The sequence below is a fragment of the Onychostoma macrolepis genome, chromosome 10, assembly GCF_012432095.1.
Source record: "Onychostoma macrolepis isolate SWU-2019 chromosome 10, ASM1243209v1, whole genome shotgun sequence".
NCBI lineage: Eukaryota > Metazoa > Chordata > Actinopteri > Cypriniformes > Cyprinidae > Onychostoma > Onychostoma macrolepis.
This window is the reverse complement of record NC_081164.1, coordinates 18393160-18465248: the sequence shown is the minus strand read 5'-3', so window position 1 is coordinate 18465248 and position 72089 is coordinate 18393160. Positions and strand designations below refer to the sequence as shown.

The 72089-nt window shown below is 38.4% G+C and overlaps 5 protein-coding genes and 2 pseudogenes across 5 annotated transcripts; 2 read left to right on the top strand and 5 right to left on the bottom strand.

The window, feature by feature from the left end:
* Positions 1-5433: 5433 nt before the first annotated feature.
* Positions 5434-6393, bottom strand: or80a13 (odorant receptor, family 80, subfamily A, member 13). The gene has a single exon (XM_058789944.1). It carries the CDS (start codon positions 6391-6393, stop codon positions 5434-5436), a length of 960 nt encoding a protein of 319 aa, XP_058645927.1.
* Positions 6394-14688: 8295 nt separating this feature from the next.
* Positions 14689-17845, bottom strand: LOC131547924 (putative olfactory receptor 10D4; annotated as a pseudogene).
* A 5164-nt stretch (positions 17846-23009) lies between these two features.
* Positions 23010-23990, bottom strand: LOC131548599 (olfactory receptor 6N1-like). Its single transcript, XM_058790040.1, has one exon. The coding sequence runs from the start codon at positions 23988-23990 to the stop codon at positions 23010-23012; it is 981 nt and encodes a 326-aa protein (XP_058646023.1).
* A 6002-nt stretch (positions 23991-29992) lies between these two features.
* LOC131548541 (olfactory receptor 6N1-like) lies at positions 29993-30973 on the bottom strand. The gene has a single exon (XM_058789905.1). It carries the CDS (start codon positions 30971-30973, stop codon positions 29993-29995), a length of 981 nt encoding a protein of 326 aa, XP_058645888.1.
* Positions 30974-37700: 6727 nt separating this feature from the next.
* LOC131548445 (olfactory receptor 10G4-like) lies at positions 37701-38675 on the bottom strand. The gene has a single exon (XM_058789710.1). It carries the CDS (start codon positions 38673-38675, stop codon positions 37701-37703), a length of 975 nt encoding a protein of 324 aa, XP_058645693.1.
* Positions 38676-38790: 115 nt separating this feature from the next.
* LOC131547923 (olfactory receptor 13C2-like) lies at positions 38791-44982 on the top strand. Its single transcript, XM_058788711.1, has 3 exons — positions 38791-38837; positions 41430-41780; positions 44346-44982. The coding sequence occupies exons 1-3, from the start codon at positions 38791-38793 to the stop codon at positions 44926-44928; spliced, it is 981 nt and encodes a 326-aa protein (XP_058644694.1). The 3' UTR covers positions 44929-44982.
* A 24514-nt stretch (positions 44983-69496) lies between these two features.
* LOC131547721 (olfactory receptor 13C2-like) lies at positions 69497-70421 on the top strand (annotated as a pseudogene).
* Positions 70422-72089: the final 1668 nt, after the last annotated feature.

Sequence of the window (72089 nt, the reverse complement as noted above, 5' to 3'; positions counted from 1 at the left end):
TCCTTCGTTATTTTAGCTGTGTGCTTAGGGTCATTGTCTTGTTGGAAGGTAAACCTTCGCCCAGTCTGAGGTCCTGAGCACTCTGGAGAAGGTTTTCGTCCAGTATATCCCTGTACTTGGCCGCATTCATCTTCCCTCGATTGCAACCAGTCGTCCTGTCCCTGCAGCTGAAAACACCCCACAGCATGATGCTGCCACCACCATGCTTCACTGTTGGGACTGTATTGGACAGGTGATGAGCAGTGCCTGGTTTTCCACACATACCGCTTAGAATTAAGGCCAAAGTTCTATCTTGGTCTCATCAGACCAGAGAATCTTATTCAGGTGTTTTTAGCAAACTCCATGCGGGCTTTCATGTGTCTTGCACTGAGGAGAGGCTTCCGTCGGGCCACTCTGCCATAAAGCCCCGACTGGTGGAGGGCTGCAGTGATGGTTGACTTTCTACAACTTTCTCCCATCTCCCGACTGCATCTCTGGAGCTCAGCCACAGTGATCTTTGGGTTCTTCTTTACCTCTCTCACCAAGGCTCTTCTCCCCGATAGCTCAGTTTGGCCGGACGGCCAGCTCTAGGAAGGGTTCTGGTCGTCCCAAACGCCTTCCATTTAAGGATTATGGAGGCCACTGTGCTCTTAGGAACCTTAAGTGCAGCAGAAATTTTTGTAACCTTGGCCAGATCTGTGCCTTGCCACAATTCTGTCTCTGAGCTCTTCAGGCAGTTCCTTTGACCTCATGATTCTCATTTGCTCTGACATGCACTGTGAGCTGTAAGGTCTTATATAGACAGGTGTGTGGCTTTCCTAATCAAGTCCAATCAGTATAATCAAACACAGCTGGACTCAAATGAAGGTGAAGAACCATCTCAAGGATGATCAGAAGAAATGGACAGCACCTGAGTTAAATATATGAGTGTCACAGCAAAGGTTCTGAATACTTAGGACCATGTGATATTTCAGTTTTTCTTTTTTAATAAATCTGCAAAAATGTTAACAATTCTGTGTTTTTCTGTCAATATGGGGTGCTGTGTGTACATTAATGAGGAAAAAAGAAACTTAAATGATTTTAGCAAATGGCTGCAATATAACAAAGAGTGAAAAATTTAAGGGGGTCTGAATACTTTCCGTACCCACTGAATGTCAACAAAAATGAAAATTATGAACCTGGAATCAGATTTCTGTTCTGGAAATGTATGTAAATGACTGAATATTTAATTAGACAATGCCAATTTGCATATTTAAATATTTTACAAATCTTGTGATACTAATCAATTGGTACAAAGTACTAATCAATGTACTGTGATCAATCTACTGGGACCAGGAGCGTAGCCAGAAAAGAGACTCTGGGTGTGCATCAGAAAAACTGGGTGTGCCACATTTACTGTCAGATTAATGTGCAAAAAAAACACCAAGACTGTGTATTACTAACGTTACAGAACAGAACAGACTGGGCTGATATAGCCTGTAAAAATATATAACATCTCTAATTACGTAGTCAGAATGAAAAGGTGCATTTCTTTATTAAAGTTCATGCGGAGATGGCGAGTGCAGCGTCGCATTCGGCAACTTTATCTTTTCAGCCGACACTGACTGAGAAGAAATCACTAGTTTATTAACAAATAATTAAAATGTTTTCTTTTCCCTTTCCCCCAACATATTCATAATCATTAGCCTACTTTTGCCATTGCAAGTTTTATACGTGTGTTGAGCGGAATAGGCTATACGCCTATATATTAAAGGACGGTTAGTAGCCTGGGTTATTATATTAATCAATTTACGTGTGACTAGTGAAATCTTTAGTCGGGGACAGGCCTACTTGGTACAAGGAACCGATCCATTTTTAAAATAAAATTCGAAAAGTGCGCCTGCTAATCATGTCACGTTATATTGCAATGCACGAGTTATGAATGCGTAATAAGTCAAATGTTTTTATTTTATTTCATTTCTTATGGGTGCTATGGCAGTGCTTTGGTCTTTCTTGGGGGTGCTGAAGCATCTGCTAGCCCCTCCTTAGCGCCGCCCATGTTTATTACGATTAAAAAAATAATAATTCTGAAACTGTTTTTAGGTGTGCCAGCTGCCACTGTGGGTGGCACCGGCACACCCTGGCACACCCGTGGCTACGCCCCTGACTGGGACAGTATATGATATCTAGTTACAATATTTAGGTCACACTTTATTTTGATGGTCCCTTTTGAACATTCTGTTGACAGTAAGTAAAGTTGCATCTACATGTCAACTAACTCTCATTAGAATATTAGTAGACTGCTTAGTATCTGCTAACTCTTTATTGTGATGGTCTCCCAACAGATATTCTACGAACTATAAGTAACTTTGCAAGTACATGTACATCAACTTAATCTAACCCTAAGCCTACCAGTCTACTAATAATACCCTAATACTCAACTGAGACTGGTGTTAGTGTATATGTAAGTGCAACATTACAGAATGTGTTAAAGGGACCATCAAAATAAAATGAAACCAATCTTTACCCGGTTAGTTCTGTTAAGATGAATTCAGTAGTCCAAAGCATCATATCGTATACTGTATTTATTGAATTATAATCCCCCTTCAGCCTCAAATGCTCAGTGGTGCCAAGCCACTAATACACTGATGATATAATTGAATAATAGATTATTGGCTCTGTTGGGAAAACAAAACATTGTTTGTGTCCTCTTTATTAACACCCCTAATATATTCACATGAGATAACGCAGCAAATTGATGGTATTTATACAGCATCAGTGCTCATTGTTTTGCTCTGCTATACGTGAACCTGGACCATAAAACCAGTTATAAGTGTCAAATTATCAAAATATACCCCAGCGACTTGTGGTCCAGGGTCACATATGCTAAATACAGCAGCACATGCGGCTTATTTTTCAGACATTAAGTGTTATTTTAATTCATTTGTCTGCCTCTAAAATATTTCCTTCTTAACAGCTGTTTAACGGTAATGCTAAAATGTTTAGTATTTACATTTTATGGTCCTGACTGCTATTATAATACTAAATGGACATTAAATTGTTTTTTTTGTCTTTTTTGTGAAATGTCCACTGGGTGGCGCAAAAATATTTTAATTTTACCAAAAAAAGTTCCATTCAGTTGTATTCTTTGTACCATATCTCTACTTCAGTGTTAAATTACATTTTAAATCCAGACTTAAGCCATAGTTATATTTTGACCTTTGTTTTCATTTTGATCTTAATAATTCATGAAGAAGGTTAAAGGTCACAGACATCTCAAAGAGAACTTGGTTTGAGTGTCATTATCTACATAAATGGGTGTTGTCACTTATTTACTACATCACTCAGTAGTAATTCTCTCAGGTTTGGTTTCCCATCTGTACAATCTTCAGGGTGTCTAGTGTCTCCAGAGAGCAAATTAAGGGCTTGTAGCAAATATCTTGACACTCTTCTGACAAACAACAGTGACAGGAATTATTGCACATGGTTACGTGAAAACCCATGACATCAAACCTCTAATGAGTTTCTTGATGAGCACCCTTTCTGTCAAAACAAAAACGTCAATGTCCGTTAAGTAAGAAAATAATATGTAGATGGTGTTAGAATAATGTAAAGCTATAAGCTGCAGTTTTCATAAACCTAATCAGGCATTTAGAAATATATTCAAATATATCAGCTTTTGCTTATGTTTTGGTGATATGCTAGCTTTTGGCCTTACCGTGACATGCCCATTTGTAACAAGGTTTTTAGGCCAAACTGGACCACAGTATTGCTACCTTTTTGTTAGAAATGAGTTTTCAAATGGTACCTTATATGGAGACTGCACTTAGTGGTAGATAGATAGATGGATAGGTGGATGGATAAATAGTGTTTGTAAGTAAAGATTTTTATAAAAAGTGTGGTCCCACTTTATATTAGGTGGCCTTAACTACTGTGTACATACATTTAAATTAATCATTTGGTACAATGCACTTATTGTGTACATACATGTTTTTACATTGTACTTTATATTTTTAAAAATACCTTTATGTAAGTACATCTGTAATTAATTTCTGTAATTACATTTATAATTACACTGTTGACCCATCCCTCACACCTTAACCCATCCTTAAACCTACCCGTATCACCAAACTTGCCCCTAACCTTACCCCTATCCCACCGCAATAGCAGAAAAAGTGTTTTACAATACAATATGACCACAATAAATGCATTGTACTTATTTTTTGATACAAGTACATAGTAGTTAAGGCCACCTAATATAAAGTGTGACCAAAAGTGTATTTGTAATAAGTGTTATAAGTAATACGTATTATCAATATAATATTATCAGAAGGAGTCTTTAAATCCCTTTTGGATGACATTGCTTGCTCAGGTGCGCAATGGTGCCAAGGATTTAATACACTGATCTAAGTGAATAATAGATTGTCATTAATGTCTCTGTTGGGAAATGACTGAAGGAAAATAGTTAATTTATTGTTTAATAATATAATACAGTGATCATCTTTTCTGCCCTATTGTATGTACAGCCAACAAACAAACAAACAAGCAAAAAAAATAAAAATAATAATGAGCAGCACAGTTTGCAACAGTGGGTTTCCGGAATTAAAAATATATTTATGTATATGATTTTGTTGAAGTCATCAATCTGCGTTATTTTAACTTATTTTTTACGCAGTTGTGTTTAACAATGAATTTTTGGCGAAAAAGTACATTACCCATGATTCTGCCAAAAAATCTCCAGTCAGAAATTTGAAATAAGCAAATTGCACCAGAAGAACTCTTCAGCGCCTGTCAATTTCCATGAAGCACTGCAAATAATAAAAAAACTTGTTCTATGTGAACAGCCCACATGTAGGCTATTTTGCAGTATTGAATTATAGACTTTTTTTAAAAACTGAAATCATTAAAGCATTTCAAATGTATTTTTATTTGATTATTTTATATATCCCTTACATTATTGTATGTGCTCTCTGTCTTTAGATATTTGTACTAATGTTACAAACTAACATTTATTATAATACATGACACAACAAATCTGACAAAGTATTTATGTAGTTAGAAAGAAAAAATATTTTGAACATGTTTGTCAGTTTTTTTTTTTTTTTTTTTTATGCATTTAGCAGACGCTTTTATCCAAAGCGACTTACATTGCATTCAAGTTACAGTTTTTACATTTTATCAGCTCTTGCTTTCCCTGGGAATCGAACCCATGATCTTGGCGTTGCTAGCGTCATGCTCTACTATTTGAGCTACAGGAAAGCCTGTACAGTTTTATTCTGTGGCAGTTACAGAGAGCTCTAGACTTTCTGTTGTACATTAACATTATTAATGAATACTGTCCACTTACACCACAAAATATTAACACATTTATGCATTAGCTTAATTTCTAACATGAGCAAGAGTGTCACAAAAGACATTAATAAATGCAACAACAACATCATCACAATCAGCAATGCGAATTAACAAAATAAACTATTACGATAACAACTTTAAATTATTTGGTGCAACTTTTATGCGCAAAAATGCATCTGCTAATCGTTTCCTGATCTCTTTAGTTCTGGTGCAATAAACTGTGGGGTTTATTAATGGAGGAATTAGAGAAGCGACAATCAATATAGCATTTCTCTCTGTTAAAGTTAGAACAACTCCTATTCGAGTTAATAATGCATGGACCATTTTTGGTGCATAATAACTAAACAAGACAATGAGGTGACTCAAGCAAGTGTTGATCATTTGCCTTTTGCTCGCATTGTTGGACAGTTTGGTCACACTATAGGCCAGGACAGCATATGTGCACATAATAAAGGGAAACTGCCCACAGAACCACCACAGATTAATCATTGCAGGCAAGAAAAAATATGATTCAGGATCAACACAAGCAGCTCTGATCATAGAAGGATAATCACAGAACACATATCTGATGACAGGCTGACAGTACGGAACATTGTCTACCACAGATGTCAAAACACCCATTAAAGTGATAGTAATGAGCCAAGTCAGAAAAATGAACAGAAATGTTCGTGAATTTGTTACAATGCTGTGGTATCTCAATGGAAGTCTAATTGCAATAAGTCGGTCAATTGCCATTAATGTCAGAGCCATGCATACTGTGAAATCGCCAAGATGATAGAAGAACATCCTTGAGATGCAAGAGTAGTATGAAACCGTTTTAATCTCAGCCAGAAGCACTGAGATCATGGTTGTGCTGCAGGTAGAGGAGAACATTATGTCAACAACAGCTAGATTACAGATTAATATGTACATTGGTTTGTGTAAATGTCTGTTAGTCGAGATGATACACAGATTGATGCCGTTCCCAAGCAATATGAGCATGTAGGTTATTAAGATGAGGAATCCAAGGAGCTTTTGGTTCTGCAGGTGATCAAATCCAGTGATTATAAAACTGTCTACACTGTTTACAGTGTAATTTGCCATTTTCAGTCCACTGCTAAAACCGAATCAAGTACATTCAAATACACTATATACAGGTAAGAAGTCAAAATAAATTATATCCTTGATGCACTCATATATGCACAGAAAAAAAGCTCCTGTGAAAGAAAATGGCAGAAAGATGCAGACAGTGTCCGTAATGGCCAGGTGATGAAAACTGTAAAAGTTGAAGTATATTTTTATCAGAAATACAAAAAGAGTTTCAATCATTTTAGAGTATAAATATAAATGATATGTAAAATATTTTCTTGTCCCTTTCTTCTTTAGGCATTCCTCCTTAGAACCTTAAAAACAGAAATGTTTTTCTCATCCAGAAATGTTCTCCTCATCTAACATATGTATGACTGATGTCCTGCCTTTTATATTTAATATGATGTGACAGATACGTCATGGTTTCTTAGCAGCTGTGATTAAACTTGGGAGTTTGTTCAGAACACCATAATTCATAACAGTTCAAGGCTGGTAATACATAATGCATAAACCTGTGATTGACAAGTGCTCTAATCTATGCAAAAAAAAAGAAAGAAAAAAAAAGAAGAAAATAAATTTTACAAATGCTTGTAGGTTCATAAAATATTGATATCTTGGAACTTATAGGTTTATGTCATTGTATTTACAACCTGAATTCCGGAAATGTTGGGACATTTTTTAAATTTGAATAAAATGAAAACTAAAAGACTTTCAAATCACATGAGCCAATATTTTATTCACAATAGAACATAGAGAACATAACAAATGTTCAAAAAATAAATAGATAAATCTCATCATCTACAGTGCATAACATCATCAAAGATTTAGAGAAACTGGAGAAATCTCTGTGTGTAAGGGACAAGGCCGAAGACCTTTGTTGGATGCCCGTGGTCTTCTGGCCCTCAGATGACACTGCATCACTCATCGGCATGATTCTGTCATTGAAATTACTAAATGGGCCCAGGAATACTTCCAGAAACCACTGTCGGTAAACACAATCCGCCGTGCCATCTGCAGATGCCAACTAAAGCTATGTCATGCAAAAAGGAAGCCATATGTGAACATGGTCCAGAAGCGCCGTCGTGTCCTGTGGGCCAAGGCTCAATTAAAATGGACTGTTTCAAAGTGGAAAAGTGTTCTATGGTCAGACTAGTCCAAATTTGACATTCTTGTTGGAAATCACGGATGCCGTGTCCTCCGGGCTAAAGAGAAGGGAGACCTTCCAGTGTGTTATCAGCGTTCAGTTCAAAAGCCAGCATCTCTGATGGTATGGGAGTGCATAAGTGCATACGGTATGGGCAGCTTGCATGTTTTGGAAGGCACTATGCTGAAAGGTATATGTGGCGAGTGGGGCGGGGCCGAGAGCCGTGGGAACGGAGCGAGGCCGGTGGAGTTAATGATAATGAGCGACACCTGCGCCACTCACCGGTCTCGAGTCCCACGGAGGAGCTCCAGAAGGATAAAAGGAGGAGTGACGACAGTGGAAGACGAGAGAGGACCAGGCCTGGACTTTTATTTTGTATTTTATGTGCGGCAGTCGTCCGTGAGGGGCTGCCGCTTTACTTTTATGTTTGTTTATTTTATTAAAACTGTGTTTAAATGTTCGCCGGTTCCCGCCTCCTTCTTCCCGATCTACGAACTGTGTTACAGTATATATAAGGTTTTAGAGCAACATATGCTCCCCTCCAGACAACGTGTATTTCAGCAGGATCAATGCAAAACCACATACTGCAGCTATTACAACAGCATGGCTTCGTAGTAGAAGAGTCTGGGTGCTGAATTGACCTGCCTGCAGTCCAGATCTTTCACCTATAGAGAACATTTGGCATATCATTAAATGAAAAATACGTCAAAGACGACCACAAACTCTTCAGCAGCTGGAAACCTATATCAAGCAAGAATGGGACCAAATTCCAACACCAAAACTCCAGAAACTCATAACCTCAATGCCTTCAAACTGTTTTGAAAAGAAGAGGAGATGCTACACCATGGTAAACATGGCCCCCTCCCAACTATTTTGAGACCTGTAGCAGGCATCAAATTTGAAATGAGCTCATTTGGTGCATAAAATTGTAAAATTTGTTATGTTCTCATGTGATTTGAAATTCTTTTAGTTTTCATTTTATTCAAATATAAAACACGTCCCAACATTTCTGGAATTCAGGTTGTAGTTAATGAGGTTATTAAATGCATTCAGTGCCATCACAATGATTGAATATATTTACCTAATTTCACATTATAACACCACTCCTGCATTCTAGGCCTTACCCACACTTCCCATCTGTCCGTACTTGTCATTGCAAGGTGTACTTTTCCCAAATTTTATTTACCAGTAGCTGAACAACAGTAGCTGAATGAGCACTAGGCCATTTAAAATGCATTCAATCATACCACACATTAAAAAAAGCAAACACCAATGGAATTTTTAGTTTGGACTGGAGTTTGATATCACTGACATTGGAAATGAATCGTGTCTTATAAGTTAGCATAAACAGACGGGACAAAAAAAAATTGTATGTGGTCAAAAATTTGGATCTGTGCATTAAGCCTTGCAGTTGCACATCCAGTGTAGACCGAATCACTGATTGTAATGGGTTTTGTTTGTGTCATGTCTGGTGGAAACACAGTGTCACAGTGAAGTATTCACAAAGAGCAAAGTTGCCATCTTCCTTCGTATCAGCTTGTAACAAGGTCTTGAACATTGGGCAACCTTTTTTTTAAATTGTTTTATTATTATTATTAAGTATAAAGAAATTGAATGATGAAGTAATTTCTAGGTCTAATTCCAGATGAGAAATAATATTTTTTTTTACTACAATAATATAATATTATGTAATATAATTATATAATTAGCCTATATAATTATGTACACATTCATTCTTATTTGCATGCCTAATATGTCGAAAATGCAAAATGTCTCATCAAATTCAGTTAGGAATTACACAAATCACATATATGATATATGATTCAATTTAAAATGGTGAAATTTCAGGAAAAGTCAAGTAGTTTGCATTACTGGATATTACTGTCGGTCGTTTAACATTTCTATTGTATAAAAGTTATCAAATATGAAATGTTTTGCTACTTCCATCTTACCTCGCACTCATTTAACATTAAAACTGACACTCCATGCTGGAATTCACGCTGTGTTTCTGTAAACAGTAAACCCATAGGAATACTTTGATTTGATTGGCCATCTTATTTAGGGGTGGGTGATATGACCAAAACCTTAGATCACGATATGAGTAATTTTATTTCACGGTAACAATATACATCACAAAAAATAGTTATTTTTGCATTAAATAAGGTCTTTATGAAATCAGAATTTTTGATACCTTAGAATAATTCTTGTCACCAGTGTCAATAGTACAAAAAACCTAAAAAACCCCCCAAAAAACTCACGCTCACAGAAGACAAGTAAACAGTCAACGATTAAATAAGAATGAGAAACGGTCCCACTTTATATTAGGTGGCCTTAACTACTATGTACTTACATTTGAATTAATTATTTGGTACAATGCACTTATTGTGTACATACATGTTTTTACATTGTACTTATATTTTTTAAAATACCTATATGTAATTACATCTGTAATTAATTTCTGTAATTACATTTATAATTACACTGTTGACCAATCCCTTACACCTTAACCCACCCTTAAACCGACCCATACCACCAAACCTGTCCCTAACCTTACCCGTATCCCACCTCAATAGCAGCAGAAGTGTTTTGCAATACAGTATGAACACAATAAGTACATTGTACTTATTTTTTGACGTAAGTACATAGTAGTTAAGGCCACCTAATATAAAGTGTGACCTGAGAAACTAATTACAAGCAAATAGGACAAAAAAAAAAAAAACTACAGTAAAACAAATAAATAAGAAATGCTACATACATTGTATAAAGTAATCAAATATATAAAAACACTGCCTATTATTCACTGTGTAAATTAAATATATTTTTTTTCTTATTAAAGTTAAAAAGGTGATTTGGTCAAGAGCAGTTCAATTCAATTCAAGTTTATTTGTATAGCGCTTTTTACGATACAATCGTTGCAAAGCAGCTTTACAGGAAATTAAGTTTCTACTATACACATACACATATATATACATATATACATACATGCATACACATATGCACACATGCACACATATATACACATACATATGTGAAGAAGAAACCCAATATATTTAAGTTATGACAGACTTAACTTGGTAATTGTGTATGTTGTCTGAGGGTTGGCATCCTCCGTGGTCCTCTGAGGGGTTGCCATCATCTCTCCTCAGGTGTTTGGTCATCCCGGATCTTTTTAAGTGTTGGATCCAGACTGACGCTTCAGTAATTCCTAGTTACCACGGGATGTTAATCCCGTGGCAGAATCAGAGAAACAGATAGAGACGTAATTAGCGTAGCTGCTGTTCTATTCAAGCAAAAATGATTTGTTCTACCCAATCTAAAGAATTATAATGTACATTTGATTAGATATAAATGCAGTACAAGATTATTATGTGAATGCTTGGCTAAAGAGATGTGTCTTTAATCTAGATTTAAACAGAGAGAGTGTGTCTGAACCCCGAACGTTATCAGGAAGGCTATTCCAGAGTTTGGGTGCCAAATGTGAAAAAGCTCTACCTCCTTTAGTGGACTTTGCTATCCTAGGTACTACCAAAAGTCCAGAATTTTGCGACCTTAGGGAGCGGGTTGGATTGTAGCATGGTAGAAGACTAGGTAGGTACGCAGGAGATAAACCATTTAGTGCCTTATAGGCAAGTAATAGTATTTTATAATTGATCCGGAACTTAATAGGTAGCCAGTGCAGAGACTGTAAAATTGGGGTAATATGATCATATTTTCTTGACCTGGTAAGGACTCTAGCTGCTGCATTTTGGACTATCTATAGCTTGTTTATTGAAGATGCCGGACAACCACCTAACAGTGCATTACAATAGTCCAGTCTAGAGGTCATGAATGCATGAACTAGCTTTTCTGCATCTGAAACAGGTAGCATGTTTCAAAGCTTGGCAATGTTTCTAAGATGGAAGAATGCTGTTTTTGTAACATGGGAAATATGATTTTCAAAGGACAAGTTGCTGTCTAATATAACACCCAGATTTTTGACTGTAGAGGAAGTAACAGTACATCCGTCTAGTTGCAAATTGTAATCCAAGAGATTCTGAGTACTGTTTTTTGGTCCAATAAGTAATATCTCGGTCTTATCCGAATTTAATAGGAGGAAATTATTGGTCATCCAATCTTTTACATTTTTAACACACTCTATTAGCTTAGATAGTTCAGAAGTTTCATCTGGTCTTGTTGAGATATATAGTTGAGTATCATCAGCATAACAATGAAAACTAATCCCGTATTTTCTAATAATATCACCAAGGGGCAACATGTATATTGAAAATAGCAGAGGACCTAGGACAGATCCTTGTGGTACTCCATACTTTACTGATGATAGTTAAGATGGCTCCCCGTTTAAAAAAACAAAGTGGTAGCGATCGGATAGGTAGGATCTAAACCATCTTAAAGCCTGCCCTTGAATACCCGTATAGTTTTGTAATCGATCTATGAGTATGTCATGATCTATAGTGTCGAACGCAGCACTAAGATCAAGTAAAACTAGCAATGAGGTGCAGCCTTGGTCTGACGCAAGAAGCAAGTCATTTGTAATTTTAACAAGTGCAGTTTCTGTGCTATGGTGAGGCCTGAAACCTGACTGAAATTCTTCATAGAGATCATTTTTTTGCAAGAAGCAGCACAATTGAGCAGACACAACTTTTTCTAAAATTTTAGACATAAACGGCAGATTTGAAATGGGTCTGTAATTTGCCAGTTCACTAGAATCTAGTTGTGGTTTCTTAATAAGAGGCTTAATAACCGCCATCTTGAATGGTTTTGGGACGTGATCTAAAGATAATGATGAGTTAATAATATTGAGAAGCGGTTCTTCTGCTACAGGTAACAACTCTTTCAGTAGTTTAGTGGGCAGGATCTAATAAACATGTTGTTGGTTTAGATGCAGTGATAAATTTATTTAGTTCTTCCTGTCCTATAGTTGTAAAGCACTGAAGTTTTTCTTTGGGAGCGGTGAATGAAACTGAAGTACTAGACGGTGCAGAACCTACATTTGTTATTGTATTTCTAATGTTATCTATTTTATCAGTGAAGAAATTCATAAAGTCATTACTATTAAACTGTGAGGGAATATTTAGATCGGGTGGCGTCTGTTTATTTGTTAATCTAGCCACTGTGCTAAATAAAAACCTTGGATTGTTTTGGTTATTATCTATAAGTTTGTGGATATGCTCTGCCCTGGCAGCTTTTAGAGCCTTTCTATAGCTGGACATACTGTTTTTCCACGCAATTCTAAAAACTTCCAAGTTAGTTTTTCTCCATTTGCGCTCAAGAAGATAATGTTATGAAAGCAGTGAAAGGAATATTAAACTGCTGCCACTTTAAGAGCTGCTCGGATCCAGTATACATATTTTCTTTCTCAGCTGTTTGCTTTCACTTAAGACCTACTGTGTTTATGAGGATACTTGTAAACACATACAAGTATGTATATTTAACCATTCAAGGTGTATAAAGCAGCAAAAATAATTCAGTTCAGTACTTCTGTGCTCTATGAGCACCGTCTTCACGTGTGCGCGCTTCTCAGAAAGCGCTCAGAAACAGTCTCTCAGACAGTGTGTGCATATAGCGTAATGAGTTCTCTTCCGCTGCTAAGTGCATTTCAATGGCTTAAAATCACTTGATTTTTAACCGCAAATGCTTAAAAACGTGTAAACGATAAGTTTTCATGACCACGTAGCACAGCAATGTAATGCGAGCGTGTAACCACAATAGAGACTATAGTTAATCGATAGAAATCTCTACTGGTTAATCGTGCCTAATCTCAGTCATTTTAATATTGACAAGTGCTTTTAGACAGCTGAGGCAGATCAGCCTAAAAATGAAACTTTTAAACCTTTTTGTCATTCTAAAAATGAGTGGCTCTGGCTTGTTCATATATATATCATATTCTTGGGAATGGCATTATTCTCTGTATCTGTGTACATAGTAATTTGTAATCTAGATTGCTGACAATTTTTGAGGTTTGGATGTAACACTACATCCTGAATGGTTAAAAAATTAATTATGTGTCAGAAAGTTAAACAAAACTGATATATAGTGTATTTCTGCCTTTGTATCTGAAGCATGAATAATATTAATAATGTTATTAAGTGTAAAAATAAAGACTGCTGGTCCTCTGTCCAAAAAGTGACATTAGACACTGATTCTATTAAAACATTTGTGTAATGGGATTTCAAACACTACAAGGGAACATTATCTACTATTAATGGATCATTATGAAGGCCCTATTAATGAGGTGGAAGCATCATGACCTACTTTATTAAGATAATGAAGCAATCACATGAGCAGGAGCTACTAATTTAGTTTCAGTATTACAAATTACTTAACATTCAGCAATTTTAATATACCCCAAGTTAGTTTATTTTAACATAATTTTCACATATAAATGGTACATTAAACACAAAAACATGGCAAATCATTAAACCATAAGCAAAAGCTGATGTATTTGAGTCCATTTGAAAATGACTGCTTAGATTTGTGGAAATAGTAGCTTATATTCTTACATAATTTATCTATCTAATTTTTCTTTATATATCTTATCTTTCTTTTTAATACAATTTGATTATTATGTCTTTTGTGAGAGGGGATTCTCACTGATGAAGACATTAGAGATCTGATGTTAAGGGTTTTCATGTAACATAGTGCTGTAAACACCATCACTCTTGTTTGTCTGAAGAGTGTCAGCGTATTTGCTACATGCTCTTAATTTGCTCTCTGAAGACAAGACAGATCCTGAAGATTGTACAGATGGGAACCAACCCTGAGAGAATTATCAAACATGAGTGATGCCATTGTGCCAAAGTGTCATCCATTAATGTTCACAGTGACAGTCAAAATCAGTCATACCAGCTTGTCTGTAACCTTTAACCTTCACCATTAATTATAAAGATCAATAAAAGCTCAAACAAAATAAATATTGACTTAACTAAATCAATTATTCAGCATTTGGAAATATTAGGTAATTTGACTTCACCACTTGTGAACAACATTGTACAAACAGAGTTTGGTAGGTTTGGACATTGTAGCATTAATTTCTTCCAATATTGACATTTCTTTACTACATTATTTTTCTTCATTTTAAAAACAAAATGAACAGTCTCTTAACAACATCAAGAGCATCACAAAACATTATCACAATTTGCAGAGAGAATGATGAACACAATAATCCACTATGATAAAACCTTTAAATGATTTGGTGCAACTTTTTTGTGCAAAAATACATCTGTTAATCGTTTTCTGATCTCTTTAGTCCTGGTGCAATAAACAGTGGGATTTATTAAGGGAGGAATTAGAGAAGCAATAATCAATATTGCATTTCTCTCTGTTAAAGTTAGAATAACTCCTATTTGAGTTAGTATGTCAGAGACCAGCTTTGGTAAATAATAACTGAGCAGGACAATGAGGTGACTCAAGCAAGTGTTGATCATTTGCTTTTTGCTTGAGTTGTTGGAGAGTTTAGTTACACTATACGCCAGGACACCATAGGTACACAGAATAAAGGGAAACTGTCCACACAGCAACCACAGATTAATTATTGTAGGTAAGAAGAAATATGGTTCAGGATTAACACAAGCAGCTCTGATCATAGAAGGATAGTCACAGAACACATATTTGATGACAGGTTGACACTATGGAACACTGTCTACTATTGATATCATAACACCCATTATAGCAAAACCAATGAGCCAAGTCAGTGAAATAAGCAGAAATGTTCATGAATTTGTTACAATGCTGTGGTATCTTAAAGGAAGTCTAATTGCAATAAGTCGGTCTATTGCCATTAATGTCAGATCCAGGCATTCTGTAATACCACCAAGATGATAGAAGTATGTCCTTGAAATACAAGAGTAGTATGAAACATTTTTAATCTCAGCCAGCAGCACTAAGATCATGGTTGTGCTGCAGGTAGAGGAGAACGTTATGTCAACAACAGCTAGATTACAGATTAATATGTACATTGGTTTGTGTAAATGTCTGTTAGTCGAGATGATACACAGTTCTTCTGTTTGCACAGAAGGATGCAAACAGCGTCTGTAACGGCCAGGTGATAAAAACTGTGAAACTTGAAGTATAGTTTTAAGAGAAATATAAAAAGAGTTTGTCATTTTAAATCCTTAATATGAATCATATGCAAATCATTTTCTAGTGTTATTTTTCCTTAGGAATTCCTTTTTAGATCCTTAAAAAAATATTAGAATTTATCATGCAGGTGCTTCTAAAATGTCGCTCTCATCAGTTTCAACAAATGTGTGTGTGATATTCTGCCTTTTATTTTATTTTTAACCATGTGACACATACAGTGTGTCATAGTTTCCTAGCAGCAGTGATTAATCAATTTAAATATGCAAATATATTGCTTTAGCAATGGTTTTAATGTTTGGTCTCAAACACAAAAATGTTTTACTTTTTTTTTTTAGAAATTTAAAATGCTAATATCATTGTATTTTGTAAAAGGACAGAGGGGAAAACATAGTATAATCATTCTGGAAAAACATTCAGGCAAGGGCCAACCAAGAAGTCAACGGTTGTAGCAGAATCACACAAAATGCATCTCTAGATGCTAAATAATTATTTTATTATACAGTCTCATTGTCACACAACAGAAGGAGGCAGACAGGCAAGTATAAGACACAGTCTTTATTGAGCAGAGGCACGGAATGGAGTAGGAAATGACTAGAGGATCCAAGGCAGACTTAGCTGATGGTAATGGGAAAGTCTCTCCTTTGAAGAGGAGTGGACACGATGCAGATGAAGGGTGGATGATAGATCCTGGATGACAGAAGCTGGGCAGAGTTCCAAGGCAATGGTAAGTATCAGGTAAGGAGTCTGTAGAGTACGTATAGACGAGACCAGACAAGGGTTTGCAGGAGAGGTGGTTCTTTATAGTGACTGTGTTGATGAGGTGCAGGTGCCTTGAATCAGAACTCTGGGGAAAGTGACCGAGTGGGTGGAGCATGTTGATCTGGTGACGATGGGTGGCAATTAGTCTGTGATGGTTGTGACTCTGTGACACTCATGTAATAATACGTTGACCTTTCTTTTATGATGACAGACATCTTAAAAGAAATAGTATTTCATGCTATGCAGTCAACCTGGAAATACTGTACGGTGCATCAAAGCTTCCTAGCAGCTGTGATTAAATCAATTTAAACATACAAATATGTTTTGTTTAGCACTGGCAATTTACTTTTTGGTCTCAAACACCGAAAACAAAATGTTAAAATGGAATATTTTTAGAAAATTAAAATACTAATATCATCATGTTTTGTAAAAGCTGTTGGAAAAACAATATAATCATACTGGTAAAACATTCAGGCAAGGGCCAACAAAGAGGTCAATGGTTGTAGCAGATCACACAGAATGCATCTCTAGTAAGCATGCAACAATACCATTTTTTTTCAGAACCGATCCGATCCTGTAGAATTTCTGTACTTCTGTTTGTTGACCTGATCATCACTCTTTTGTGTTAATCTCAATCTACTAAATATAGACAACTTAATTTGAATGAAAAATAACAAATGAAAAATATATAATCATAATCTATGACAAAAATACTATTATAAACTAGGTTAGTGGATAATTCAGCAGCAAAAGATACTCTAGAAAAATCATGGGTGCACAATAATTTCATAAAGTGTAGAACTAATTCTGGTAAAATATTACACATTGCTCTTTGTATTGTTGAAAAACACATTCATGAAAAACAAGTAAATATATTATATATAAATATTTACTATAAAATAAAAATACATTTATTTTAAATGTATAGCACATGAAGGCAGCAACATGTGATAGATTGGACAGGGCAGCACAAAGTGCTTATGCGCAACAGGTCTAGCTTTCCACCAGGGACATTTGTCTCCAGCTGCCTAGACATAAGCCGAGTCCACGCTTCATAGGTCCATTCACCATCAGGTGGCAGATAAATGATGATGTCGCATACAAACTCAACTTACCATCCTGGACTCCTAATGATACAAAGGCAACACCATCCTGGACTCCTAGTGACAAGGCGGCCATCTGGAATACCTTGTCATTTGGAGGGGACACGGCTCGGAGGAGAGATCGTGGGCTGCCGAGATGACTGATCATCACTAGCATAAAGCCACCTTCCCATCACTACTTCAATGTCTGGTCTTGTTGTTTCATCACACATCAACTTACCTAACTACCTACCTGTTACACTTACCTGTTTGACAATCCCATGTTTCTTCAGTCATCTGCTCAGCTATATGAATCCTCCATAGACCTGCAAAATAAAGACATTGTTACCGCTCAGCTAAGTCTCAACTCCAGTCATTGAACTTTCATCTTACCTGTGGTCATTGCCTCTCCTCTTCTAAAGCCTCTCAGTAAAGCTCGGTGTTGTGGATATTTACCTGTGTTGTCTTCTTCCGTGTGCTGACAGCATCTAGTGTGAAGCACTGCCTCTGGTGGTTAGGAAGGACAAAATGGAGTGAGAGTTACTTATGTAACTGAAGTTCTATCACTTCTGGATGACTGCCAGAGCTTTCTGTTACTTGTCATTTCTGAGTTATCGTGGTCAAAAGGGACTTAATTTTTATTAGACTTGACCTGTACTTTTGCAATGAGAGATAACATCCAGTGTGAAGCAATGCTTTCAGAACTCAGAACCACAGTTACATATGCAACTCTCATTCTAAGGTGCAATTATTTTTCAGGGAAACATGGCTAAAGTAGTTCAAGACAGGAACTTATTGTTGTCAGCGTTGCCCCACAACATTATCAATAAACTAGTTTCACAGCTACATGACATTTCTCAGTAGCAGTGGCGGCGCTAGGGCGGGGCTTGACGGGGCTGTAGCCCCATCAGAAACTTGCTTAGCCCCGGCACAGCCCCCCCAAGGATTTCCTAATGGTTTTCCTGTTTTTTTTAAAACTCCCGGTGTCACTTTTATTAACATTGAAAAATAAACATTTAAAAAAGTGCCTATATGTGGCCAATAAACAATTGACATTGTGGGGGAGGGGTCAATTAGGCGCGCTTAAGTGCATATTAGCATTCATTTTAAGTTTATTATCGACAGCTATCACGATGGAGCGCTATTAATATCAAGTAAAAGAATATCTCAGATGAGAACAATAACACAAGATGACAGTCTCAGTCTGAAGTTCAGGATGGAGAGGAAGAACTGCTGTCTGTCGTCACACACCTTGTTTTGGTGGACTGTGTTAAAAGCATACAGTCCGCTGCTGAATTCTTTGAATCTGTGCAGATGCTTTATAACTTTTTTTTTTGAGCTCTGTTCCTCATGAACTTTTCAGAAAAAAACAACTGGAAATCGAACCTTCGCAAGCTCCAGTCGAACTAAAGAGGTGGGCCTGTCAGTATTCAGCCCTGTCGGCAATTAAAAAAATGCTTCCTGTGATTCAAGCAACCCTTATTGACATAATCAGTCAGTCAAACGCTCATTGACAGCCAATTCACGCTGCAGCTTACTTTATTTGAAGATGTGTTTCGAGTTACAAAATTTTTTCTACAGTCTCCAGAGCTGGACCTTGCATCTACCACAGACCTTGTACAGTATGTCATCGTGACACTCTCAGAAAAGCAAAGCGAGTCAGCATGGAACGAAATATGGACCAGAGCACAGGCCCGGTGTACAAAGGCTGGCATTTCTACCCAGCTACGGTCTGACAAGAGACAGACACAGCACCCGCACCACCTGCATGATTTTGTAATTGATGCCCATACAGGAGACCGTCCACCATCCAAAACTGCCGATGAAATGCACACTTTTTTTGTCACCTATGGCTCAGCACTATGGGATCACAAATGAAAACTTATCTGCTGAACTACACCAAGTGTGACAGCTTCTAGACAGAAAACAAGAACAGGGGGTGATTGCAAGCACCGCACTGGAATTTCTTTCCTTACTCAGGCCGTACAAGAACGCCTTCATCGATTTCTACAGACTTCTTTGTATCTCCGTTACACTTCCTGTCACCTCATCATTGTGTGAGCGCAGCTTTTCTTGCTTAAAGCGCGTGAAAAACTACCTGAGAAGTACCAGCGGAGATGATCGAAACAGTAACTTGGCAATGTTAGCGATCAACTCCTCAAGAACAAAGGCCCTTAATGTGCAGGACATCATTGACTCGTTTGCCGTTAATCACAAATAGTTTTTTGAATTGTCAGCACTTTATTTTAATATGCTTCTGGTGAGTAGCTATACTCTTAAAAATGAATTTACAATGTTTTCCTGCCAGTTGGCATTGAGAGTGAATGACACTGGATGGTCCAAAAATAATGACTAACTAGATGTGTAAAAAAATAAATAAATAAAAAATTAAAAAAATACCCACTTTCTCTTTTCTATGTCCGTTCATAAATTGTATTAATTTTAAGTGTCATATTTGGCAGTAGGCATTAGAAGTTATATTACTATAACAGTGGCATATACGAGAAGTTTAATACCACAGAAAAAAAAAATGCTTTTTTCGAAGCTGCTGTATATAAAAAAACCCCCGCAAGGTGGCTGAATTTGCATGCTATTTACATAGCCGAATCTTAGACATTCATTAATTTCTCTCAACTTAATTAGTTTTTTTTAGCACCCCCTCTGAACTGTTAAATCCCCCCTTGGCACCCCCAACAAAAAAATCCTGGAGCCGCCACTGCTCAGTAGTGACATTTCTCAGTACTGTCACTGTTTTTGAAGCAGTTAAACTTATAGTTTCGCTATTAGTTAACGTAACAGTTATTAGTAACACTGTTGAGAGAAGCACATACTCAGGTAATCCACACACCCTTCAATCACACAGCTATAATTAATCTCTTGCCTGCTCTTTCTGATAACTGCATTAGATTGCATTATTAACGGCATTAGCAATGGCGCAAGCCTCTGTAACTAGCTCTAAAATAACGTTTTGGAATTAGCAATGGAGGCTTGAGATGCTTAAAAAATGATTTAAGTTCAGTGTCTTGAGGTGTGATAATATTTAGTATAAGTGGAGTAATTGACTCCGGGCCATACAGTTATTAGAAAAATATGGGATAGGCTAGGGTATGTTGACTGCCATTATCTGCCGTATGAAAATGATGCCTTTGTTTGTGTTGTGGCTGCATTACCATCTTGGGTGTGCATTATTTTTCTAATAATTCAATACATATATGCCTTACATATAGGCCTACTGTATACAGCGGGTAAAATAAGTATTGAACACATCAACATTTTTCTCAGTAAATATATTTCTGAAAGTGCTGTTGACTTGAAATTGTCACCAGATGTCGGTAACAACCCAAGTAATCCATATATACAACGAAAACAAAACAAATAAGTTCAGAAATTAAGTTATGTGTAATCAAATGGAATGACACAGGGAAAAAGCATTGAACACATGAAGAAAGGCAGGTGCAAAAAGGCATGGAAAGCCAAGACACCAGCTAAAATCTATTAGTAATTAGAAAGAAATCCTGCCCCTAGTGAGTGGAAATTAATATTAGCTTGTTCAGTCCCAACACCTACAGTACCAGGATGATGAAGATGAAACAAGGGTGGACATTTCAGCAAGATAGTGATCCAAAACACAGCCAATCAAAGTCTCAATTGGTTTCAGAAAAAGAAAATGAAGTTGCTAGAATGGCTCAGCCAATCACCTGACTTGAATCCAATAGAAAAAAAAAGAACTAAAGATCAGAGTTCATAGAAGAGGCCCACAGAACCTTCAATATTTGAAGACTCTGTGGAAGAATGGGCCAAAATCACACCTGAGCAATGCATGCGACTAGTTTCTCCATACAGGAGGCTTCTTGAAGCTGTCATTACCAACAAAGGCTTTTGCACAAAGTATTAAATAAATTTCAGTAGTTCAATACTTTTCCCCTGTGTCATTCCATTTTATTACTCAACTTAATTTCTGAATTTATTTGTTTTGTTTTATTTGTATGTATGGATTACTTTGGTTGTTACCGACATCTGGTAAAAATTTCATGCCAACAGCACTTTTAGAAACATATTTACTGGGAAAAATGGTGACGTGTTCAATACTTATTTTAGCCGCGGTATATCTACCTTTATTTTGCAAAGCTTAAGTAAGCAATTTTTGTTAAATGTGCGAGACTCCTGATTCATTAGTCACTATACACTATTAAAAATAAATGTGCTTCACGATGCCATGGAAGAACCTTTTTCTCTAAATGGTTCCATAAAGAACCTTTAACATCTGAAGAACCTTTCTAAGAAAGAGATGGTTTGTGGAACCAAAAATGGTTCTTCTATGGCATCGCTGTGAAGAACCTTTTAAAGCACCTTTATTTTTAAGAGTGTACGTAGGTAAATAACCAGAAAAGTAACAACACACAGTAAACAGTAAAACTACCGTATTGACCCGAATATAAGACGACCCTGATTATTAGACGACCCCCCTTTTTCCAGATGTACCTTTTGGAAAAAGGCTTTTAGAAAACCAAATCTTGTTTTGTTTTTTTCTCTCTCTGTAAAACACATTTTTTCTTAAATTATTTTCATATTGCATATTTTAATATATGCCTATTTTAATTTTTGTTTTGAAAGTATGGTAAATACTGGTAACATGTACCAACAATGACATTGAAAAATGTACACTTTTTGATATACCATAAAAATAACAGGTAGCCCATCTGAATTATATAACATTCAGGCTATCCATCTCATAGTAGCCTACCAAAATTTTATTAACAGTAGAAGTGAAATCTTATTGTAGTCTTCAAATCTGGGTACTGTTATGTTTTAAAATCACTTACAGAGGAAGTTTGGTCCCATCAGGCTAACATGACAGTCACGACTAGTGCCGCTGTAAGCTTTTCTTTTTCTTTTGTTTTCACTCACGATCTTTACAACACACATTACATTACATATTTCATGGCACACTCGTTTTAAGCGTGTTTGGCGCCACCTATTGTTGCGGGTGTATTATTGACATGTCAGAGTCTAGACCCTGAATATAAGACGACCGTGTTTTTTCAGATGTATTTCCAAGAAAAAAACATCGTCTTATATTCGGGTCAATACGGTATTTGCACTATAAAACAATGTTTATGATTATGATAATAAAATATGATATCAAAATACTAGTTTTTGTACAGGTAAAATAACCAGTTACTGATGCAGTATTATGGTTGGAGCTGAGGGACAGCAGACTTAATTTTATGTTTATTATGATTATTAATATTATTCATGCTTCACATATACAGCATTGTTCAAGCTTCACATACAAAGATTAAATACACAATAAATCTACAAACAGCACTGTTTAATACGTAGGCTGTTTTCCAATGAATGGAAATTCTTTTTGTTCAGCATTTCAAATTTCTGCCAATACTGTCATTTTAAAAATAAGCAGAGCTCCAAATATTTTCCCTATTTTCTTTTACTTAATTTGAAAACAAACAATTCAACATTAGCATGTCTATGCATTTGGGTTATTGTTTCTAACATGAGCAAAAGCACTGAAAAACACATTATCAAAACAATCAACACAATCAAAATTACGATGATACAGCCATTGAAATTGACTTCAGATTATTTGGTACTATTTTTTTGCACAAAAATACATCTGCTAATCGTGTCCTGATCTCTTTAGTTCTGGTGCAGTAAACAGCAGGGTTTATTAAGGGAGAAACTAGAGAGGCTACAATCAAAATTGCATTTCGCTCTGTCAAATTTAGCACAACTCCTATTCGAGTTAGTAAAACAGAGACAAGCTTTGGGGCATAATAACTAAACAAGACAATGAGGTGACTGGAGCAGGTGCTGATCATTTGCTTTTTGCTTGAGTTGTTGGAGAGTTTAGTCACACTGTAAGCCAGGACAGCATAGGTACACAGAATAAAAGGAAACTGTCCACACAGTAGCCAAAGACTTATCACGACAGGTATTAAAAAATATGGTTCAGGATTAACACAACCAGCTCTGATCATGGAAGCATATTCACAAAACACATATCTGATGACAGGTTGACAATATGGAACACTGTCTACTACTGATATCACATAACCTATAACAGCAAAACCAGCGAGCCAGGTCAGAGAAATGAGCAGAAAGGTTCGTGAATTTGTTACAATGCTGTGGTATCTCAAAGGAAGCCTGATTGCAATAAGTCGGTCTATTGCCATTAATGTCAGAGCCATGCACTCTGTGAAATCACCAAGATGATAGAAGTATGTCCTTGAGATACACGAATAGTATGAAACAGTTTTAATCTCAGCCAGAAGCACTGAGATCATGGTTGTGCTGCAGGTAGAGGAGAACATTATGTCAATAACAGCTAGATTACAGATTAATATGTACATTGGTTTGTGTAAATGTCTGTTAGTCGAGATGATACACAGATTGATGCCGTTCCCGAGCAATATGAGCATGTAGGTTATTAAGATGAGGAATCCGAGGAGCTTTTGGTTCTGCAGGTGATCAAATCCAGTGATTATAAAGCCGTCTACATTTTTCACAGTGAAATTTTCATTTGCCATTTTCAAACAGCCTCTTCCTTATATACAACTATTTTAAAATACAGTTAGTACAGATGTTAATATGAAGTCAATTAGAGCCTCAATGTACTCATATACGCATAGAAAAAAATCTCCTATGAAGGAAAATGGCAGAAAGAAGCAGACAGCGTCTGTAACTGCAAGGTGATGAAAACTCTGAAAGTTGAAATATAGTTTTATCAGAAATAAAAAAAGGGTTTCATGCTTTGTCCATCATATAATTTGTCCTTTTTTTCTTTTCTTCCTTAATTCCAGTCAGAATACTTTAAAAAGCATGAACTCTCTGAGATGTTCCTCCCATCCAGATAAACATATGACTGAAATCCTGCCATTTATATTTTACTATGTGACATACATCATGGTTTCCTAGCAGCCATGATTGAGTAAACTTAGGACTTCATCAACATAGAAAGTCTCTCAAGTATAATATATGGTTAAACAAAAACAAACATCTCACAGAAAAATATCTGACAATGTTACAATGCATTAACCTATTATTTAATTAGACATGATTGGGAGATAGGGGTAGTTTGTCACATAAGGATAAAGGGGCTATAACTCTCTTGTCTCATTCTCTGTGTAAAACACTTTTCTTTAGTGTAATGCATCATCTTAACCTCTTCAAAAATCAAATTAGGTATGTTAAATAATTGTTAAATTTTAACCAATTTGTAATATTGGACCTGAAACCATTAGATTCTAGTCAATGAGATTGCTAATTAAAGAGACTTCACTGTAAACCATAATGTATAGACCAGCTTATTAATATACACAAGGGCCTTCTTAATGTTCAGTTAATAGCTGAGCCAATAATGTTCCCTGTAGTGTTTGAGATCCCATTACACAAATGTTTTAATAGAATCAGTAACTGCTGGGAATGGGGGTCAGCAGATGGTATTTTATGTTGATTTGCTTTATTAATATTATTCATACACAGCAGAAATACACATTGCATCTACAAATATTATCTGTTTCACCTTTCATTAAAAATGTATACTAATCCTATGATTAAAAAAAACAAATATGAGTATTCTTTGTTTTAAAAACAAAATGTCTGCTTTGGCATTGTCTCTAACATGAGCAAGAGCATCATAAAACACACACAGTAAAAACATCACAATCTAAGATTTAATATCATAAATCTATCATGTTCAATCTATTGAACCTGGCTTTTAACGATTAGGTACAATTTTTTGCCTAATGCAGAAATACCAGCGAGTCAGGTTAGAAAAATAAGCAAAAATGTTCGTGAATTTGTTACAATGCTGTGGTACCTCATTGGAATCCTGATCACAATAAAGTCGATTGCTTTTGCCTTTAATAAGGCAAGGCCCAGTGTACAAAGGCTGGCATTTCTACCCAGCTGCGGTCTGACAAGAGACAGACACAGCACCCGCACCACCTGCATGATTTTGTAATTGATGCCCATACAGGAGACCGTCCACCTTCCAAAACTGCCGATGAAATGCACACTTTTTTTTATCAAGTTATTGACCATCTTATCAGTGAAATGAATCGGCGCTTTTCTCCAGAGTCATGTGATGTGTTGAAAGGTGTTTCTGCTTTAAACCCAACGCAGAATTAATTCCTTGACAAGGACTGTTTGTCATCTATGGCTCAGCACTATGGGATCACAAATGAAAACTTATCTGCTGAACTACACCAAGTGTGATGGCTTCTAGACAGAAAACAAGAACAGGGGGTGACTGCAAGCACCACACTGGAATTTCTTTCCTTACTCAGGCCGTACAAGAACGCCTTCATCGATTTCTACAGACTTCTTTGTATCTCCGTTACACTTCCTGTCACCTCATCATCGTGTGAGCGCAGCTTTTCTTGCTTAAAGCGCATGAAAAACTACCTGAGAAGTACCAGCGGAGATGATCGAAACAGTAACTTGTTAGCGATCAACTCCTCAAGAACAAAGGCCCTTAATGTGCAGGACATCATTGACTCGTTTGCCGTTAATCACAACAATAGACGAATTGTCCTGTTGTAATATGCTTCTGGTGAGTAGCTACTCTTAAAAAATAGCTTATGTGGAAATATTGTCAGCACTTTATTGTAATATGCTTCTGTTGAGTAGCTTATGTGGAAATAGTTTTTTGAATTGTCAGCACTTTATTGTAATATGCTTCTGGTGAGTAGCTATTAAAAAATATCTTATGTGGAAATATTGTCAGCACTTTATTGTAATATGCTTCTGGTGAGTAGCTATACTCTTAAAAATTGCTATGTGGAAATAGTTTTATGAATTGTCGGCACTTTATATATTGTAAAAAATGGTTAGAATTTACAATGTTTTTCTGCCAGTTGGCATTGAGAGTGACTGACACTGGATGGTCCAAAAATAATGACTAACAGAGGGAGTTTTGGTTCCTTGCCACTGTCACCTCTGGCTTGCTCAGTTGGGGACACTTAATTTCTAGCGATTATCGCCGATTTGATTGCACAGATAATATTTAAACTAAACTGAGCTAGACAATGACATCTCTGAATTCAATAATGAAATGCCTTTAACTGAAAATTGAGTGTTTAATCTTATCATTATACATTACTGACACTCTATCCTCTAATTTGATACTGTTAAGTGCTTTGACACAATCTGTATTGTTAAAAGCACTATATAAATAAAGGTGACTTGACTTGACTAACTAGATGTGTAAAAAAAAAATAAAAAAAAATCCCTACTTTCTCTTTTCTATGTGCCTTCATAAATTGTATTAATATGTAAGTGTCATATTTGCCAGTAGACATTAGAAGTTATATTACTAATAACAGTGGCATATACGAGAAGTTTAATACCACAGAAAAAAAAAGCCTTTTTCGAAGCTGCTGTATATAAAAAAAAAAACCCGCAAGGTGGCTGAATTTGCATGCTATTTACATAGCTGAAGCTTAGGCGTTCATTAATTTCTCTCAACTTAATTAGTTTTTTTTAGCTCCCCCTCTGAACTGTTAAGTCCCACCTTAGCACCCCCAACAAAAAAATCCTGGAGCCGCCACTGCTCAGTAGTGACATTTCTCAGTACTGTCACTGTTCTTGAAGCAGTTAAACTTATAGTTTCGCTATTAGTTAACGTAACAGTTATTAGTAACACTGTTGAGAGAAGCACATACTCAGGTAATCCACACACCCTTCAATCACACAGCTATAATTAATCTCTTGCCTGCTCTCTCTGATAACTGCATTAGATTGCATTATTAACGGCATTAGCAATGGCGCAAGCCTCTGTAACTAGCTCTAAAATAACGTTTTGGAATTAGCAATGGAGGCTTGAGATGCTTAAAAAATGATTTAAGTTCAGTGTCTTGATAATATTAAGTGGAGTAATTGACTCCGGGCCATACAGTTATTAGAAAAATATGGAATAGGCTAGGGTATGTTGACTGCCATTATCTGCCGTATGAAAATGCTGCCTTTGTTTGTGTTGTGGCTGCATTACCATCTTGGGTGTGCATTATTTTTCTAATAATTCAATACAGGGACGATTCTAGGATTTTCATTTTAGGGGGGCTCAACCCCCAATGAGGGTATAATAATAAAAAATAAATAAATATTTACAAAAATATTGATTGAAAATTTGTACAAAAAAAAAATTGTAGAACCGTTCAACATAAATTCAATTCAAACAATAAAAAATATTTTTTTTAAATTAATACAAAACACACACACAATGTTTCAATCTCTGTCAATCACTCTGATATGCAATTAAAATGAGTGCACTGACTGAGTGCTGTCGGTCACTGTCTTAAATCATTTCTATACATAACTGTATGGTAGTTAATGCCACATGCACTGTAATATTGTGTGCTATATTGAAAGCTAAATTTTCAAATGAAAATAGCAATAACGTGATCGTTATATGCGTTCATATGTGTTAAGGCATTTCGCTGAAGGAAACAGCTGTGGTGTGATGAGTGGTGAATGCAGCGAAAACTTTACAGTAGATTGGAAACCGATTGCTCTCCCATGACTTTTGTAAACTGTATTTATGACAAAGAACTGCATAGATGTAGATATTATAACAATCTATCGATAAACACACACCTTGTCTTCTCCTCTGCGCCACCGCAGTCTGTGGATTGAAGAACGCGCAGAAAGATGGGGAGGAGCCGAAGTCTGCTGCTGTTTTCATTTGAAATTTAAAGGGAAAGAATCGCAAGATTTTTAGGGGGGCTGAGTAGAAATTTAGGGGTGCTAAAGCCCCCCTAAAAATGGCCTAGCGACGCCCATGATTCAATACATATATGCCTTACATATAGGCCTACTGTATACAGCGGGTAAAATAAGTATTGAACATATCAACATTTTTCTCTGTAAATATATTTCTAAAGGTGCTGTTGACTTGAAATTGTCACCAGATGTCGGTAACAACCCAAGTAATCCATATATACAAAGAAAACAAAACAAATAAGTTCAGAAATTAAGTTATGTGTAATCAAATGGAATGACACAGGGAAAAAGTATTGAACACATGAAGAAAGGGAGGTGCAAAAAGACATGGAAAGCCAAGACACCAGCTAAAATCTATTAGTAATTAGAAAGAAATCCTACCCCTAGTGAGTGGAAATTAATATTAGCTTGTTCAGTCCCAACACCTACAGTACCAGGGTGATGAAGATGAAACAAGGGTGGACATTTCAGCAAGACAGTGATCCAAAACACAGCCAATCAAAGTCTCAATTGGTTTCAGAAAAAGAAAATGAAGCTGCTAGAATGGCCCAGCCAATCACCTGACTTGAATCCAATAGAAAAAAAAGAACTAAAGATCAGAGTTCATAGAAGAGGCCCACAGAACCTTCAATATTTGAAGACTCTGTGGAAGAATGGGCCAAAATCACACCTGAGCAATGCATGCGACTAGTTTCTCCATACAGGAGGCTTCTTGAAGCTGTCATTACCAACAAAGGCTTTTGCACAAAGTATTAAATAAATTTCAGTAGTTCAATACTTTTCCCCTGTGTCATTCCATTTTATTACACAACTTAATTTCTGAACTTATTTGTTTTGTTTTATTTGTATGTATGGATTACTTTGGTTGTTACCGACATCTGGTAAACATTTCATGCCAACAGCACTTTTAGAAACATATTTACTGGGAAAAATGGTGACGTGTTCAATACTTATTTTACCCGCGGTATATCTACCTTTATTTTGCAAAGCTTAAGTAAGTAATTTTTGTTAAATGTGCGAGACTCCTGATTCATTAGTCACTATACACTATTAAAAATAAATGTGCTTCACGATGCCATGGAAGAACCTTTTTCTCTAAACGGTTCCATAAAGACCCTTTAACATCTGAAGAACCTTTCTGTTTCACAAAAGGTTCTTTGTGGTGAAAGAAGGTTCTTCAGATTATAAAAAGGTAAGAAAGAGATGGTTTATGGAACCAAAAATGGTTCTTCTATGGCATCGCTGTGAAGAACCTTTTAAAGCACCTTTATTTTTAAGAGTGTACGTAGGTAAATAACCAGAAAAGTAACAACACACAGTAAACAGTAAAACTATTTGCACTATAAAACAATGTTTATGATTATGATAATAAAATATGATAACAAAATACTAGTTTTTGTACAGGTAAAATAACCAGTTACTGATGCAGTATTATGGTTGGAGCTGAGGGACAGCAGACTTAATTTTATGTTTATTATGATTATTAATATTATTCATGCTTCACATATACAGCATTGTTCAAGCTTCACATTACAAAGATTAAATACACAATAAATCTACAAACAGCACTGTTTAATACGTAGGCTGTTTTCCAATGAATGGAAAATCTTTTTGTTCAGCATTTCAAATTTCTGCCAATACTGTCATTTTAAAAATAAGCAGAGCTCCAAATATTTTCCCTATTTTCTTTTACTTAATTTGAAAACAAACAATTCAACATTAGCATGTCTATGCGTTTGGCTTATAGTTTCTAACATGAGCAAAAGCACTGAAAAACACATTATCAAAACAATCAACACAATCAAAATTAAGATGATACAGCCATTGAAATTGACTTCAGATTATTTGGTACTATTTTTTTGCGCAAAAATACATCTGCTAATCGTGTCCTGATCTCTTTAGTTCTGGTGCAGTAAACAGCAGGGTTTATTAAGGGAGGAATTAGAGAGGCTACAATCAAAATTGCATTTCGCTCTGTCAAATTTAGCACAACTCCTATTCGAGTTAGTATTCCAGAGACCAGCTTGGGTGCATAAAAACTGAGCAGAACAATGAGGTGACTGGAGCAGGTGCTGATCATTTGCTTTTTGCTTGAGTTGTTGGAGAGTTTAGTCACACTGTAAGCCAGGACAGCATAGGTACACATAATAAAAGGAAACTGTCCACACATTGGCCAAAGACTTATCATAACAGGTATGAAAAAATATGGTTCAGGATTAACACAAGCAGCTCTGATCATGGAAGCATATTCACAAAACACATATCTGATGACAGGTTGACAATATGGAACACTGTCTACTACTGATATCACATAACCTATAACAGCAAAACCAGCGAGCCAGGTCAGAGAAATGAGCAGAAAGGTTCGTGAATTTGTTACAATGCTGTGGTATCTCAAAGGAAGCCTGATTGCAATAAGTCGGTCTATTGCCATTAATGTCAGAGCCATGCACTCTGTGAAATCACCAAGATGATAGAAGTATGTCCTTGAGATACACGAATAGTATGAAACAGTTTTAATCTCAGCCAGCAGCACTGAGATCATGGTTGTGCTGCAGGTAGAGGAGAACATTATGTCAACAACAGCTAGATTACAGATTAATATGTACATTGGCTTGTGTAAATGTCTGTTAGTCGAGATGATACACAGATTGATGCCGTTCCCGAGCAATATGAGCATGTAGGTTATTAAGATGAGGAATCCAAGGAGCTTTTGGTTCTGCAGGTGATCAAATCCAGTGATTATAAAGCCATCTACATTTTTCACAGTGAAATTTTCATTTGCCATTTTCAAACAGCCTCTTCCTTATATACAACTATTTTAAAATACAGTTAGTACAGATGTTAATATGAAGTCAATTAGAGCCTCAATGTACTCATATACGCATAGAAAAAAAGCTCCTATGAAGGAAAATGGCAGAAAGATGCAGACAGCGTCTGTAACTGCAAGGTGATGAAAACTCTGAAAGTTGAAATATAGTTTTATCAGAAATAAAAAAAGGGTTTCATGCATTTTTAAGAATTAAAAAAAATGTTATGTAATATAATTTGTCCTTTTTTTCTTTTCTTCTTAATTCCAGTCAGAATACTTTAAAAAGCATGAACTCTCTGAGATGTTCCTCCCATCCAGATAAACATATGACTGAAATCCTGCCATTTATATTTTACTATGTGACATACATCATGGTTTCCTAGCAGCCATGATTGAGTAAACTTAGGACTTCATCAACATAGAAAGTCTCTCAAGTATAATATATGGTTAAACAAAAACAAACATCTCACAGAAAAATATCTGACAATGTTACAATGCATTAATCTATTATTTAATTAGACATGATTGGGAGATAGGGGTAGTTTGTCACATAAGGATAAAGGGGCTATAAATCTCTTGTCTCATTCTCTGTGTAAAACACTTTTCTTTAGTGTAATGCATCATCTTAACCTCTTCAAAAATCAAATTAGGTATGTTAAATAATTGTTAAATTTTAACCAATTTGTAATATTGGACCTGAAACCATTAGATTCTAGTCAATGAGATTGCTAATTAAAGAGACTTCACTGTAAACCATAATGTATAGACCAGCTTATTAATATACACAAGGGCCTTCTTAATGTTCAGTTAATAGCTGAGCCGATAATGTTCCCTGTAGTGTTTGAGATCCCATTACACAAATGTTTTAATAGAATCAGTAACTGCTGGGAATGGGGGTCAACAGATGGTATTTTATGTTGATTTGCTTTATTAATATTATTCATACACAGCAGAAATACACATTGCATCTACAAATATTATCTGTTTCACCTTTCATTAAAAATGTATACTAATCCTATGATTAAAAAAAACAAATATGAGTATTCTTTGTTTTAAAAACAAAATGTCTGCTTTGGCATTGTCTCTAACATGAGCAAGAGCATCATAAAATACATGCAGTAAAAACATCACAATCTAAGATTTAATATCATAAATCTATCATGTTCAATCTATTGAACCTGTGTGGAAATTGCAATAATTCGCAAGTGACAACTTCTCACTTTGAGCACACGAATGCGTGTGTCATTTATTTAGCAGGTAAACACAGGAAGACCAATGGCGCTGAACCGCGTCCCACGTCATCACGCAATTTAAAGGGACCGCGATCCCTGTAGTCATGAATAAACACACTAAGAACAAAGTGCTGCGTTTATAATCAAAAGTGTGTAGAACTACGCTTAACAACAAAGGTGAATTATGTATGTCATAATGACCAGCTTATTAATATACACAAGGGCCTTCTTAATGTTCAGTTAATAGCTGAGCTGATAATGTTCCCTGTAGTGTTTGAGATCCCATTACACAAATGTTTTAATAGAATCAGTAACTGCTGGGAATGGGGGTCAGCAGATGGTTTTTTATGTTGATTTGCTTTATTAATATTATTCATACACAGCAGAAATACACATTGCATCTACAAATATTATCTGTTTCACCTTTCCTAAAAAAATTATACTAATCCTACGATTAAAAAAACCCAAATGAGTATTCTTTGTTTTAAAAACAAAATATCTGCTTTGACATTGTCTCTAACATGAGCAAGAGCATCATGAAACACATGCAGTAAAAACATCACAATCTAAGATTTAATATCATAAATCTATCATGTTCAATCTATTGAACCTGGCTTTTAATGATTAGGTACAATTTTTTGCCTAATGCAGAAAGACCAGCGAGTCAGGTTAGAAAAATAAGCAAAAATGTTTGTACCTCATTGGAATCCTGATCACAATAAAGTTGATTGCTTTTGCCTTTAATAACGTAAGATGCAGACAGTGGAATGAGGAAAAAATGCAAACTTGAAACATGTTTTTGAAATGTTGAAGTTCTTTTAACTTGAGTGCTATGCTTTTAGAACGCTGTAAGTGTGAGACGCTTTATATTTTCATACGCAAGATGCTGCAGAAGTTGCAAGCGCATTACGACAGACCAATCAGAGCTGGTCTGCCACAAGCATGTGTTCCCTGACTGGGAATCAAATAAAGCTTTATATCAGAATGGCTGTGATTACCTACGGCATTATGGCCTTGTGCCTGCAGCCGAATCACAGCTGTGTTGGCATAGAGCAATATCGCATGGCTACTTGTGTGATATTTCTCACATATAGCCCTATATGTCCTCCATATTTTGCAATGTGGAAGTAAGCTATTTTCATTGCATGTGCGAGACTTGTGATTCATTAGCCACAATAAGTAAATAACAAGAAGAATAACAACGAGCAGTAAACAGTACAACTATTTGCACTACAAACCAGTGAGTTTATGATTATGATAATAAAAGAATATGAGCAAAATACCATTGCAATAAAAAGCAGCATAACAGAATGTGTCACGGATCAGTCATCAGTCTGTGGAGGGTACTGTCACGGATCAGTCAGGCCCTACACTTCACCAATCACAGCGTTCCATGTCACCAGAATACTAATCATGTGCACCTGCACCCGAACACAGCCATCATCAACACAAGTACTTAAACCCTCACAGTAAACACTACCACCACCTAAACACTAAACTCAGTTACTATCATCCTCATATGCCTGGAAACAATCTCAAGATTGCCTACTCACCTCAGGATCTCCTGCTCACCTCTCACTTGCACCAACCTGTTCAATAAAATCACTTATATTTATCACTTACCCTTGTGTCCGGCCCTGACTGTAACAGAAGATCGGACCGTTTACCGACACGAACAGGATGAGCACTCCGGATCCGTTTCAAGAGCTGGTGGATTCTATAAAGACGGTTCTACTACAATCGCCCACACCAACGGCACTACCAGCTCCACCATCACCATCACAACCCTCTCACACCACTACTAGCACTCCTTCACCGATCGTATTCGCCAGTCCCATGGCCCGACCAGCGCCCTTCTCTGGCTCAATCCTCGCTTACGTCTCCATCTGAGTGCATATGATGACACGTTTGTTTTTGGAAAAATTCATCCAACTAGCCATCCGATGTTCCAACCGTATCCAATCCTGCTCCATTGATCCATACACAGCCATCGCCACTCCTCCTCCACGCCGACCAGAGACGAATGACCCTCCAGAACCAATGCAAACAGACTCTACACGTCTATCCTTACAAGAACGCCAAAGAAGAATCAACCAGGGATTATGCCTGTACTGTGGTGACAATGGTCATCGGATCCTGGAGTGTCCCCTTCGCCCTCGTCGAGCCTTGGTGAGTTCCGTACTTCCTCCATTCAATAAGCTCAAGCCTCTGTCCACCCGTGCTCTGCTTACTGCTCGCTCCTGTGTCCTTTCAGTTACCGTCCTTCTCGACTCTGGTTACGCGGGGAACTTCATCTCAGGGGACCTCCTCCAGCAGCTCCGACTCCCTACCTCGACCACGCCGAACGCATATGAGGTCCAATCCATAACTGGTACTCCTCTAACACGACGTTCCGTCCGCCTCTGTACTGGACCTGTACAACTACAAATTGGGCAACTACATCAAGAGGAGCTTCACTTGTTGGTTCTGGAGGGTTCGACTGTGGACATCATCTTAGGTCGCCCGTGGCTGGTGCAGCACGATCCCCATCTGTCCTGGAGGACGGGAGAGGTCCTAAAGTGGGGTGAGAATTGCTTCCCTCACTGCTTCCCCAACTTATCACAACCATCCCATCGCATACCTGTGCAGATACCTTTGGTCACACCTAGGAGTTGACTTCATCACAGACCTACCTGCATTGGATGGAAATACCTGTATCTTTGTCATCATTGATCGATTTTCCAAGTTTTGCCGACTCATTCCCCTCATTGGCCTTCCCACGGCACTCCAAACCGCCGAAGTTATTATTCAACCATGTATTCCGCTATTATGGCCTCCCGGAGGACATCGTATCAGACCGAGGACCCCAATTCATTTCTTGAGTCTGGAAGGCATTCTTCTCCCTCCTAGGTGTGACCGTAAGCCTCTCCTCCGGATACCACCCACAGTCAAACGGGCAGACCGAGCGCAAGATCCAGGAAGTGGGACGCTTCCTGAGAACCTTCTGCCATAGCCGCCAGAACTCTTGGAGCCAGTTTCTAGGCTGGGCCGAGTACGCCCAGAATTCGTTACGGCAAAACTCGACTGGACTCACTCCCTTCCAGTGCGTACTCTGTTTCCAGCCTCCCCTGTTTCCCTGGTCAGGTGAACCATTCGACGTCCCCGCCATCGACTACTGGTTCCGAGAGAGCGAGAGAGTCTGGGACGCAGCACACCATCAGCTCCAGCAGGCAGTGCGCAGACAGCGAATGACAGCCGACGTCCGAAGATCGACCAACCCCGATTACCAACCAGGGCAAAAGGTTTGGCTGTCAACCAGGGACATCAGACTGCACCTGCCTAGCAGGAAACTTAGTCCCAGATTCGTTGGCCCTTTCACCATCCTGGAACGCATAAACCCGGTCACCTATAAACTACAACTACCCCCACAATATAAGATTCACCCAACATTCCACGTATCATTACTCAAACCCTTCTCTCCTCCTGTCTCCACAGGGCCTGACCAAGATGAGGAACCCCCTCTCCCGCTCATTATGGATGAAGGAGCTGTCTATCGGGTCAAGGAGATTCTGGAGTCCCGGCGTCGTGGTGGAAAACTTGAGTACCTAGTGGACTGGGAGGGCTACGGCCCTGAAGAACGCTCTTGGGTACCCAGAGACGACATCTTGGATCCAACACTGCTCGAAGAGTTCCATTCAACACACCCCGATCGCCCAGCACCCCATGGCCGGGGCAGACCACCACGACGCCGAGGGCGGCCCTCAGGAGCGGGCTGTGGAGGGGGGGGGGGGATACTGTCACGGATCAGTCAGGCCCTACACTTCACCAATCACAGCGTTCCATGTCACCAGAATACTAATCACGCGCACCTGCACCCGATCACAGCCATCATCAACACAAGTACTTAAACCCTCACAGCAAACACTACCGCGTCCGATCTCGTTAATTGCAACGTGGACTCCTGCCTCAAGAACCAAACTCCTAGAGATATCCTTCTATTGCAAATACTTACCTTGTGTACCTTACCTGCTGTCTCTACCATCTTGTGTTATACTCTCCTTCCAGATCGTCCGTCGTCAGAGTGTGTTTGTCGTGGTGGATCCCCTCGTCTCGTCACCCCGACAACACTGTAAAGAAAACTCGGTTACTATCATCCTCATACGCCTGGAAACAATCTCAAGATTGCCTACTCACCTCAGAATCTCCTGCTCACCTCTCACTTGCACCAACCTGTTCAATAAAATCACTTATATTTATCACTTACCCTTGTGTCCGGCCCTGACTGTAACATAATGTTTTTGTACTGGTAATAATATAACTGGAAGCAAATGTCATCAGAAGCTTTGAACATTTAAATTCCAAAATAATTTCCATGTAGTTCTGTAGAATATATTGTAGCTTAGCAAGCTAAAAATTTTCAGTTGCTTTCCATAACTGACTGGGACAGAGCCACAATGCTTTCACCTTACACAAGGGTCCTCACTGATCACACAGCTGTCACCAGTCACACGCTCACCTAAGAGCTATTTCACACAATACATAAAACACACTCAGATCCTGATTTAGTTGCCGAGTATTGTCTAGCGTTTAGCACTCTCCTAGTGTTGGCTACTTGCCAAGCCTTTCCGTGTTTGTTTTGTGTTTAGTCTCCTGTATTGTTCTGCGTTTCACTCTCCTAGTGGTAGCTGCTTTGCGGAGTCATTCTAATTTCCAGTCTTCGTTCCAGTCTTAGTCTTAGTCTAGTTTATTCGTATTGCCTTGTTGTCTGTATCTTGGATTAACCCTTTGCCTGCTGTTTTGGACTCTGTTTGCACCTCGCCTGGATTATTGCTCACGTTATCGAATTAGCCCTCTTGTCAAGCCCTCTGGATATTGTTTGATTCTCGAAGACCACACCTGTTTACTTGAGTACTCATCTGTCTTGTCCTCAATATACCTGTTTACCACTGTTTGAACCATGCCTGTTATGACCATGTCTCAGTCTAATAAAGCCTTGCAAATGGATCCGCACGCCTCTCGTATTGTCAGCTCCATTACAGACGTGCTTTACATCTCAGTGCACAAATGTTTTAATAGAATCAGTAACTGATATTATTGTTGAGCCTGAGGGACAACAGACTTAATTTTATGTTTATTATGATTAATGTTATGTATGCTTAACATAAACAGTATGTAAGTAAGTAAGTTTCACATACAAAGATTAAATACACAATACATCTTCAAAGTTTTATTTCACAGGTAGGCTATTTGTCAATGCATAGAAAGTCTTTTTGTTTAACATTTCAAATGTCTGCCAATTCTGTCAATATAAAAACAAGCAGAGCTCCAACTATTTTCCCCATTTTCTTTTGCTTAATTTGAAAAAAAACACACACACACACACAAAAAAAAACATTTAAACATTAGCATGTCTATGCTTTGGCTTGTAGTTTCTAATATGAGCAGGAGCATCACAAACATGATCAAAACAAGCAACACCATCACAATCAGAATTAAGACAATAAAGCTATTGAAATTAACTTTAAATGATGTGGTACTATTTTCTTGCTCAAAAATACATGTGCTAATCGTTTCCTGATCTCTTTAGTTCTGGTGCAATAAACAGTGGGGTTTATTAAGGGAGGAATTAGAGAGGCTATAATCAAAATTGCATTTCGCTCTGTCAAATTTAGCACAACTCCTATTCGAGTTAGTAAAATAGAGACAAGCTTTGGCGCATAATAACTAAACAAGACAATGAGGTGACTGGAGCAGGTGCTGATCATTTGCTTTTTGCTTGAGTTGTTGGAGAGTTTAGTCACACTGTAAGCCAGGACAGCATAGGTACACAGAATAAAAGGAAACTGTCCACACAGTAGCCACAGACTTATCATTACAGGTATGAAAAAATATGGTTCAGGATCAACACAAGCAGCTCTGATGAGGGAAGGATGATCACAGAACACGTATCTGATGACAGGCTGACGACAGTATGGAACACTGTCTACCAATGATGCCATATAACTAACAAAAGCAAAACCAAAGAGCCAGGACAGAAAAATAAGCAGACATGTTCGTGAATTTGTTACAATGCTGTGGTATCTTAATGGAAGCATTATTGCAACAAGTCGGTCCATTGCCATTAATGTCAGAGCCATGCATATTGTGACATCCCCAAGATGATAGAAGTACATACTGGAGATACACGAATAGTATGAAATAGTTTTAATCTCAGCCAGCAAAACTGAGATCATGGTTGTGCTACAGCTAGAAGAGAACATTATGTCAATAACAGCTAGATTACAGATTAATATATACATTGGTTTGTGTAAATGTCTGTCAGTCAAGATAATACACAAATTTGTGCCGTTCCCAAGCAATATGAGCATGTAGGTTATTAAGATGAGGAATCCGAGGAGCTTTTGGTTCTGCAGGTGATCAAATCCAGTGATTATAAAGCTGTGTAAAGTGTAATTTTCATTCGCCATTTTCAATCAGCCACTTCACAATATACAAATATTCTAAAATACAGTTAGTACAGATAAAAAGATGAAATCAATTAGAGCCTCAATGTAATCATATATGCACAGAAAAAAAGCTCCTATGAAGGAAAATGGCAGAAAGATGCAAACAGCGTCTGTAACTGCAAGGTGATGAAAAGTCTGAAAGTTGAAATATAGTTTTAACAGAAATACAAAAAGAGTTTCATGCATTCTTAAGAATAAAAAAGAAGATATTGTGTAATATAATTTCTTGTCCTTTTCTTCTTTAGTTTTTAAATTCCAATCAGAGTACTTTAAAATAGCATAAAATAATCTGTCTGAGATGTTCCTTTCATCAAAAACATATGACTGAAAACCTGCCTTTTATATTTTAATATATGACAGATACGTCATGGTTTCCTAGCAGCCGTGATTAAGTAAACTTAGGATTTCATCAAAGCAGAATGTCTCTCCAAATATTTTTTTTAATATCACACACACACACACACAAAAGAAAATATCTACAATTAAATAGACATGAATAGGAGATGGAGTAGTTTGTCACACAAGGGGCTATAATCTAAGTAACTACAGGGTAGTTAAAACAAACAAACAAAGAAACAAACAAAAAAAAAGTAATTTTTTAATATAATGCATGTTTTTTGTAGAAAAGTGATAATTTTTTCAAAAAGTGTCTGGGTAGGGAGGATGTTGTCACCTTTATTTTATGTAAAAATTACATTTTAAATTTGTTAATATGTTACCTGTTTTGTGATATGTAAACCATTTCAACCAATCATGTTTTCAAACTATTTCAAATATAAAATATTTTACTTTAGCTGAAAAACATAAAATAGGTTATTTAATGGCAGGTTTCATTGTGACAACTTACCCCATATAGACTGACAACATGCTGATGATATTAGTTTACAAGGAAAATTAGCACATGTTTCTGTAAAATGAAACTGTTTTAGTATCCCCATTATAATTCACCAACTGTAGATGGACTTGGGTACTTCTTACCTTGAGGAAATTATTTCAGTAGTGTAGTGAAATTTTAAATGACCTCTGCAGGACAGTGACCAAGACCAAGAATTATTTTTGTTTTCTGTTATTTTTTTCTGTTAAGTTCCATGTGACCTCTGTCACCTCTGTGTCTGTTTTCTTGTGGGTACATTGCAAGTCACACTCCACTTGTTTTTTCCCCCTGTTGCCTCACACTAATGAGCTTTGAGACACCAGACTGAAATCTCTCAGGCTCTATATGAACCTCTCCACAGGTTTACCTGAGTAAACACAGTGCTATTAGCAGGGTAATTAACATGTTACTCATTATCCTTTGGAACAGATGCCTCAAAATTAGATGATGCAACACTTGTTGATTACTACACATCCTCCACACACACATTTGAGGGCAGACTATGCTTTAGCTAAATAAATCATCATACTTTGTAATACAGAAACTGATGCTGATGACTGTCATAGGTAATAAATTATACAATGTTACGCTTTACACATACACTAGCCACAGAACACAGTATAATTTACTACAATAGCTATAATTTACTAAAAAGTCAGAAAACCTGAGTTCATGTAAAACATGTAACTGTAATTATCAAACTTTTTGAGAGCGAAGGCCATCCTTCACAGTGTCTGGGTTTTACAACCTCTCTAGGTTTTCAAAATGGAGTATCTTATTAGATACTGAGATTATCTAAAAGATTTAGAGGATTGGCCATCATGAAGCAGTGACACAGTGTCAGGCTTGTGTTGTGTTTTCTGTCCATGTGTTCCACGTTTGAGTTTTTCCCCGTGTTTCATTATGCCCTTATTTGGTTGTTCCTGTTCTTGTTTAGTTAGTTGATTTATCCCCTGCACCTGTGTTTGTTAATCATCCTGTGTACTTAAGTTCCTGTCTGTTCAGTTCTGGTTTGTCGGGTCTGCTTGTTACGTTCCCTATATTTCTTTGATTTATGTTCAAGCCTTCATGTTGGCTTATCTCTGTGTTTCGTCATTAAAGACTGTTATTTTGTTATGCCTCCTGCGTTCTCCCTGCTTCCACGTTATGTGACACACAGCAGTTTCTCCTCTCTATGGATTATTAATGTGATGTAGCTAATCATGCCATCAGTAACATTTACATTTACATTTAGCAGACGCTTTTATCCAAAGACTTACATTGCATTCAAGTTACAGTTTTTACATTTTATCAGCTCTTGCTTTCCCTGGGAATCGAACCCATGATCTTGGCGTTTCTAGCGCCATGCTCTACTATTTGAGCTACAGGAAAGTAACATGATTGGTCAGTTGACAAGTCCAGAGAGGCCTGGCATTCATACTGTCTCATAATCAGTGGCATATATAGTTCAGTATGTAACCGGTCAGGGATCTTTTTACAGGGAGGTGTGCTTGTATAAGTGAGCTTTCCAGGGCCCCATTGAGCCACTCTTGACGATTCTATGGGTATATCATACTGTACATTAATTGCATTGTAGCATTCTCTTCAAATCTCGTGTATTATATACAAAATTTGAGTTTAATTTAGCAATGTGAGATTGTTTTTTTTTAAACCGTTGCATGCCTGATAAAATGTGTTTTTAGAATATGGAATGTTTGGGCTTTTTGGTTGGGATCTAACTGAGAGTCTTAACTATAATGTAGTAGTTGTTGCCGTGTTTAATATAACTCCATTTGTGCTTTTCTATCCAGACAGCATGAATACAGGATCAGTGAATGAAATCAAGATGTGACTGAAAACAGAAATGTTTCCATCCCGTCTTATTTCTATATCAGTGGTTTTTCTGGAATACCTCACATGAGATACTATTATATATTTCTGTTTTTTGTCTACATTATTACTGTGCTTGGAAATTCTTGCCTCATTTTTGTTATCATTATGGACCGAAATCTTCACACTCCTAAATATTTAGCTGTCTTTAATTTGTCTTTGACTGACATTAGTGTGAGTACTGCTGTGATCCCTCAGCTACTGGATACGTTTTTGTTAGGGAATCAGTTGATCCCGTATGGATTGTGCATGTCCAATATGTTCTCTGTTTTGTTATTTCTCGCAATGCAGTCACTAACTCTCACTATTTTGTCTTTTGACAGGTTAGTAGCCATTTCACTACCACTGAGGTATCATATGATTGAGACCCACAGATCAATGCTTGTTATAATTGGTGCTTCATGGACACTGATACTGTTACTAACAATCATTGGAGTAAATTTCATGAGCAGACTTTCTTTCTGCAAATTTATTGTCACTGTTACCAGTTTCTACTGTAATCATGGGCCTATATATCGTTCAGCTTGTAACAATAATTTCCCAAGCTCTGTGATAGCCCGTTTGTTCCCAGCAGTCATTCTTGGGATTCCAGTAGCTTTTATTATTTTCTCATATACATGCATAGCTGTGACATTGTTCAAAATCACAACCCCACAAGACCGTCAAAGAGCCACAAAGACATGTTCTGCTCATTTAATATTAGTGGCTATATTTTATGTACCCATCACTTTTACATATGCATTTTGGCCCTTTATTAACACGAACACAAGGATCATTAATCTTTCTCTGACTTCAGCACTTCCTCCAATGCTTAACCATATAATCTACACATTCATGACAGAGGAGTTCATGGTGTCTGTTAAAAGACTTCTTAAACGAAGATTCATATTCCCATCTCATAAATAAAACTTTTGTGGTATTTCATTATATTTTTTCCTGTGTGTTATTCTGTGATGTTTACAGTAATTAATGTTTAAATATATTATTTTATTCTTTTAAAATTCAGTATTACAAGTTTTATATATACATAAAAAAAAGCCAGAAAACAGGTATCATGATGTCAGCTTCATCTGCACATATTACCATTGTTCATCTGGTTCCTCTTTATTTGTACTGCAATAATGCTGATAATCTCATAAACTAAAAATAAAGATTCTTTATTGGCATCTATGGGTCCATGAAGAACCTTTGGAACCTTGGAACATCCACAGAACCTTTCCATTACACAAACGTTTCTTTTTAACGATTCAAAAATGGCTTTACTGTGAAAACCCCCTTTGGAACCTTTATTTTTAAGAGTGTATTTCTGCATTGCTGTGTATCTGCAAAATAAGATGGCCCATGAAAGCTATAAAAAACCTACACCTCCAACCTCATGATGGCAATTTTTTATTTCTAAATTTTAGGCCTTGATGTAGCAGCTCACTTGACCGATTAGTAGTTGTTTCTTAATTTAATGCTTTGATTTTGAGGTTCTGATTTGTTTATTTTTTGTTCATATGGTACTTTTATTTTGAAGTCCTATTATGTTTATACTTTTAAAAGGTGAAATATAACTTAATTGTGTAAAAATAATAGTAGGATACATTTTCAGACATGACATTACAAATGTCAACTTCTTGGGGACAAAGGGGATAGGATCAGTCAGGAGATAGTGGGTGAATTTGGAATAGCATACTAGCATGTATACTGTAGTACGCTAATTCAGGAAGAATCGTGCACAACTCATCATCTTTATTGGCATTTCAGAAGATTCTTCAGTGAAAATACACCCTCATCACTGAAACAACAAGCATCTGTAATTCCCATACTTTTAGAAGGCAACATGCACAAATACATTTTTTTATTTTTTATTTAACACACTTGGAATACTTTGATTAGGTCATCATGAAGCAGCAGCACAACAGTTTCTCCTCTCTATGGATTAGTCACTGTATCTGACGTAGCTAAAAATGGCATCAGTGTCAGTTCTGTGTCGTGATAGGTTAACTGATATGTCCAGAGAGCCCTAGCATTTGTACCACAATCAGTGTTCTACTGATATATATAGTTCAGTATGTACCAGGTCGGGGAAGAGTTTTACCCTTGTTATGCCTGGATAAGCTTGAAGAAAAACTTCCCAGGGCCTGATTGAGCTGCTCTTGACAAATAAATAACACTCTATTCACAGCATTTATTATTTTGAAATCTTGCATGTTGTATAACATTTTAAGCTTAATAAGGCAATGGTAAGAAATTACTTTCAAAGATTTGCACATTAAGATATTTTGTAGAGATCAAATACAGAATTGTAATTATAAGGAGAAAAACACTTTTAATTGTTTATTGTGAAAATCATTAGACAATTTTCTGTAGTCTAGATATGTCCAAGTGTCCATTTGTGATTCTTGAACTGCAATATTTGTTGTAGGGGAAATGAACATTATAAAAAACATTTTTTTCCCCCAACACTTTAACATGCTACTTTTCCATCCAGACAGGATGAATAAAGGATCTGTGAGTGCACCGACCATGAATCCAGATTTCACTGAAAACAGGAATATTTCCATCCCTTCTTATTTCTATATCAGTGGTTTTTCTGGAATACCTCACATGAGATACTATTATATATTTCTCTTTATTGTCTACATTATTACTGTGCTTGGAAACTCTTGTCTTATGATTGTTGTCATTATGGACCGAAATCTTTACACTCCGAAATATATTGCTGTCTTCAGTTTGTCACTGACAGACATTTTTGAGAGTACTGCTGTGATCCCTCAGCAATTGAATGCATTTTGGTTTGGGAACCAGTTGGTTCCGTATGGATTGTGCATTACCGAATTGTTTTCCAATATTTTGTTTTTTACAGAGCAGTCAATGACTCTCACTCTTTTGTCTTTTGACAGATTAGCAGCCATTTGTTTACCACTAAGGTATCATATGATTGTGACTCACAAATCAATGTTTGTCATGATTGGTGCTTCATGGATAATAGGACTGTTGCTAGCGAGCACTGCAATAGTTTTCCTGACTAGACTTTCTTTCTGTAAACTTATTGTAAGCATCAATAGTTTCTACTGTGATCATGGCCCTATATATCGTTCTGCCTGTAACAATAATTTCCCAAGTTCTGTGATAGCCAATTTGTATCCGGTGATTCTCCTTGGGTTTCCAGTAGCTTTTATTGTTTTTTCATATACATGCATAGCTGTGACATTGTTTAGAATCACAACCCCACAAGACCGTCAACGAGCCACAAAGACATGTACTGCTCATTTAATATTAGTGGCTATATTTTATGTACCCATCACTCTTACATATGCATTTTGGCCCTTTATTAACACGAACACAAGGATCATTAATCTTTCTCTGACCACTGTGCTTCCTCCAATGCTTAACCCTATAATCTACACATTCATGACTGAGGAGTTCATGGTCTCTGTGAAAAGACTTCTTAAACGAAAATTCATATTCCTGTCTCATAAATAAAAACTTCAGTATCAGCACTTGGACTGCGTGTGTCTGTGTTTTCTAGACATCCAGCATTTCTCCCAGAGTGTGGCCATGTTGGAGGAGAAAACCCACGATAATTTTTGAAATACTGTTGTTGTTTCACAGAATGTAGTTTTAAGATTTTTTGTTGTTGTTTTCAGGTGAAAATTTTGTTGTTTAAACCTCAAATCTGCAGTTTATGAAGATAGCGCCTATTTGAAAATTTGCACTGACATTTTTCAACGTGAGTTCAAGTCTCAGCTTGGGGACATTTCGTGATCCAATTAATACATATTTAAATATCTTCTAATTAAAACAGTAAGGGATCCTATACGCAGTTTAGAAATATGGAAATTGATTTAAGTAATTTCCAGGAAATGCATGGAAGGCAAGTGCAACACTGCTATTTTATTTACGCTTATTTCATTCATAGTATTTTAAACTCATTTATTTCACACACTTCTTACTGCCTTGTCATTTTAGAGGTTTATGTAAAAGCAACATGATTTCCTTTGGCTCACCGGTTCCTGCGCAGTTTAAACAGTATTTTACTTAAGTAATTTGCAGGTTTGGAAAAGTAGGCTATGAAAAAAAGGGAACGAAAAAAGTATGAAAAAATATTTGTTTTGACTATTTGCCCTATTCAGTTTTCTAAAATATAAAAATTCTAAAAATAAATGTATCATACAAGTAGAGAGATTTCATGACAAACATTTAGTGATCATTTGAACACGACTGAATTAATTCAAGGCGCACATTTTCATTATACGCAGGACTCTTTAAAGAAGTCTTTTTTTTTTTTTTTACTTCACTAAACAAATATGCGTTTGCCACGCAAACCAGCAAAAGATAAAGAAGCAAACATGTAGGCCTAATAGAAAATGTATCTGTATATCTAAGTTCATTATTAGCCTACTCTTGACAGAGAGCTGGTTTGGTTTTTGAGAGACGGCAACGCGGCTGTTTGATTGATGATCGCACTGTGCTTATTCCGTTCATTCGTGTAGCCTATCATATTGTAGCCTATAAGGTTTAAATCATTGCCTTTTAAATATAGGCCTACACAAATACTAGAACATGATGTATTATTTTAGGTAATATTACTCTTGCCAAGCTCTGATTTATGAGAGATGCACGGAGAGGCAACAGCAAGCTGTGTTTGATTTGCACTCTTTTCTTCCATAAAGTTTACATTCATTCACTTCACACACTTATCATTCCATGAATTTAGAAGTTTGTGTAAAATATCACGCTGATCCCCTGGCTCGCCTGTGAATCTAGAAAACACGTGCTGCAGCCTCAGCTGAATATTCGGGCAGAATTAGGCTATTCGTTATCCGTTATTCGTTTTAAAAGCCATTATCCGTGCCTTTCCGAATAAGATATTCGGCTTCGGGCACACCCCTACTCTGTATAGTGGTTAAAGGGTTACTCCACCCCAAAATGAAAATTTTGTCATTAATCACTTACCCCCATGTCGTTCCAAACCTGTAAAAGCTTCGCTCGTCTTCGGAACACAATTTAAGATATTTTGAATGAAAACCCGGAGGGTTGTGACTGTCCCATTGACTGCCAAGTAAATTACACTGTCAAGTAACCCTTTAAACATGAGATATAATTAATGTGGGGTATATCTAACAGGCAATCTTTGGTTTCATGAATCTGTTATTTGTTACTGGGCAAATCGTTTTGGCTGAGTGCTAAGCTTCATAACTTTGTATTTTTATTTAAATTAATTTCTAAATTGTTTGCTTGTCTATTTCCTATTGTGCAAACTTCCTATGCGTGTATAATGGTTATCATTGTTCATCAAATAGTATTGTTCAATTAATAACATTTATATTTTCTGGTATTGAGAAATTATCTATATGTAGTAGTGAGTATTTTTCGGTGACTTCAGTGTTACGCCTTAGGTGTCAGCAAGTGACTATCCTTGAGTGAGTTAGTAGGCCATTCATTCAAACAATTCATTCAAAAACTAATTTATTCAGGATTGAAACAAGATTTTAAACAAGGTAATCATTTACACAAATGTATGTACAGTATGTACAGTGGGGCAAAAAAGTATTTAGTCAGCCACCAATTGTGCAAGTTCTCCCACTTAAAAAGATGAGAGAGGCCTGTCATTTTCATCATAGGTATACCTCAACTATGAGAGACAAAATGAGAAAAAAAAAAATCACACTGCCAGCTGTATTACTCCCTGACCGAGGCGCCCCTCGGCACGGACGCTGGCTGGGCTCTTCACAAGTATACGTTTCCCCCAGTGAGCCTTCTCGCAAAGACACTGTGCAAGGTCAGGGAGGACGAGGAGCAGGTCTTGCTGGTTGTGCCTTATTGGCCCACCCGGACCTGGCTTTCGGAACTCACGCTCCTCGTGACAGCCCCTCCTGGCGCATCCCTCTGAGGAAGGACCTCCTTTCTCAGGGGCCCGGCACCATTTGGCACCCGCGTCCAGACCTCTGGGACCTCCATGTGTGGCTCCTGGACGGGACGAGGCAGACTTAGCTGATCTGTCACCAGCGGTGGTTAACACGATCACTCAGGCTAGAGCTCCCTCTTCGAGGCAGGCCTATGTGCTGAATGGAGTCTGTTCGTGAACTGGTGTTCTTCTCGCTGAGAAGACCCCCGAAGATGCACGATTGGAGTAGTGCTTTCTTTCCTGCAAGAAGGTTGGAGCGTAGGCCGTCACCCTCCACCTTGAAAGTGTATGTGGCTGCTGTCGCAGTACATCGCTATGCAGTGGACGGCTGGTCTCTGGGAAAGCACGATCTCATCGTTAGGTTCCTGAGGGGTGCTAGAAGGTTAAATCCTCCTAGACCACCCCTGCTGCCCTCCTGGGATCTCTCTATTGTCCTGGCTGGGCTTCAGAGGGGTCCCTTTGAGCCGCTGAACTCAGTTGAGCTTAAGTTCCTGTCTGCTAAGATAGCGCTCCTGACCGCGCTGACTTCCATCAAGAGGGTCGGGGACCTCCAAGCATTTTCGGTGAGCAAAGAGTGCCTTGTGTTGGGCCGGTCTACTCTTCCTAGGCGTTGGTGCATGGCGCCTCTCTGGCAGACATCTGTAGAGCTGCGGGCTGGGCGACACCGAACACCTTCGTGAGATTCTACAATCTTCGCGTTGAGCCAGTTTCTTCCCGTGTGTTGGGTAACAGGTAAGTGGCGGGAAGAGCTGGCCGGTGTCACGCTTGCTGCGCCATTCCCCCTTTTTCCTCCTCCAGTTCAGTTCCCCGAACGGCGAAACCTGGTGGAGTTCCTCCAGCACCCCCGGCAGTCAGGTTGGGCGGAGCAGTCTGACGCCAGGCGCAGTACTTGTGCTAGCACGCCCGGGTCCCCGTACTGGGCTAGGTGTCCGTATGGCTTGATTCCCTTCGGGTAGTCCCATATGTATATTCTTCCACGGTAAGGTTTCCCTCACGGTAAACCCGTGTCTTCCTTTTGACAGAGCCCTCTGTCAGGCCCTGCTGGCAGCTCTCCTCCCTACACCTTGGTAGGATTTGCCCCAGGGTCCAGTCGTATGTAGTACTTCCCCAGGCCTGGGTCAGTCCATATCAGTGTCTCCACATATTACCTCCCTTCGGGCAGGATGTGGCCTCCGTAGCGCCTTCTCTGGAAGGCTCGCTTCCCCGTCGTTACTGCCAAGCTGTAACAACAAATAGGAAAGACTTGAAGCTATCTTTCATTGAAGGTCGAAATCCCTTCCGACTTCTGTGGGGAAAGGAACAGCATCTTGGCTATCTCCAGCAGCGATGTACTCAGTGGTCCCTGCGGGCACCAAGGTTAGCGAATTTGCGCTGGGGCGATGGGAAGGTTGTGACCTTTCGCATGGCATTTGTCTGTCACGCGCTCGCTTGTCAGCATCTGCATGCCACAAGGTTGTGACGGGGTTCAGGTTGTGGCGCTTTCCATAGGACCCCCATGTCATCACGACATAACTTGTAGTGACCGACAGATAGGGAAAGTCTCGGTTACGTACGTAACCCTCGTTCCCTGATGGAGGGAACGGAGATGTCATGTCCCCATGCCACAATCTTGAGTGGCTCAGGTATGCAAAATCCACTAGCCAATATTCATTGGCGTTTTCTCTTAAAGTCAGAGATGATTGGGGCTTCCAAGTAAATCCCCTATGTCGTCACGACATAACGTCTCCGTTTCCTCCATCAGGGAACGAGGGTTACGTACGTAACCGAGACGTTATCAAATGACTAAATTATGATATTCGCTCAGGTAGGTGCTGGGGTCTTATCCATCGAATTGCAATGTATATCCTTTTTGTTAATTAGCATTACACATAGTGTAGTCTAATTAGAGTTAAGCTGGTCGGCGTGGTAGCCAAGGCACACATAGCCATAGGCCACTATTGTTAAGCCAGTCAGCGTGGTAGCCCAGGCACACATAGCCATGGGCCACTAGCGTTAAGCCAGTCAGCGTGGTAGCCTAGGCACACATACATAGTAATACATGCAGTTCACAAGGCTCTTCAGAGCAGCAGCAGTACATATGTCTTGGCAATAGATCTGCTTGTTGGGGGCTGTTTTGTTCTTGTTTTGGCTTGTATTGTCCCTTCTATGTCTCATGCTTTGTGGGGGGTTATTTCATGCATGTTATATTTGCAGCAGCAGTATTTCTTACATGCTCACAGCACCATGTTGTGGATGTATTGGCAGTAGCAAGTCTCGGTACTTGCTCTGCCACAGCAGCAGCAGCAGCAGTGTAGCAGATCTATTCTGCCAAGACCAAATACATTAAAGGTGCCATAGAATGGAAAACTGTATTTACCTTGGCATAGTTGAATAATAAGAGTTCTGTGCATGGAAATGACATTCAGTGAGCCTCAAACACCATTGTTTCCTTCTTCTTATGTAAATCTCATGAATAAAGAAAGACCACTGATAAATAGGCGAATCAGAACATAACACCGACTGTGGGATCACTAATAGTTACGCCCCCAACTTTTGCATATACCTGCCCATGTTCTATGCCAGCCGCCAGCCTGGAAACAAGCGAGGACTACAGCGAAAATGGCAGATCATGGAAATAAATGTTATGTTCCAGGCTGTGCAGAGGATGTGAAGTGCAGGGATGGGTTGGTGTCTGTATTCTGAATCAGAATCAGAATCAGAAAGACCTTTTATTGCCAAGTATGCTTGTGCATACAAGGAATTTGTTTGTGTCATAAGCTTCCAGTTCACAGAGACAACAACGACATACAGACAATAAAAATAAGATGAGAATAAAAAATACACATATGTAAATATAAATATAAAACAAAAAAATGAAAATGAAAAAGACTGTATATAGAGTTGTGCTATAGATGATAGAATGGGATAGAATAGAAGGAGATGCAGGGATGTACTAGGATGGAGGTGGTAGCAAATAAATATAAGGTTATTGCACATTGTTATTGCATAATTGGAGGGGGGGGATTTATAAATTGGAAGTTCATAAATTGGATTGCCTGGGGGAAGACACTGTTCTTGTGCCTGGCTGTCCTGGTAATTGGGGCTCTGTAGCGCCAGCCACATGGCAAAAGTTCAAAAAGGGGATGACTTGGATGTGAGGGATCCAGAGTGATTTTCTGAGCGCTTTTCCTCACTTTGGATGTATACATATTCTTGAAGGATAGGCAGGGGGGCACCGATAATCTGTTCAGTAGTTCGAACCGTTCTCTGTAGTCTTCAGAAAGGCACGGAAAGCAAATAACGCGTTCTAGTAAAATAACATGAGCCACTATAGGGACATGGTTAGGTCCTTGCTGGCGGTAGCAAGTACATTGCAGTACATAAGATTTCACTTACCACATTAACAGAGTAAGGAGAGATGACTGAGGATGATGGTGAATGATTTACAGATCCTGAGCACCACTGACAAGCATCTGATCTTGTAAAATGTATGGTAAGTACTGCCGCTCCATAGTATAAACAGAGTTTGTGCAATCGCTAATCTCGAAAGTGAAAGTAAAAAGCGATTGTGCATTTGAAAGCAGTTTCAGTGCCCCGCATATTAATAGCGGCTCCCTGATGCCTGAATTTTATATACAGTATAATTACCCAACGATATAACTGCGAGAGAAAGTATTGAAATATATATTTTCCTCTCTGTATTTCCTTCCTGCTGTGTGAGCTACTAAAATGAGCCGCACTGTGAAACAGCCAATCAGAGCAGAGCTCAACATTATTATTCATGACCCTTCCAAATAAGCCAATAACAGACCATTTAATTCTAGGGAGAAATCCTAGGGTTCTAAGTGCACATGTAAAACCGTTTCTGGAGAATTTTTTCCCTTACCTAAGCCACATACCTTCTATGTAGATATCAGAAAACAATTTAAAATATTGTATCAGTGCATTCTATGGCACTTTTAACATTGTCATGTACATTACCATGCCAATCCCTCTGAGAGTTGTCATGACAGAAGTCTTGACAAGACCAACGTTTTGCACTTTTGATATTATTTCTAGAGAGAAATCAGTATTATAGCAATTAAATATTCAGTTAGTTAGCACCAAAGCTCATTCTATTTTGTTGTAGATCATTGCACAGTTACACTGCCTCAGAAGCATGTCCTTAATCAGTTTTGTGAGATGTGCCTGCAAAGTCACTGCCTGATAAGGCAGCAAGGCTGCAAGTCAGCTGCCTAGGTTTTCAGTTGCAACTCTGAGTAGTGTCACATGTTGTCACTGACTCCGCAAGTATGCACAGTACAGTGTGAAATGCCAGCTTATGAATACTCAGGATTAACTCCGGGTATATTATGAGCAATATGAAAAGTGATGCAAGATAACACAGGATTCCGTTTACCCAGGGTTTAGAATGACCCAGATTTAACTATTTCAAGTGTGAAAAGCCTATCTCTTGGTGTTTACTGTCACTGTAAGGAACTATTTTTCTAGATGAAGGGTTTCTAGCTAATGATTTTACTTAAAAAAAATCAAATTCATTCATGTATTTTTCAATATATATTTGTATTGTGTGGTTATATATACAGTGGGGCAAAAAAGTATTTAGTCAGCCACCAATTGTGCAAGTTCTCCCACTTAAAAAGATAAGAGAGGCCTGTAATTTTCATCATAGGTATACCTCAACTATGAGAGACAAAATGAGAAAAAAAAATCCAGAAAATCACATTGTAGGATTTTTAAAGAATTTATTTGAAAATTATGGTGGAAAATAAGTATTTGGTCAATAACAAAATTTCATCTCAATACTTTGTTATATACCCTTTGTTGGCAATGACAGAGGTCAAATGTTTTCTGTAAGTCTTCACAAGGTTTTCACACACTGTTGCTGGTATTTTGGCCCATTCCTCCATGCAGATCTCCTCTAGAGCAGTAATGTTTTGGGGCTGTCGCTGGGCAACACGGACTTTCAACTCCCTCCAAAGATTTTCAATGGGGTTGAGATCTGGAGACTGGCTAGGCCACTCCAGGACCTTGAAATGCTTCTTACGAAGCCACTCCTTCGTTGACCGGGCGGTGTGTTTGGGATCATTGTCATGCTGAAAGACCCAGCCACGTTTCATCTTCAATGGCCTTGCTGATGGAAGGAGATTTTCACTCAAAATCTCACGATACATGGCCCCATTCATTCTTTCGTTTACACGGATCAGTCGTCCTGGTCCCTTTGCAGAAAAACAGCCCCAAAGCATGATGTTTCCACCCCCATGCTTCACAGTAGGTATGGTGTTCTTTGGATGCAACTCAGCATTCTTTCTCCTCCAAACACGACAAGTTGAGTTTTTACCAAAAAGTTCTATTTTGGTTTCATCTGACCATATGACATTCTCCCAATCCTCTTCTGGATCATCCAAATGCTCTCTAGCAAACTTTAGACGGGCCCGGACATGTACTGGCTTAAGCAGGGGGACACGTCTGGCACTGCAGGATTTGAGTCCCTGGCGGCCCAGTGTGTTACTGATGGTAGCCTTTGTTACTTTGGTCCCAGCTCTCTGCAGGTCATTCACTAGGTCCCCCGTGTGGTTCTGGGATTTGTGCTCACAGTTCTTGTGATCATTTTGACCCCACGGGGTGAGATCTTGCGTGGAGCCCCAGATCGAGGGAGATTATCAGTGGTCTTGTATGTCTTCCATTTTCTAATAATTGCTCCCACAGTTGATTTCTTCACACCAAGCTGCTTACCTATTGCAGATTCAGTCTTCCCAGCCTGGTGCAGGTCTACAATTTTGCTTCTGGTGTCCTTTGACAGCTCTTTGGTCTTGGCTATGGTGGAGTTTGGAGTTGGACTGTTTGAGGTTGTGGACAGGTGTCTTTTATACTGATAACGAGTTCAAACCAGTGGGGATTTCTTTAAGACTGCAAGGGAAGCTCAGTTTCCCCTATAATGTCAAAAAATTTATGGTAAAATATGTACTATTGTGTTAACATTTTATTGACTAAAAATGCGTTAGAACACGTTCATCTCGAAGACGAGTTTGTTCAGAATCAGCTACATATAGCAGGTCGGCTGACTCTATTTCCTTCTCATACACTCCCGTAGCTTCAGTGTATTTCTCTGTTGAAGCCGAGCATCCATTGACTTCAATGGGGCTGCTTTGAACGGTTTTTTTCAGCGCTTCCAAACTAGACGGTCATTGGATAAATGCTGCGATTATGTCCCGCCCCCGGACGCTCAGCGTCTCTGGGAGTGAATGGAGGAGTGGGCGTGCCTGGACACTTAGGCAATACGACACGAGCAAGAGTGCTGTTTTTGTTTCGTTTCTGTGTTTGATCCAAATCCGCGTTGATTTGGGCGAATCACTGATTCACTGAGCCATTCATAAAAACAGTCATTTGATTCGCTCCTGAAGGATTCAGCCGTTTTGAAAGAATCATTTGAATGACTCAGTGATTCAATCACGAACTTCTGCCACCTGCTGGCCGTTTTTAAGTTTCCCGTCTAAAAGTAGGCATATTACATTATTTTCCAACATATTTCTATATTCAGAATTTAGTATTTAAAACATTAATCTCATAACATTATTCATGAAATTATAAATACGGTCTAAATGAATAAATGCCACATCTAAATGTCACTTCATGCAGCTTCTGTGCAGTGCTAAGATGAGTTTTGTTTAGATCATTTCATGGATAACAATAGCCAGTCATTCATTCACATTAATTAAGTATTCAGAGAATAATATTGTCTATTTTCACTTACATCTATTTATTTATTAAATTTTGATTCATTTTGTAGAACTGAATTATAAATTAAGCTGGTATAGTATTGTAAGACATTTTTATGGTATCATGACAACCCTATTATACACCACATTCCTTGTTTCAGTTTAACCTAATTCCCACATTTCCTCCGTCGAGTTTAATATCTTTTTTTTTTTTAGATTGTTTGTTCATTCATTCATTCATACAGTAGGCTAGGCTAGCATCACTGGAAAAGACGCCTAGTTGGTACGAAAGGGTCACAGAGCATTTTCTTGAAAAGGAACGTAGGGCAGGATTTACGTATAAATAAATGGACAATTTTTATGATGTAGGCCGAAAATGAGCTTCCCCTCTTTGAAAGACCAGCAGCCGCCACTGGTTCAAACAGATGCCATTAATACAGGTAACGAGTGGAGGACAGAGGAGCCTCTTAAAGAAGTTACAGGTCTGTGAGAGCCAGAAATCTTGCTTGTTTGTAGGTGACCAGGGGCGTAAATTTCATCTGACAGTAGGGGGGGACAATAAACGTAAAATTTCTCAAGAGTAATTTTTGAAAGGGACACAAATAATACAGCCAAAATTGTACTTGTAAGGATAGATGTGTACATAGCATGTGTACATAGCATGGATACCGTGTTTAAATATGAGTTCATGGTTCACCACGTGGTCATATTATAATTATTATTTTGCGTCATCCATAGTATTTTAGGTTTCCTCTGAAACTTAGTATGTCTCTTTCGCATTAATTCAACCGCATTAAACCCACTGATCTGCCACTTAACATCATATTGAACGAAACCCAACACGCAGGTCTACAATATTAGCCTAACATCAGTTCACACACAGGCTTATCGCCATGTTAGTTGTAGTGGGTGACAAGCTACGGTATTAAGCTTGTTAATCTTATAATCGCTCATAGAAAATACATCAGATGTCATACTTTTGTCATGACTAATTTATTAATGATCCAGCATCATCTGTATTAAAGAGAAATAATAATTTCACCCTATGTTTAAAGAGAACAAAATAGCCTTGACAGCCTACTTACACATAAATAACTTGCTCTCTCTCACCGGACTCGTGTGTGTGTGTGTATCGGTAAAGAAGGAAAGCAGGCAGTGGACCAAACCACTGTGAGGAAACGGAGGGGGGAATCAAAACATTTCTGAACTTAAAACGTTTTTTTGCATTTATTTTGTTTTACTAATCACACAATTATTTTAAGTATATGTCCATTATATTATTTTCAATACACAGAGTCACTTGTAATGATATTTTTAGGGGGGGACAAGCCTGTCCCGTCCCGTCCCCCCCGTGATTTACGCCTATTTTAAGGTGACCAAATACTTGTTTTACCGAGGAATTTACCAATTAATTCTTTAAAAACCCTACAATGTGATTTTCTGGGGTGAGGAGAGTGAGGCGCGATCGCAGCGCTGCCATGGTTACACGCTCAGAACAACGCATAAACCATCCACGAACGCAGCTTCAGCGCGCTGGAAGCCCAGACACTGAAGACAACGATCTTGGCCGTGGACGGAGGATAGAAAACGACCGCAACCAAGAGGACACGGCCGGAATGGCGTCTTTAAAAAGACGCGAGGCGACCGTGATTTGCTCTTTTAGGAAATCTGCTCTTTTAGTTGAAGTGCCCAGGGAAATCGCTGCAGACAGGGACACCGCTGTTCGCACCGCACCGCCAACCAGAACAGCTTCCAAACAGATAAAGAATGGCTTTTTGTGGAGATCAACACGTTCATCCACTCGGCTCCGAAGCAAAAATCTAATGAGTGGATGCACCTGCCGCCTAATTATACCCGTGTGCACGGGGAGTGGCTCAGGTATGCAAAATCCACTAGCCAATATTCATTGGCGTTTTCTCTTAAAGTCAGAGATGATTGGAGCTTCCAAGTAAATCCCCCATGTCGTCACGACATAACTCGTAGTGACCGACAGATAGGGAACTGCTGTTACTTTCGCCACTTCATCAGTTCCAGCAGCAGAAAAACAGCTCGTTAATTCATGACGTGCATGATGAGACGGACAAAGTTAGACAATGCATGCCATTTTTACGCTCTCATGCAAATAAAAGTTGTCAGTGTTACAGTGCACAAAACTCCTGGGTGGACTGACCTGAATGAACTGAAATAAAAGCAGAATATAAATGTTCTTTCTCCATTTCTGATAGGGCTGCATGCTAATAGTTAAACTGATCATCTCGATTATTTTGATTAAAATTATAAATCACGATTATTAATAACGATTATTCTATCAAAATGGAAAATGCAACAACATTTCATGTGTCCTTTAACCAACCTTCACTGTGTCACGAATCTGGTCTGCACTTCCGTCCATTCACCACCAGAGGTCACTCGCTCACCACATGGACTTTCACACCACACACCACATGGACTCCATTTCCCATCATCCAACACTGATCACAGCTGTCACCAATCACTCATTGCACTAATCACATGCACACCTGATCCCACGCACATACTGATCACACACGCTTTATAAGCCTTGGACTTTCTCTGCCTCTCTGCCGAGTATTGAATGCGTTTACTGCTCCCCAAGCCGTAGCAACTCTACAGAGCCTGTGTTTCCTGGATTAACCCTTTCCGTGTTTCTGTTCTGTTCCTGTATTGTTCTGCGTTTTTCACTCCCCTAGTGTCAGCTGCTTTACGGAACGTGTGTTATTTTCTAGTCTGTGTTCCCTGTATTTACCCCTGTCTATCTGTTCGGACACTGTTTGCACCCCCATTGGATTCTAGCCTGTGTTCCCTGGATTATCTCTCTGCCTAGCCCCTTTGGATACTGTTCGCTGTCGACCGACCTTCGCTTGCCCTAGGATTACTCTTTGTCTTGTCCCTGCCATACCTGTTTGCCATTGCTCGACCCTGCCTGTATTATGACCATGCCTGTAAATAAAAGCTTGCAATTGGATCCGCACGTATCACGTCTTGTCAGCCCCGTTACACACTGACTATACACTGACTTAATTTAACCAACTATGATAATACAAAACTAATGGTTTCGGTTAGTGTTTTGTAATTTGTATTCACATTATATTTTATAAGTGACAATTTGTTTGAACTTGAGACAACTGAAACTAACATTGTCATTCTGTTTTCAGTTGATTAACATTATGAAAACTGGTAAAAACTTAAAACTTCTAATATAACTTCCAATAATTCCAATTTATGTACATTTTCCCCCATTGTATTGCCACAGGTATAGCAAAAAACATTTATTCCTCAAACACAATAGATCCACTATTGAAACTCGGTGAAAGTTTGATCATGGCAGATTTATTTACACAAACAGCACAAATGGCTTGTGAAAAAAAACAAGAACACATTGGCAGTATGCCACTTTCATGTAAGCAGAATCGCTGTGGAGAGATCACTATTCGCTAAACTCCAGCACATGTATGTTTTCATATCAGCCCTTGTTCCGCCATCAGTCACCGCGCGTACAGGGTTGCCAGATTGCACAGATTCAGTAAAACACCGTGAAGAAGCAGAAAGTGTATCCTGAAAGGAGAAAAGCTCTGTTTTGGAGATTAAAGCCCTTCACATCTGGCAACCACAAGCATGAACGGTAGTGAAGACTTGTTAGCAATGCAAGATAATGCAAATGCCAAATTAAAAACACATTTTCATGATAAATAACGAGCTGGCCGATATCGTGACGATTGTTTTTAATTAATCGAGAAAGGTGGATATCGGTTGTAAACCTATGTCTTCTAAAGTTTAGGCAACTCAGAAGTGAAGACCAGGAGACTTCGGGTTGTATCTTCAGCAGGATTCTTTTATTGAGAACACAAGCTGTCGGTAGCTGTAGTCATCGAAAATCTCACTTAAAGCAGTGATACATTGTAGTTTATATACATTTAGGGGGCAGTGCTTAGGAATGGAACCCAAGCACCTGGGTGACAACCTTAAGACATGCAACTGAAGTATTCAGGTATAGCATACTGCCCCATTTAACGACTCCTAATCTAATCAGCCTAACTGCCCAAAGACGGGGGCAGGGGCAGCAAGAGCAATTACAAACAAAAGGCAAGAGTCTCCGTCGTCTGGCTCATTTCACTTACAATAAGAGAACAGGAACTGGCAGGGACCTCTTGAATCGTTCATCTGATGTCATCATCTTCACCATAAATGCTAAATACAATGTATATAACTTCTTCAGTTTGTACACTATTACATAGGGATCTAAATTAAACATTTAAATAAATTTGTAATCCCACAATTCCCCCTTTGAGAGTTCTAATAACTCTCACAAAATACAAATTTAGACACTTAAAAGTTTATTCTTGTAACTTGTGATCGTTACAGGCACATAGCACTTGTTCTGTGTTGATTGTCTGTAGGGACGAACTGCATGCTGACACAGAAACAAAACATACAATTATGGTCCGTGAAGTTCTTACGGGTAATAATCTTTTCTGGTTGGAACTGTCATTTCCTCGTGAGAGGCGGAAGTCATTTGCTGAATGAAACACTTGATACTGTGGATGCATAGATAGTACACCAGTATGAGAAACAACAGCAGAATTGCTATGTCCTTGATCCACAGCCAGGGTTTACCTAACAAGTTTCCGAACCATGAAGAATTATCTTCAGTCATCTGGTGTAATTTTACTGAAAGATCAAGGATGTCTTGTTGGATATTGTTCAAGTTCTTGGTTGGATCCATTAAACCGGTGCAGCATTCAGGGCCGATAATGGTACAGGCTCCCCCTTGTGTTGCAAGAATGTAATCCAAGGCCACTCTGTTCTGTAAGATCATCATCTTGTGTGAAGCGAGTGTCCGTGATATTGCCCAGGGCCAAAACCGTATCATTGGCCAATTTCTGTACAGAATCCGACAGGCTTCTGACTTGATCGAGCCTGCATGACGCCATACGATGGGATTAATGCTCCAAGAGTTCTTGACCACCACGTTTGTACACAAGTGAGTCCTGGAATGCAGCCCTCTTTGTTGGTAGAAGCTGAATTTTGTAGATGTGGAGAATTTGAGGTGGAGTGTGTATTTTCTCTGATAGCTGGTAGAACATAAACCAGGGTGCACCTGCCGTTGAATTGGCTGGGTAGGATGCTGTAGACAGAAGTTCCACATAACCACAAAGTGCCAGTCGGTGGAGGAATCATACACAACTGATTTATGGCAAAAAATTTCGGTAGGGATGGGTTCCCGTAGAGACACTCTTTTAAGTCATTCTCCTCTTTCGTAACTGATGTAGTAACGTACACATTGAATTTGGTTCCTCTTTCAATCACAAAGCTGCAACGTTCACGAGGAATTTCACCCAGTGTAGTCGATGCTGGAGCATAATTTTCCATGCACCAATAGAACATCATTGGCATGAGTAGATCTGTCATGATGGGAGTAGCTGAAGTTAGGTTGCAGGATGGTAGTCCAGGAATGCAACACGTAGAAGCTGGAGGAATCGTTACGTTGTGACATGTATCCTTGTTGTATAATCCACTGGTATGATGATCGAATAAGGTACACGTATCACATTTGGAGATATGGTGTGCCACCCATGGGATTCCTGCTCCTACTGAAGGTGCGTGTGGCATGCAAACGTTCTTTCCAGCAAACAAGGCATTTCTTGACATATTCATCAGCTCTAAGAATATGTTGTTTCTGGGGTCTACACTTAGCGTGATGTCCATGATGGTTAATAATACGACAATCTTGTTCATGTTGATGATGACTGAAGTTCCGTATGTGATTCTCTGCGTTGTGTTTTTTTTTCTTTGTTCTGTCTTTCGTGACAGTTGGCTCGGCAGTGGGTCTCGTTGTCTTTTAGAGGTTGTGGCTTCATACGCAGGTGAGGAGTTCGGCGCGTATGGGTCTCAGGACAGCCATCATGTGGTATCTGCACAGAGGAAGAAAGAAAACAAAAGACAGAGCAGTATTTGTTCTAAAGACTGCAAACATTAGGGTTGTATCCTCTGTTCAATCTGCGTCTGCTATTGTTGTTCCTTCTTTCCCTATTTCTTAATTCCTGTGACACCTAAAGAACAGTGAGGTGAGGGTGGACTAGTGGATGGGGAAGGCCTATGAGGGAATGTTCACCACAGGGTTGGCCCCCGAAGCCTGTTGCTTTCGGTTCTTCCCTGGGTACCTCACTGGTCCATGTGTCCTGTCCTATCCCTGTAGGTGGTGTGCAAACTTTCGTGTGTGACATCTCCATCCTCTAATGGAACATCAGTCATAACACACATCATAACCCAGAGAGGATAGGTGAGTGACTGGAGTGTGCTGTAGTATAGCTTTGAAGGCTGTGAGTGTACTTAACTAGCATTCTCTCAATGGAAGGAAGTGGCAGTCACCTTCCTGTAGTTTTATTTACAAAGAATCTTTCAGCTTTGTTGTACATTACTGGAAAATTAAGCACTCACAGCCCTAACAGTTAACACCTGAGCAAACTGCTCCAACAGTTCGGTGAAACGGGGAGGGGCTGCTTCAGAGTACCAAGTAGACTAAGTAGAAGCTGAGTAAATCTGTTAATTTCTCCTAATGTCTTTTTGCTTTTCCTACACTCTTTCATCCAGTGTCCAGGTTTACCACAGTAATGACAACTGCCCTCCTTCTTAGGACATTTACGTTTCTGTCGGTTCTCTGTGTTGACCTTAAAGGACGCTGCTGCAATCTTTACTCTGGTTTTAACATCAGAGTCTCTTTCCCAAGTAGCTAACCTGTCCAAGCTGTTTTGCAAGCTTCCAGTGGACCATGTTAGATCTAAGAACGGCAAAGCTGATCTGTACTCTGATAAAAGGCCATCAAACCATGTTCGAACTAGTGGTCCTTTGTCATCAAGCACACTTTCAGAATCATCCACTATTCCACTGTAAGTTACAGCTGACTGACAAAACCTTTCAGTGTATTCACTCACAGTTTCTTCTTTCCTTTGCACACAGTTAGTGATTCTGGACCAGTCTATTTTGGGTCCCATGACATTCTTTAGAATTTTCAAAACCCCTTCTCTCAAATCGTCTCTACTGGCATGTTGTAGTTCAGAAGTAACAGCAGACTCAAAACTGTTGAATTCAGATTCAGTTAGAATTTGTGACATCAGCTGTGTGACTTCTGCTAACGACATGTCGTAGAGACGCATTTTGTTGATCAATGCTCTTCTAAATTCAGAAAAATCTGTGCGTGCTGAGGGTAAGCTCTGGGACAGTCTCTATATCTTTAGGTCCTAGTGTTTTGGCAACAGTTTGTACTTGCACAACAGAAGAGTTGGGAGCAACACTTTCAATTCCCTCAATTCCTTGAGATCGCCTCTTAGCGCCACATACCTTCACTGAATCTACAGGCACATCAATTACTGATTGGAGATATGGTGTGCCACCCATGGGATTCCTGCTCCTACTGAAGGTGCGTGTGGCATGCAAACGTTCTTTCCAGCAAACAAGGCATTTCTTGACATATTCATCAGCTCTAAGAATATGTTGTTTCTGGGGTCTACACTTAGCGTGATGTCCATGATGGTTAATAATACGACAATCTTGTTCATGTTGATGATGACTGAAGTTCCGTATGTGATTCTCTGCGTTGTGTTTTTTTTTCTTTGTTCTGTCTTTCGTGACAGTTGGCTCGGCAGTGGGTCTCGTTGTCTTTTAGAGGTTGTGGCTTCATACGCAGGTGAGGAGTTCGGCGCGTATGGGTCTCAGGACAGCCATCATGTGGTATCTGCACAGAGGAAGAAAGAAAACAAAAGACAGAGCAGTATTTGTTCTAAAGACTGCAAACATTAGGGTTGTATCCTCTGTTCAATCTGCGTCTGCTATTGTTGTTCCTTCTTTCCCTATTTCTTAATTCCTGTGACACCTAAAGAACAGTGAGGTGAGGGTGGACTAGTGGATGGGGAAGGCCTATGAGGGAATGTTCACCACAGGGTTGGCCCCCGAAGCCTGTTGCTTTCGGTTCTTCCCTGGGTACCTCACTGGTCCATGTGTCCTGTCCTATCCCTGTAGGTGGTGTGCAAACTTTCGTGTGTGACATCTCCATCCTCTAATGGAACATCAGTCATAACACACATCATAACCCAGAGAGGATAGGTGAGTGACTGGAGTGTGCTGTAGTATAGCTTTGAAGGCTGTGAGTGTACTTAACTAGCATTCTCTCAATGGAAGGAAGTGGCAGTCACCTTCCTGTAGTTTTATTTACAAAGAATCTTTCAGCTTTGTTGTACATTACTGGAAAATTAAGCACTCACAGCCCTAACAGTTAACACCTGAGCAAACTGCTCCAACAGTTCGGTGAAACGGGGAGGGGCTGCTTCAGAGTACCAAGTAGACTGAGTAGAAGCTGAGTAAAGCTGTTAATTTCTCCTAATGTCTTTTTGCTTTTCCTACACTCTTTCATCCAGTGTCCAGGTTTACCACAGTAATGACAACTGCCCTCCTTCTTAGGACATTTACGTTTCTGTCGGTTCTCTGTGTTGACCTTAAAGGACGCTGCTGCAATCTTTACTCTGGTTTTAACATCAGAGTCTCTTTCCCAAGTAGCTAACCTGTCCAAGCTGTTTTGCAAGCTTCCAGTGGACCATGTTAGATCTAAGAACGGCAAAGCTGATCTGTACTCTGATAAAAGGCCATCAAACCATGTTCGAACTAGTGGTCCTTTGTCATCAAGCACACTTTCAGAATCATCCACTATTCCACTGTAAGTTACAGCTGACTGACAAAACCTTTCAGTGTATTCACTCACAGTTTCTTCTTTCCTTTGCACACAGTTAGTGATTCTGGACCAGTCTATTTTGGGTCCCATGACATTCTTTAGAATTTTCAAAACCCCTTCTCTCAAATCGTCTCTACTGGCATGTTGTAGTTCAGAAGTAACAGCAGACTCAAAACTGTTGAATTCAGATTCAGTTAGAATTTGTGACATCAGCTGTGTGACTTCTGCTAACGACATGTCGTAGAGACGCATTTTGTTGATCAATGCTCTTCTAAATTCAGAAAAATCTGTGCGTGCTGAGGGTAAGCTCTGGGACAGTCTCTCTATATCTTTAGGTCCTAGTGTTTTGGCAACAGTTTGTACTTGCACAACAGAAGAGTTGGGAGCAACACTTTCAATTCCCTCAATTCCTTGAGATCGCCTCTTAGCGCCACATACCTTCACTGAATCTACAGGCACATCAATTACTGATTGGATGATTACATCTCTTTCAAAGAAAGCTTGTAAGTCAGGATAATTGTCATTCGGTTGATTAACTTCTTCCACATCAGTTTTTGCTGAAGCTTTGTTGTGGTTCAATTTCTTAGTAAAATAGGATACTCTAGCACGGAGCTCTTTGTTCTGTTTCTCTAGCTCTGAGTTACGCTGAGATTGTTGTGTAGCTAGCGCTAAACCAAATTCTCTGTGGCAGCAGATAATACCTTTCACATTGTTCTTGCGAACACATGCTCCTAATACCTTTTTACACTCATCTACAGACCAAGTCTTGTCTGGATGGATCTCATATTTCTGCGTTAGTTCTTGTCTAACTTTCTCAGTGATTATTAGGTTCATTTGTTCCCCTAACAGTGTTTTGAATTCACTATCTGACCACAATGGAGTCACAAGACCATCCTTTTCTGTTGTTTGAATCAGCCTAGCATTCCTTATAACCATCTTGTGAGTTTCTTTGTTACCACACAATCAAAAACACTAAAACTTCTCTGATCAACAGAGGGTACATTTGTTAACACAGCTTAACTATTGTTAACTTTGTTACCACACAATCAAAAACACTAAAAACTTCTCTGATCAACAGAGGGTGCATTTGTTAACACAGCTTAACCATTGTTAACTTTCCAAATTACCAACACGTCACACTTAACTTCCCTGCCTACAAGGACAGAGGATAAACCAAAATTATTAGCCTGAAATGCTAACCTTCTCTGTGAAAAGAGGATAAACCAAAATAACTAGCACGTAAATGCCAATCTTCCCTGCCTACACAGAACAGAGGATAAAACAATATTAGCACTTGATGCTAAACTTCCCTGCCTGGACAGAGGGTAACTTCATCTCTAAAAGTTCATTTTTTTAGAGGAAAACTTAGTTAACCAAACCCTACAGCTGTCTGTTAACTCTTCTCTGACGGCGCAGAGGATAAACAAATTTGTACTGGTCTTAAAGGTTCTTTTGGATTAGAGACAGCACTCACCACAACCTTGGTTGAGAGAAAAATTCAGTCTGGAAATCTTTGTTCAGCTTGAAGTTTTCGCTGGATTCCAAAAGATGCAGTCTGGAAGCAGATCTTTGTTTGAGCTTGAAGTTTTCAAACTGGATTCAGGTGAGGAAGCTGGAACTCTATCCGGTCACGGCACCATCTGTTGTAAACCTATGTCTTCTAAAGTTTAGGCAACTCAGAAGTGAAGACCAGGAGACTTCGGGTTGTATCTTCAGCAGGATTCTTTTATTGAGAACACAAGCTGTCGGTAGCTGTAGTCATCGAAAATCTCACTTAAAGCAGTGATACATTGTAGTTTATATACATTTAGGGGGCAGTGCTTAGGAATGGAACCCAAGCACCTGGGTGACAACCTTAAGACATGCAACTGAAGTATTCAGGTATAGCATACTGCCCCATTTAACGACTCCTAATCTAATCAGCCTAACTGCCCAAAGACGGGGGCAGGGGCAGCAAGAGCAATTACAAACAAAAGGCAAGAGTCTCCGTCGTCTGGCTCATTTCACTTACAATAAGAGAACAGGAACTGGCAGGGACCTCTTGAATCGTTCATCTGATGTCATCATCTTCACCATAAATGCTAAATACAATGTATATAACTTCTTCAGTTTGTACACTATTACATAGGGATCTAAATTAAACATTTAAATAAATTTGTAATCCCACAATATCGTTATCGAGAATAAAATACAATTAATCGTGCAGCCCTATTTTCTGAACTATACAGCAAAGCGAGAGCATGTGTCACACAAATGACATTTCTCTGAATTACACTACCCATAATGCCATACCCATCATTTCACTTGGGACTACAACAGCCATATAGTGATCTTCTCCCGCAACACTGTCATTGATATAACCGCGTGCTTCTGACACTGCGCACAGCTGAAATCAACCACACTCATCACAATAAAATGTGAACACTGAGATAACGGCAATGTATATGACGAACCCCCTTTGAAATGCATACATAAGTATGCTTATTTCATTTAACCTGTTTCATGCCCGTTACTATCGGCGTGTCTTCAGCGATTACATATGCTCTAAACTGCGTTTTGCTCTAGCTGTATAAACACAGATGCATTTAGGATTAGCTGCTAATTGCATTTAGATGCTTCTAATATGCTTAATGTTTTGCTCCTGCATGCAAGCAAACTGCTAACATGACACTTAGTTTAAACTTGATTATGGTTGCTCATTTTTTAATTAAATTAGGCAGACCATGCAATAAACACAGCTATATGGATTAGAAGAACATTCACCTATTTTAGATGTTAATTTCATTGTTCTGAAGCATGCTACGAAACTACTACAACAAGCACTAGTCATACTTGAATGTTGAGTAGACAGCTTATTGGCCACCGATACAGAAGAGAACCAATCAGCTGTGCCATGTGATAATGATGTCATTAGATCAGATTGAGTTAGACCTATCGGACTGCGCCATCTAGAGTTTCATGCCAGAACTCTGTATATGTACCGGGTGTGTCTCACTCGTCCTTAAAAGTGAAGCTGCGGGCTCTTTGATCGCCCCCTGGTGGCTGGCTGCTGTACAGGTCATAAACCCCGCCCTCATACATCATACATCAGTTAATAAATAAGAAACAGTTAATTTTGCTGAAAAAATATATAGACCAGTTTTGACAGTAAATTGATAATATACACCCAGTGTCACGGATCAGTCAGGCCCTTCACTCCACCAATCACAGCGTTCCACCTCACCTGAATTCTGATTACGCACACCTGCACCAAATCACGATCTCATCATCACCCACTTCAAAAGGATCACCAAGCACTCACTCCACTGTCCGATCTCGTTGATGCAACGTGGACTCCGACATCGCAGTTTCCAAGACCAAAGCTATATCCTTCAAGAAACATTTACTTACCTTGTTTGACTTACCTGCTGTATCTCTCCTCCTTGTGTCATCCTCTTCCCCCAGAGTACCCGTCTTCGTAGTGGTTGAGTGTGTTTGTGGATTCCCCAGTCTGTCTTCCAGCAACGCTGCAGAAGAGTAACATATCTCAGCACAAGATCACCAATCCATGTAGATATCACCTCAAGATCATCACTTCACCTGGCTGCAGATCTACCTCTCACCTGTGTGCTTCACCTGTGCAAATAAACACTTATTCATTCATCAACTAACCTTTGTGTCCGAGTCCATCCGTAACACCCAGGGGCGGACTTAGCGATTTGGGGGCCCTAAGCAAATTCCAGGTATGGGGCCCCCATACAATAACTATGTGTCCTTTTATGCTTAACCCCTATTTTGCTTGCTTGCTCTAGTTTTTAGTTTATTTATCCCTTCACAACCAGTAATTAGTCAACTTGCTGCTGTTCTAAAGCCAAATTTGGCTACCTTATTTTTTGAGATTACAAATGAAGGCATTATCCAAAAAACAAACAAAAAAAAAACACTTGCACTTGTCCATTTAATAAATTGTAAACCTTTCCAATCTTTTTACAAACATAAAATTATCCCAGGCAACTCATTATATATTCCAAGTGTTCTGAAGGCATACTGTAAGCTTTGCCGAGAAACAAATCGAAAATGAAACCTATTATTAAGGGAAAATCTCCAGTCATTGCATTTGTGCATTTATACGAGTACGTGGCAGTTTACGCCGGTGCGCCTAGGAGAAGCACACAAAAGAGTCATTTTGAAACATCAAGATAAATAAAATTGTGACTTGAAACACAATACTTTCTTTACTGAGGTGAATATCTCTGTTCTGAGACAGTCAGACAGCCTAGCATGCGCACAAAGAGTGCTCCCTCATAATCACTATAGCTGTCTCTCACTTCAATTCATTGCGATCTCACGACGTTCCGTTAATAAGCTCTACACTGCACAATGAATCTCTTATTTACATCGTATCTACACTTTGTTATAATGAGATGATCCCCGAACTTGCAGAACTCAGCACTTGACAAAAACTCGGCATTTTGATCGGTAAGTGGATTTTAACTTAAACACTTCTGGTCACTGCGTTCAAGAAATCAGCGCACATGTCTGTGAACGGCTACATTGCTCAACGCTGCAAATATGTTTCGCCAATATCAGATGGGGCTCCCTGATTCCCCGGGGCCCTAAGCGGCCGCTTACCTCGCTTATTGGTTAAGTCCGCCCCTGTATACACCCTACCAAAGTAATACTAAAGACTATAGAATACCCAAGACATGTCACTCGTATAGTTTTGAATGGGGAAAAATGCAACGCTGAATATGGCCACTCAAGCGCAGGAAGCCCTGCCTTCTGAATGAAAGAGCCAATCGCTAATTGGTAAAGTCAGCGTGTCACTGCAGCTGCCGTTAGAAGTCCCGGTTGCTATAGAAACAGTCAGCGCTCTGAGACGTGTGCTGAGGACTGTGCATGCGTGCTGGCTGATCTAGCCTGAAAAATAAGCGTTTTATAACGCTATTTGAGCAAAAGAAACAACATTTATGATACAGTTGTTGACAGATTTCTTTGGTGATTTCAAATACGAAATTTAATCGTAAGCTTAGTGAACAGTTTTGGAGAATTTGGTGTTTCCCCATTCAAAGAGATAGGAGCTGCACTTGCATGCCCGAGAGGCGTTTCAAAGATGGCCGCCAAGTGACATGACTTGTCTTAAAGAGACTTTGGTAATACTCTGATGTGTTTATTGAAGCAGTCATAACCAGGCTTTATCAGAAATAAAACATGACCATTGACCAATCAGTATCAAGGACCAGAACAATCCATTTATTTATGTTGGTCAGTTAGCTTGCATCATGCATCATGCATCTATATTGACATTAAAAAAAAAAACAATCCCTCACTACTGAAACAAGTGACTGTAATTCCCAAACATTTAGAAGGAAACTGCTCAAATGACTTTTTATTTAACACACTTGGAATACTTGCTTAGGTCATCAAGAAGCAGCAGCACAACAGTTACTCCTCTCTATGGATTAGTCACTGTATCTGACGCAGCTGATCATGTCATCAGTGCCAGTTCTGTGCCACGATTGGTCAACTGACAAGTCCAGAGAGTCCTAGCATTTGTACCACAATCAAAGTTTGACTGATATATATAGTGCAGTGTGTTCCAGGTCAGGGTAAGTGTTCTACCAGTGCTATGTGTAAAGTACTGTAAAATAGAAAAACTAGGGGTGTCAACGTTAATCTAAAAATTTTAATGCGTCAATATTTTTTAACGCAAATTAATCGTTTGATAAGGTTTGACCCCAACTTCTTGCCGTCATCGCAGCGCGGAAGGTTATCTATCATTGTGTGATGAGGGTAAAGCGAACCAGTGTTGCCAGGGTAACGGCACAAGAGGGCTATTTTGAAAATACAGTCGCAGGAAAAATTACAGAGTCGTGGGTTGCGGTTTTTTGGGCTACATATATAACAATATAGACAAATTAAAATGAAAATAGATCCTTTTACTAAAGTGTATTATACTTGGAATGTATACCTGGCAACTTAAGAATAGAGAGGTGGTTGTAACATCACAAACAACGCGAATTTCAGCAGAGCACATGTTAAGGCTTTTACACAGCAGAAATAAACATGACAACAGCCACTATAGATTATATAAGATAATAAACACACGATTACAATAGGATATTTGTATGTGATTTTCTTGATTGTCATAATACTTCATGTAAGGTCACAACAAAATGTTTTGTTGTATTTATTTAGAAATACTTTTGATGATAGTCGGGTAAATGTATACTGGGATTGAAGCGATGTGGCTTGGTAAACATTTTATTGCCAGTATAAAGGCTGATAATGGCTGAATAAAAACAAAAGAATAATGATAAAAGAATAATAAGGATTATGTCTCATACCTGGCGGAAGTGTGAAAGGTTCTGTTTCCTTAAACTAGTTTGTCATGCATTTCTTTATTTCAACACATTTACAGGTAAATCCTAGTATTTTAAATTTGTGATTAATCATGATTAATCACAGTCCATGACTGTGATTAACACAATTACATTTTTTAATCGATTGACAGCACTAAGAAAAACACTTTATTATAATTGCTTATGAAAATCATTAGGCAATTTTCTGTAGTTACAACAAGATATGTTTAAGTATCTGTCTGTTTTTCTTGAATTGCAGAATTTGTAGTAAAGGACATAATAAAATTATGATTTTCCCCCCAAACTATGTAACATGCAACTCCATCCAGACAGGCTGAATACAGGATGAGTGACTGAGTTGACCATGAATCCAGATTTCACTGAAAACAGGAATATTTCCATCCCGTCTTATTTCTACGTCACTGGTTTTTCTGGTGTATCTCACATTAGATACTATTATATATTTCTGTTTTTTTGTCTACATTATTACTGTTCTAGGAAACTCTTTTCTTATGATTGTTATTATTATGGACTGAAATCTTTACACACCTAAATATATCGCTGTCTTTAATTTATCACTGATAGACATTTGTGAGACTACTGCTGCGATCCCTCAGCAACTAGAAGCATACTTGTTTGGAAATTAGTTCATTCCGTATGGATTTACAGTGCAATCAATGACTCTCACTATTTTGTCTTTTGACATATTAGTAGCTATTTGTTTACCACTGAGGTATCATATGATTGTGACCCACAGATGAGTGCTTGTTATGATTGGTGATTCATGGATAATAGGACTGTTGATAGCAACATCTGCAATCATATTCCTCACTAAACTGTCTTTCTGCAGAGTTGTTTGAACTGTTAATAGTTTCTACTGTGATCATGGGCCTATATCATGTTCTGCCTGTAGCGATTATTTTCTGAGCTTTGTGATATCCATTTTGTACCCTGTGATCATCCTTGGGTTACCAGAGGTTTTTATTGTTGTTACCTATACATGTATAGGTGTGACATTGTTCAGAATCACAACCCCACAAGACCATCAACGAGCCACAAAGACATGTTCTGCTCATTTAATATTAGTGGCTATATTTGATGTACCCATCACTTTTACATATGCATTTTGGCCCTTTATTAACACGAACACAAGGATCATTAATCTTTCCCCGACTTCTTCTCTTCCTCCAGTACTTAACCCAATAATTTACACATTCATGACTGAGGAGTTTATGGTGTCTGTGAAAAGACTTCTTAAACAAAGATTCATATTCCCATCTTCAAAGTAAACCTCTTTCCTCCCTCTTTATTAATGGTAATAGTTGTAGTTGTAGTAGTGGATTTCTTCATGATGTTTACAGTAATTAACATTTCAAAATTCTCAATTTTATTATGCGTTTCAACAATCCAATATCACAGTTTCTATATAAACAAAAAAACAAAAACAAACAAACGCAACAGGTACCATGCTGTCAGCTTTATCTGCACATATAAACTTCCATTCATCCAGGTCCTCTGTATCTGTACTCCAATTATACTGACCATCTCATATTTCTACATTGCTGTGCTTTTGTTTTTAATGTCCATAAAATTCATAAATGACAATTTATCATAATGACAATTTATATTAATTTTGGGCCTTGATGTTGCAGTTGGTTTTACTGATTAGTAGCTTTTTGTTCATTTAATGCTTCAAAGTTTTGTTTTTCTTGTTACATTTTTTGTTATATTTTATTTTGAAGTCATGTTAAGCTTATACTTTTAAAGGTGACTGGCTGCTTTTCAGCAACCTTAAATACTACAAAATCACTTGACGTATTTACATTAACAATGTATATGACAATTACAGTCTTTTAAATTAACTTGCATATATAAAGTATTTTTTGCCAGGTGACTAGTGTTTGCACCCCAACTCAAGAACTTTTCCCAATTCTGTTTCCCTCTCTACTCTCCCTTTAGTTCCCTTTTTATCCTTAACTGTCCTATAAGGCAAAAGTTGCAAAAATATTTTTTAATCATGATAATTAGAAATAATAATATATATGTTACTCAGCAAAAAGCAACAAGAAAAAAAGAAATGCCCTCAAGACATAAACCGAACAAGTTTCACGGGCATTTGATGAACAGGAATGGAATAATGAGATTGTTGTCCTCACACCATTTCATGTTAAAGAGAGGAGCAAGCAAACACATCTGCCATGGAGGACACCATGCTGAGCCAGCTTAGCATGTTGAGGAACCCTATAGGCATCATTCTTTTGGTCAAAGTCAGTAGAAATATCTCTTTAATCTCATCAATGTCCTAAGCATTAATTATAGTCTGTAAACTGCACCTGTGTTCTATAGGTGCATGTGTAATAATTGTTTATGGTTCATTTAACAAGCATGGAAAACATTTAAACAATTTCTGTAGCGATATGTAAAGCTTTAGATATGCAACCAACCCTAACTTATAGCTTCTTATAGCACATTTTGTGGGTTAAGGGCTTCCTTCGCTACTGCAGTTTTGCGCATCCCTGTATATTAGTCAGTGTATTAGATTCTGACGTACCTGATCATGCCAGATCTGTGCTATGATTGGTCAACTGACAAGCCTGGAGAGGCCTGCCATTCGGATCTGAAGGATATATAGTTCAGTATGTATCAGGTCTGGGGAAGTCTTTTTACAATGCCGTTTCTGTACTTGAGCAAGACTTCCATGGTCACATCTTTCTTTCTGTGAGTACACCTTATCTACTGTATTTACAGCAAGTATTATACAAAATCTTGCATGTTGTATGCAAAATTTTAGTTTAATAGCGCAATGGAAGTTTTTACAATGCATGTTAAAATGTAATTATGCTTTTAGAGCTTGAAATGCCTAATATGTCCATATGTTTGGCTTTGTTCTGGAGAAATTAAATTTTGAGTCTTAAATATAAAGGAATATGTGTGTGTGTGTATATACATTTTACTGC

Excerpts from the sequence above, each read along its gene's own strand:
- LOC131547923 (XM_058788711.1), top strand. The coding sequence starts at position 38,791 with ATGAAGGAAAATGGCAGAAAGATGCAAACAGCGTCTGTAACTGCAAG. Across the intron at positions 38,838-41,429 it reads ACAGCGTCTGTAACTGCAAG|AAATGTTTCCATCCCGTCTT; the intron begins GTGATGAAAAGT and ends GACTGAAAACAG. Across the intron at positions 41,781-44,345 it reads ACTATTTTGTCTTTTGACAG|ATTAGCAGCCATTTGTTTAC; the intron begins GTTAGTAGCCAT and ends GTCTTTTGACAG.
- LOC131548445 (XM_058789710.1), bottom strand. The coding sequence starts at position 38,675 with ATGGCGAATGAAAATTACACTTTACACAGCTTTATAATCACTGGATTT.
- LOC131548541 (XM_058789905.1), bottom strand. The coding sequence starts at position 30,973 with ATGGCAAATGAAAATTTCACTGTGAAAAATGTAGATGGCTTTATAATC.
- LOC131548599 (XM_058790040.1), bottom strand. The coding sequence starts at position 23,990 with ATGGCAAATGAAAATTTCACTGTGAAAAATGTAGACGGCTTTATAATC.
- or80a13 (XM_058789944.1), bottom strand. The coding sequence starts at position 6,393 with ATGGCAAATTACACTGTAAACAGTGTAGACAGTTTTATAATCACTGGA.